Source organism: Oratosquilla oratoria, chromosome 17, assembly GCF_046742065.1.
Source record: "Oratosquilla oratoria isolate Oo_2021 chromosome 17, ASM4674206v1, whole genome shotgun sequence".
Lineage (NCBI taxonomy): Eukaryota > Metazoa > Arthropoda > Malacostraca > Stomatopoda > Squillidae > Oratosquilla > Oratosquilla oratoria.
In genome coordinates, this window is record NC_134793.1 from 18751588 (window position 1) to 18823676 (window position 72089).

At 39.5% G+C, this 72089-nt stretch overlaps 2 protein-coding genes and 10 non-coding genes across 13 annotated transcripts; 3 read left to right on the top strand and 9 right to left on the bottom strand.

Moving 5' to 3' along the window:
• Positions 1-1712: 1712 nt before the first annotated feature.
• Positions 1713-1784, bottom strand: TRNAD-GUC (transfer RNA aspartic acid (anticodon GUC)). Its single transcript has one exon. It is a non-coding gene; the product is annotated as a tRNA-Asp (tRNA).
• Positions 1785-11223: 9439 nt separating this feature from the next.
• TRNAD-GUC (transfer RNA aspartic acid (anticodon GUC)) lies at positions 11224-11295 on the bottom strand. Its single transcript has one exon. It is a non-coding gene; the product is annotated as a tRNA-Asp (tRNA).
• A 5314-nt stretch (positions 11296-16609) lies between these two features.
• TRNAG-GCC (transfer RNA glycine (anticodon GCC)) lies at positions 16610-16680 on the bottom strand. The gene has a single exon. It is a non-coding gene; the product is annotated as a tRNA-Gly (tRNA).
• Positions 16681-19018: 2338 nt separating this feature from the next.
• Positions 19019-19089, bottom strand: TRNAG-GCC (transfer RNA glycine (anticodon GCC)). The gene has a single exon. It is a non-coding gene; the product is annotated as a tRNA-Gly (tRNA).
• A 5637-nt stretch (positions 19090-24726) lies between these two features.
• Positions 24727-24797, bottom strand: TRNAG-GCC (transfer RNA glycine (anticodon GCC)). Its single transcript has one exon. It is a non-coding gene; the product is annotated as a tRNA-Gly (tRNA).
• An 88-nt stretch (positions 24798-24885) lies between these two features.
• TRNAD-GUC (transfer RNA aspartic acid (anticodon GUC)) lies at positions 24886-24957 on the bottom strand. Its single transcript has one exon. It is a non-coding gene; the product is annotated as a tRNA-Asp (tRNA).
• Positions 24958-27946: 2989 nt separating this feature from the next.
• On the top strand, positions 27947-28017 carry TRNAG-GCC (transfer RNA glycine (anticodon GCC)). Its single transcript has one exon. It is a non-coding gene; the product is annotated as a tRNA-Gly (tRNA).
• Positions 28018-37167: 9150 nt separating this feature from the next.
• Positions 37168-50809, top strand: Spg7 (SPG7 matrix AAA peptidase subunit, paraplegin). Its single transcript, XM_076200547.1, has 15 exons — positions 37168-37258; positions 37424-37560; positions 39457-39557; positions 39999-40236; positions 40797-40934; positions 41166-41399; positions 41940-42107; positions 42704-42855; positions 44115-44337; positions 44894-45056; positions 46731-46861; positions 47123-47302; positions 47489-47608; positions 48017-48208; positions 50463-50809. The coding sequence occupies exons 2-15, from the start codon at positions 37444-37446 to the stop codon at positions 50610-50612; spliced, it is 2307 nt and encodes a 768-aa protein (XP_076056662.1). The 5' UTR covers positions 37168-37258; positions 37424-37443; the 3' UTR covers positions 50613-50809.
• Positions 50810-53290: 2481 nt separating this feature from the next.
• Positions 53291-58803, bottom strand: mRpS6 (mitochondrial ribosomal protein S6). Of its 2 annotated transcripts, none has more exons than XM_076200549.1 (5): positions 58661-58803; positions 57081-57263; positions 56568-56707; positions 56223-56384; positions 53291-53534 (listed from the first exon to the last, which is right to left on the bottom strand). In XM_076200549.1, the coding sequence occupies exons 2-5, from the start codon at positions 57123-57125 to the stop codon at positions 53441-53443; spliced, it is 441 nt and encodes a 146-aa protein (XP_076056664.1). In that variant the 5' UTR covers positions 57126-57263; positions 58661-58803; the 3' UTR covers positions 53291-53440. The 2 variants fall into 2 exon arrangements, with proteins under 2 accessions (XP_076056664.1, XP_076056665.1); XM_076200550.1 differs by having other exon boundaries at positions 58706-58740.
• Positions 58804-62756: 3953 nt separating this feature from the next.
• TRNAD-GUC (transfer RNA aspartic acid (anticodon GUC)) lies at positions 62757-62828 on the bottom strand. Its single transcript has one exon. It is a non-coding gene; the product is annotated as a tRNA-Asp (tRNA).
• Positions 62829-66781: 3953 nt separating this feature from the next.
• TRNAD-GUC (transfer RNA aspartic acid (anticodon GUC)) lies at positions 66782-66853 on the top strand. The gene has a single exon. It is a non-coding gene; the product is annotated as a tRNA-Asp (tRNA).
• A 4495-nt stretch (positions 66854-71348) lies between these two features.
• TRNAD-GUC (transfer RNA aspartic acid (anticodon GUC)) lies at positions 71349-71420 on the bottom strand. The gene has a single exon. It is a non-coding gene; the product is annotated as a tRNA-Asp (tRNA).
• Between the last annotated feature and the right edge of the window lie 669 nt (positions 71421-72089).

Here is a 72089-nt window from a genome sequence, read left to right on the forward strand (position 1 = left end):
GACAACTGGCAAAACGAAGATGTCATGTGGACAAGTGTTAGAGAAAAGTACACCGCCATAAGAAGCTGCCCCAGGACGGCGCCTACAATGACTTGGTGTCCGACGGGTTTCCAAATTTATTATTTCACGACATTCAACACACCACCCTTCCGTGTTTTACATTTACATCATTCACATACAATATTGTAACATTTATCACACTGTTCTGCCCGACCACCAGAGGGTTAGTTTACATAGTGGCTTGTCGTACGGCATGTATATATATATATATATATATATATATATATATATATATATATATATATATATATATATATATACATATTTTATTTCAGTGTCACTTCGCAAATTTTTTTTTTTTATCTTCCACGTTTTTTACACCACCACTTAGGGTTCACAACTACATTTGATTTATAAGAACTATACGACCCTTTTAACATTCCAAAATCTTTATTAAAATCAACTTTAATTCTAATAATATATTGTATTTTTATGCCCGACCACCCGTGGGTCCCTTCTCCTTAGACCTAAGGAATGTGGGGTCGTGCTGTAAATATATTTTGTCAGCTTCGACCAAGAGAAATCCCTCTGATGAAGCTTAAAGCGAAACCGACCAGGTAAAAACTCGGAACTGACCAGTGTCTTCTTTTTCTACCTTCATACATAAACATTCCCCACACATATATATTAATTCATATAAACACATATAAAAACATATGCACTGTTTACTGATGTTGAGTCTTAAAGTTGAAGAGTATAATTTTGACCAAATTATAAAAACTTACTAAAGATCAAGGAATTTATATAAAAAGGCGTGTCACCATTAATTGGAAAATATCAAGTAAACATAAGAACATTATATGAAACCCTACCCATATGTCTGAAACGTAAAGTTTACAGTTTACAATGGCAGCTATGATCAACGGATGCGAGACCTGAAAGTTGACGAAGGCAGTAGAAACATAGCTAATAAGTGGACAGGAGAATGGAAATATCAGTGTTGGGAATAATGTTGAAAGACAAGAAGAAAGCAAGTTGTGTCACTGAAATATATTGTGGGGGGATGTTTAAATGAGAAATGGAATAAGACAGAAAATTTAGCTAGAAAATATGATGATCGATAGCGCAAGCGCGCTATTGATTAGAGGCCGCGAGATGGGAAGCGTAGAAGGTGGGAGACCAAACAGGTGGAGAGACGAGACAGGGAAGTTTGTGGGAATGACGTGACAGAGGTTGGCGGAATCATGCGACACATTGATTTGAGAAAGGCCTTTATTCAGCAGTGGACTCGAAATAGCTAATTGAATGGTGCATACTGGGCGTGCGCTTCTAGCTGGAAAGATTGTGTATTATTTTCCATGTCCGCCACAAAGAATGCTCCAGTCAGCAATGAGCTCCTGGGACTGTACACTAAGTATGAACTGAACTTGTTCTCGCCTTTCATACATGTTCGATTTGGATGACTGGAGAGATTATTCCTTTTAATGGACATTTTCTTTTTTTTGTAGCCATAAGATACTCAAACCTATCCCACCAACACAACCAACCAGCTCCAACCAAAAGAAGGGAGAATAAAACTGTTAGTTTTTTCCTTATATATATTGTTTATTATTATTATTAAAGACTGATGGCACCTTCCTTAAGACATATCATTCTAATGCGTTAAAATAAAATGTCAGCAACTTCCATAACTCAACTATGAAAAATTTTGCCTCCCCGGCGGGGAATCGAACCCCGGTCTCCCGCGTGACAGGCGGGGATACTCACCACTATACTACCGAGGAATGGCTACCAACAAAGGCAAATAATAGAAAGACTCAAATATACTGTGAAGCCTACCTTTCACAAATGTACAAGAATTAAGATTAAGGTCAGATATACGTGACTGTTGACCAGTAATTTGTAAACAAAATTGAAAAAAAAAAAAAAAAACAGAATTATGAAATGTCGGGGACAGCCTAGGATATAGCTGTGGATGGCAAATCCTACGCGCGGGAAATGGCAATCACGATCTGTGCAAAATCTGTGAGGTCAAGGTGCAACGGCTCCTTCACTACCTGCTTGAGCAGCGTTTCTCAACCAGGGTTCCCAGGAACCCTAAGGTTCCGCAAAAGGTCCCTAACGGTTCCACGAGAACAAGTGAGATAAGCTAATGCACTTTTGATTTTTTAATTAATTTCATGTACGTAATATATATAAGCACACATATTCTTGGTTATTGTAATAATGTAATATGGACACCATCCTATCTAACCTATTATTACGATGAAAATAAAATTAGAAAGATATGGTATATGTTTTTCTTTTTCGCAGTGGTTCCTTGAGACGTGCAATATATTTTAAAGGTTGCGCAAGGGTAAAAAGGTTGAGAAACTCTGTGCTAGAGTACAGAGTCACGGGTACCCTTCGTCTGGGACTCAGCCCGTTACTCACCTCGGCACCTCAACGTCTCCCCTTCCGAGGCAACCACCCTCAGCTTCTTGGGGGCACACTCTCCACCTGGCGCCGCCTGCTGTTTAGGGACACCACCCCCCTCCCTTGATATCAGGGTGCCCCCGCTAATAACAGTGGCATCACGTGAAAACAAAAATAACAATAATAAAAAGCATGGGCAAAAATTAAAGGAAGACTGTGGGCGTTAATTGGAAGGTAAGTACTAATATTACTTGTACTACTACTGTTACTCTCTTTAAGATAAATTTACATATAGTAATGGAATATATTTCTTCAGACTTTGGATACAGTTTGAAACAAGAATCCAAGCACACCTTATCAAAATTTATGCCATACTTATACTTTAGCCAAATCCAATCTTGTTTATCATATCCTAAATATATATGAATGTATGTATGTGTGTAATTACATATATATATATATATGACACATACACACACACACACACATATATATATATATTCATGCATATATTTTTTCTGAAAACATCTGATTAAACCTGCATTTACTCTGAACTACCTCTCGATATGAAAGGTGGTCTAGGGCTGGATAGTTTTATATATATACATGCATATATACTGTACATACGCACACACACACACACATATATAAATATATACGGTAAATCTTGGCAAGATGTTATCTTTTAAACATGTTTTCTTAGCGCATTCTGCACTACAAAAATTCTTGAGTAGACTTTCTAGTCTTCTGTACGACGAGTTTTGATCAAGAGAAAGGGGGAATATTAAATTACCCATAGACATTAGGAACTATTGTTGGGAGAGATTGTACAAGCGTTTCCCCAAACGTAGCGTTTTCAATACAACAGGTACAGGGAGAGTACATGACATTATATACATAAGATAACGCTAGGGGAGGTCACAGTGTAGGACACTAGGGGAGATCACATCACAAGGGTGTGACGGCGGGGGGTATCCATCACTGCGTCCTAATTGTCAGCTGGGATTCAATCGTTCGCCGCGACCCAAGTGTCCGATTCATGATTCTGGCGGTTCACCGGGGAGGAACTTGGTTGTCTATGTAACCGGAAAGTGTTACTAAAGGAGATAGGTAGAGTCCCAAGGAAAGTCTTCACATTGGGGAGTATGGTAGGGGCTTCCACTTGCATGATGGCAGAGGGTTGCAAATCTTTGATGAACATAGCTTCTAGAAAGAAGAGTCTGGACCTATCAGATTCCTTAGCTAGAATTAAGGTGTTGTCTTCTAGTATTTTTCTAGTGACATGCAAATTGTATTTCTCCAGGTGTAGTTTGGGGCCTCCACTAGACAAGTGAGAAGACATTCTTCTAGATAAAGTCGTTCTCATTTGGCCAATGTAGCTGTCAAGAGGCGTAAAGTTCTTTAGTGAGCAGGTAAATTGGTACACTACATTGGTGCCCGCGGGATCTTTGGGGCGAGAAGTGTCAATTTATACCAAAAGTGTATATATATATATATATATATATATATATATATATATATATATATATATATATATATTGTTACGGGCGGCTGGTATGTGAAGAGACGTTACGTATAACGTCTAAGTGCTTAAGAACCAGCTCACTTCTAGAAGCCACTGTAGGACTGAACTATCTGGCCAGGGCCTAGATAATTCGTAAGACTAGAAGTAAAGGTAACAAAGAAGATTCCAGGAAAGGAATATTAAACTAGCGATAAAACTAGTAAACGAAATTATTAATGGAAAATATTTACAGGCAATCAACACAAAAGAGAATGGGCAGTAGGGTCAATGGGACCGTTACATGATTATAAGAATATGGAAATTATCGTTCAAATAAGAAACACAAGATAAGTATACAATATGGTACTATCTAAGTACAAAGAGATCAGGAACATGCATCAGAATAAGTAATAAGTACAAATATAAGTAAAGTAATGCAATGTATATCAGACACGTAATGTAGGCAAAAAGGGTGATCACTTCACACCAATCGTCTCATGAATCTAAACCTTCTAGTTTTTATCAAGAGATCAATATGTGGGAATATGACAAGGAGTCAGCGAATACCACCGCTTATATACCATTGGACCGGAAACGGAATACTTCCGGGTGAGTGTGCGGGTGAGGAGGAGGGTAAGTTAACACACGTCAACATGGGTCGTTTTAGGACCCTCGACTCGCTTGAACAATCTATTTATTTAGTAACTGTCAAATCTGTGCGCTCCGAACTATTCAGGATTTCGCTTGTCTGTTTGTTCTACAAGAGTGCGCACCTCTCCGCACGTAGGCAAGATTACATATAGTGGACGGGCGTTACTGCTTAACATTGTTACAATACATACATAGACAAGAAATATGAACATAGTTATGTAATACAAAGGAACACAATTCTATAACATAATTACACATATGACGTAATATCTAATATTACGTTACACCTCCACCGTTTGGGAAAGCTTTTCACTTTCTGTTGAAAAGCTATGTTCTAGAAAGTAAGGAGTAGTTCTTCTGCGCAGGGGACAGCTTCTTGCTGTTGTAGGCGATAGCGTGAAGAACTTCATTGTGTTCTTGCAAGAGGGCGGCACCGATACAGGTGTCGTTGGCGCCGACTTGCAGAAGAAAGGGTCGTTGGAAGTCGGGTGCCCTTAGAACTGGTGCGTTAGTGAGAAGAGACTTCAGGTTTTTGAAGGCCGTCTCACAGGTAGGTGTCCACACGAAGTCGTGGTCTTTTCTCAACAGGTCAGTCAATGGTTCTGCTACATCTTGTTTCTGAGAGTTTTCCGAGGGAATCTCAGGAGGATTAGGCAGGTTATCAGGAGGCTCTTCCGATTTTATTGTAGTAGAGCTGCAAGCTGGAATTGGATCTCTGGAATGATAAGGTTTTAAGGTATTTATGTGACAGAGACGGGAACTCTTTCTTCTGTCTGGAGTTTTGATTATGTAGTTGAGATCACTGGCTCTGGACAAGACTTCATAGGGTCCTTTGTATTTAGCCTGCAATGGATCTCCTGGTATGGGAAGATAAAGTAACACTTGATCTCCTGGAGAGAAAGTTCTAAGTTTAGAATTTTTATCATACCGACCTTTCATTTCTCGTTGAGCATTCGCCAAGTTCTCTCTTGCCAACTTCCAAGCTTCTAACAACTTCTCGGTGACCTGGGACACGTATTTCAAAGAAGGAACAGGTGGTTCTTCTTTCATCCATTGTTCATGAAGTATCTTTAGGGGACCACGGACTTCATGACCGAAGACTAATTCTGACGGGCTGAATCCAAGGCTTTCTTGAATTGTTGTTCGGGTGGCGAACAACAAAAAGGGGAGTCCGTCTTCCCAATTTCGAGTGTTCTCAGCACAGAAGATTCTTAACATTGTCTTGAGCGTTTGGTGAAAGCGCTCTACAGCACCTTGTGATTGAGGATGATAGGCGGAGGAAGTTACATGATTTATACCTAGTGTTACAAGAGTTTCTCTAAACTTGTTGGAAAGAAAATTACTTCCTTGATCACTTTGAATGTTCTTAGGAAATCCTACCATAGTGAAATATTTCAACATTTCTCTGATTATGTTTTGAGCTTTAATATTTTTCAAAGGAATTGCTTCTGGAAAACGAGTGCTCATACACATGATTGTGAGAATGTACTGATTTCCTTTACTTGAAGGAGGTAAAGGTCCTACACAGTCAATAAGAACTTTTTTAAATGGCTCTTCCATTACAGGAATGGGATGGAGTGGAGCTTCTACAATTTTCTGGTTGGGCTTACCTACAAGTTGACATGTATGACATGTTTTACAATATTGGGCAACATCTTTGACAACCGTGGGCCAATGGAAATGTTGGGTTATGTTGAACAAGGTCTTTCTTACCCCTAAGTGACCTGCTAAGGGAGTATCATGAGCCAATCTTAGAACATTATTCCTGAAACCAAGAGGGAGGACTATTTGATTCCTTACTTGCCATGGCTGGTCAGCGGTTGCGGTGGATGCTCTCCATTTTCGCATTAGGACTCCGTTTTCTATATAGAAACCTCGTGACATATTTTCAACTTCTGGAGAAGAAACAATCTCGTACAAATTTTTAAGAGAAGGATCTGACTTCTGTTCTTTGATTAATTCTGCTCTAGATAGAGAAACTGGTGAAGAAGAAGATGGGTCAGTTTGGGAGAATAGGGATTCTAAATTATAAGTCTCCTCTTCAGATTTCTTGTACTGAGATCTGGTTACAGCACAAGCGGGAAACAACTGTAAGTTATCTGAAGGTTCTACTGAGGTCTTAGGGTTATTTGTTATTAAGGGAGAAATGACTTTGCTTCCAGCGATGTCATTGGCCAACAATAAGGATATTCCTACTATGGGAAGAGAGTCTACTACTGCTACTTTAACCATTCCGGTTGTTAAATCAGACCGCAAGAAAACATTATGTAATGGACATTTTACAATTCCTCCAACTCCTTCTATCAATATATCATAACCTGTATATGACTCACCCTGATTCTGCAAGACAGAATTTAAAATCAGACTTTGCTTTGCTCCTGTGTCTCGGAGTATGGAAATAGGATATTGTTGTGAACTACTACTACGAGATATAGTTCCTGAAGATACAAATGGTTTGAAACAAGGATCATGATCTGATGAGGGGGGTTCTACATTACTTGACAATACCGGCTTCTTTGGTAGTTTATCCTGAATAGAGGATTTTGAATCATCTGATTTTATATTACTTACAAGAGTTGGTGTCTTATTGGAGAATGAGGGTGTCAGTCTCTTTCTGCAATTAGAAATGTGATGGCCAACCTGTTTACAATATGAACAAGTTACAGGGGGATTAGTCTTAAACCTTTCCATTCTTTGCCAAGGTTGGTTTGGAGGATATTGATTGAAATCAGACCTGTAACTGAAATGTGATGGGCTAGACTGATTTTCAAAGTGTTTCTTTGGGGACCAAGGATCAGAGTATTTTGTTGAATCTGGAATATATGACTTTGACTTTTGGGATTCCATTTGTCTTGACTTAGGTTTATGATTTAGTGTGAACTCATCAGCCAATACAGCAGCTTTAGTTAAAGTTTCGGGAACATGATCATCTATAAAAATCCTAAGATCTGTCTCTAAGGTATTCTTAAACTGCTCCAATAAAATCAACTGTTTAAGTCTATCTAAGGTGTCCGTTTCACTAGCCAAACACCACCTATTGAATAACCTCTCTTGTTGAGCCACATATTCTACGTATGTTAACTGAGGTGTCTTCCTATAATTACGGAATTTCTGTCTATAGGCCTCTGGTATTAGTTCATAAGCTTTTAAAATACAAGCTTTCATATTATCATACTCGCTTTCTGCTTCTGAAAGAGAAGTATAAATTTGCTGAGCCTTACCCTTAAATTGCGTTTGAATGATTAATGGCCAATTTTCTTTAGGGATTTGCAACTGTTGCGCCAATTTTTCCCACTGAAGAAAGAAAATTTCTGGCTCTCCTTCTGAAAATTGGGGTAGAAGTTTTACATACTTGGAAATATCTATATGACCTTCCTGAACTACGGGTTGTCTATCAACAATCCTAGCTTCTACTTCTGTCTTCTTTAATTCTAACTCTACTTGTTTCACTTTAGCTTCCTCTTCTCTAGCTTTAAATTCTGCCAATTTGATATTAGTTTCCTCTTCTCTAGCTTTAAATTCTGCCTCAATTTGCATTTGTTTCAGTTTAGTTTCCTCCTCTTTAGCTACTTGTTTCACCTTAGCTTCCTCTTCTCTAGCTCTAAATTCTGCCTCAATTTGCATTTGTTTCAGTTTAGTTTCCTCCTCTTTAGCTTTAAATTCTGCCTCAATTTGCATTTGTTTCAGTTTAGTTTCCTCCTCTTTAGCTTTAAATTCTGCCTCAATTTGCATTTGTTTCAGTTTAGTTTCCTCCTCTTTAGCTACTCGTTTCGCTTTAGCTTCCTCTTCTCTAGCTCTAAATTCTGCCTCAATTTGCATTTGTTTCAGTTTAGTTTCCTCCTCTTTAGCTTTAAATTCTGCCTCAATTTGCATTTGTTTCAGTTTAGTTTCCTCCTCTTTAGCTTTAAATTCTGCCTCAATTTGCATTTGTTTCAGTTTAGTTTCCTCCTCTTTAGCTACTCGTTTCGCTTTAGCTTCCTCTTCTCTAGCTCTAAATTCTGCCTCAATTTGCATTTGTTTCAGTTTAGTTTCCTCCTCTTTAGCTTTAAATTCTGCCTCAATTTGCATTTGTTTCAGTTTAGTTTCCTCCTCTTTAGCTTTAAATTCTGCCTCAATTTGCATTTGTTTCAGTTTAGCTTCCTCCTCAAAATCTACTCTCCTGACCTTTAATTCAATCTCCTTAATCTTAAGTTCGGTTAGTCGTGCCTCTATTTCTAACCTATTTGAAGGAATTTGTATAGCTGTAATCTCTTCTGGAGATAAGATCTCATCTTCGATCAGATTTTCAACAAGTTCCTGAAGTATTTTTTTCTTTCGTAAACTTGTATCAATGTCTACTCCAAAGTGCTTGCCTATTTCTATCAAAGTGTCTTTAGTTTGTTTCTTTAAGAAACTTACCTTGGGATTTTGAACGAATTCTTTAATTATATCATCCATCTCTAAAAGAATGTGTTAAATACCTGATCCAATATCCTGGCAAGGTCGCCACTTTGTTACGGGCGGCTGGTATGTGAAGAGACGTTACGTATAACGTCTAAGTGCTTAAGAACCAGCTCACTTCTAGAAGCCACTGTAGGACTGAACTATCTGGCCAGGGCCTAGATAATTCGTAAGACTAGAAGTAAAGGTAACAAAGAAGATTCCAGGAAAGGAATATTAAACTAGCGATAAAACTAGTAAACGAAATTATTAATGGAAAATATTTACAGGCAATCAACACAAAAGAGAATGGGCAGTAGGGTCAATGGGACCGTTACATGATTATAAGAATATGGAAATTATCGTTCAAATAAGAAACACAAGATAAGTATACAATATGGTACTATCTAAGTACAAAGAGATCAGGAACATGCATCAGAATAAGTAATAAGTACAAATATAAGTAAAGTAATGCAATGTATATCAGACACGTAATGTAGGCAAAAAGGGTGATCACTTCACACCCATCGTCTCATGAATCTAAACCTTCTAGTTTTTATCAAGAGATCAATATGTGGGAATATGACAAGGAGTCAGCGAATACCACCGCTTATATACCATTGGACCGGAAACGGAATACTTCCGGGTGAGTGTGCGGGTGAGGAGGAGGGTAAGTTAACACACGTCAACATGGGTCGTTTTAGGACCCTCGACTCGCTTGAACAATCTATTTATTTAGTAACTGTCAAATCTGTGCGCTCCGAACTATTCAGGATTTCGCTTGTCTGTTTGTTCTACAAGAGTGCGCACCTCTCCGCACGTAGGCAAGATTACATATAGTGGACGGGCGTTACTGCTTAACATTGTTACAATACATACATAGACAAGAAATATGAACATAGTTATGTAATACAAAGGAACACAATTCTATAACATAATTACACATATGACGTAATATCTAATATTACGTTACAATATATATATAAATATATATATATATATATTGCGGTAGTATATTGAAAAACGTAATTTGTCATGCTCATTCTTAGGTTTTATGTTTCATTGAATAATTCTGTTTTTAATCTTCGCGTCTTCCTTATATCCTGTGGACATTTGGGCGCAGTGGAACAGGGTCAAGACCACACCTTCGCCTGCTATTGTGTTGGGAGGTCCGTTGTACCAATTGTTCAGGACTTTTTCAGGACACGTTGACAGTCCTGGTTAGAATGTCCGTTATTTGCAAGAAGTTGAGTGGCTCTGTTTTTGTCAGCTTGGGTAGAGGTCCAGCTTAAGCAGTGGGCAAATGCCTTCCTGAAGAAGGCTCTGATGGTGTTGTCTCTAGCGTTGGAAACACTCTCCCCGTTAAGACAAAACTCATGGTTGGTGGCTTATAGACTGATGTGGAGAAGCGTTTGTACGTCGAGAAACGGAAGGGAACCATTGACGTCTTCTTCAGTGATGAATCTTAATCCTGTTGTTCTAGCAGTTTACGGAGTGGTTCTCTTTCGTGCGTTGGTGAGGACATGATAAATGTATCGTCAACATATCCGCCATATACTATATATTTGTCTTGGACGAAAAAGGCTTCCTTCTTGACTGACCCTATGAAAAAAATTACGAAACACACACACATATATCCACGTACATATTTATACACACACACATATATATATTATATATATATATATATATATATATATATATATATATATATATATATATATATATGGCCCTTCATCTTTGAGATACTAAGTAGGAGGGGAAAAACTAGTGATATTTGGATAGGAGTGGGAAGAATGTCGGGTGGGTGTATGCTCTGATGTGACCACTCCCTTCTAAGGAGGTAAAAGCTTTATGATATAAATATGTATGTGCGCAAACGAGCGCGCGCACACACATGTATATTATAATATAATGATTGTATTTACGTACATATACGCTTATGCTAACCGTATATATATATATATATACATGCATATATATTCTGTTGTACACTACAATGGATTTAATTCTTATAAACATAAAAAATACATATAACTACTCATCTATACTATTCGGTCTATCCAAACCTCTAATAAGACCTACAGAACACGGGGACGTTCCGCAGAACCACATTAGATTTGTCACAATCCTGAGTTCCTGCCATCATAACCTAGTCATTGGCGATTCAGCTATTGTAGCTATAGTCTAGAGACAGCATTAGGGTTCCACTCTTTGGCAGAAAATGCTGTAGCCTCCCCGGCGGGGAATCGAACCCCGGTCTCCCGCGTGACAGGCGGGGATACTCACCACTATACTACCGAGGAATGGCCTATGCGATTTACTTAAAATAGGAAATATATAGATTTTACATACTGGATAAACGTCGCTTCATTCCGGTGCTTCCCGAACAGAAGAGTTCTTGGGGGAAGGAAGGTGAGGTTCACCATCATCTTGGACCACGTGGTCTCATGATCGACAGTTTCACTCTCCCGAATGAGAGCTGAAGTGGTTATATATGACCAGAATTGTAGGGTCACAATAGGGATAATTTACCAGCGCTTCTATCCTTGGTCACCATAAGCTAATACCAACAATTTGCTTGGGCGGTGTTGTGTTTAGTGGTCTTATTCTTGCCAATATCAGTCCTTAAAGTGTTCAGATCTATATCAACCCATTGGAATATCATCGTTGAAGAATTCAGTACGGTTACTGCCAAACGGTTTTAGTCAACTGATCATTGTTTTTTTTTAAGTTTGGGTTCAAGGACAGAGAAAAGTTAATAAATTTAAGTGGGAGCATTCGCGTGGGTGGGAGTGTTGCTTCACACGCCGTCGCAAGCCCCCACGGCTTTTCCAGACAAGCTCCCATGCAGTCACCCTTCCCACTCCAAACCATCGAAAGTTTTGGTAAACTTTTCTCAACCATGAATTCTGCGGGGGCACCCTCCATCGAGGATTCTTATAGAGATAACCCTGTGAGTGGGATCAACATGAGATAAACATGCCACGTGCCCATATAGCCAGAGTTGACGTTCACGAATTATGCTGGCATTAGGCCTAAAGCAAGTCTTGGAGTACAGTCTTTGAGTTGATACAAAATCATTCCAGCGATACATCATGATTCTCCAAAGGCACCTGGTAATAAAAACGTCGAAATCTTTCTTCAAGCCGGCATTCAGTGTCCATGGTTCACAGTGGTACGAGACAGGGGGCACACGTTATTTGAAGGATCTTAGCCCAACAACATAAATATCGACACCATAATACCTGGTTGGGTGTATCCATGACGTCAGGGGTAATCCCAATAGAGGAAGAAAATACCTTTCTGTAAGTAAAAACGAGTGATTTTTTTTAGATATAATTTTCATTATTTCTAAAGGATGTGTAGTTATCTATGTACCCCCCTTTTTGTAAACTTACACAAAATACACACACATAGTATATATAAGGACAAACAACGGGCACATGCTTGTGTCGGTCTTGACAAATAGACAGCGGAGCTCATTTTAAAAATGTGTGAATCCTCTCACTTCAATTATGAGGTGCAGCCATGAGTGGCTGACACTATCTCCGGACTGGATCAAAGATAAATTTCCTCTGTATTTCTTGCACTCTTCACACACCAAAAGCTGGCAACAGGCAACTGCCTCTCTCATCTTACAACTTTCAGTCAGGGACAGAAACAGCCCCACGCTAATACAATAAAAATCCACAGATCATCATTTCTAGTAGCTGTCGGTTTCCAAACAGCGAATCAAAACAAAATTATATATACATACATATACCTATTCATATATAAATGAATTTGGCACATATATGTCATATATTGATAATTAGCCTTCAACAACTCATTCAATTAAACCTAAATTCTGTTATGCAACTCCTTCCTTTAAGTTATATTTACGTGGAATATGCCAAGATGTATTGCTGCTAACCCGTTAAAGAGAGGCTGCATGTGTCATAACATTCTAGTAAAATTAAAAGCAAAACAAGTTTAATTTAGCGTCCACTTTATTCTTAATTATATTTCACCTATTGCTTGAAATATTTCAATGATCTGCCAGCTATTCCTCGGTAGTATAGTGGTGAGTATCCCCGCCTGTCACGCGGGAGACCGGGGTTCGATTCCCCGCCGGGGAGGCATAACTTTTGAAATCATTAAGCATAAATATTATCAGTTAAATTTCACATATTCTTTGTGATTTTTCACTATCTGTCAGCCATTCCTCGGTAGTATAGTGGTGAGTATCCCCGCCTGTCACGCGGGAGACCGGGGTTCGATTCCCCGCCGGGGAGGCACAATGTTTTATATCACAATAATGCATCCAATTTTCGTTTCACATAAATTTCACATGTTGGTTGTGAGTCCTGAGTATCGTGCCAGCTATTCCTCGGTAGTATAGTGGTGAGTATCCCCGCCTGTCACGCGGGAGACCGGGGTTCGATTCCCCGCCGGGGAGGCACAATGTTTTATATCACTAATTATGCATCCAATTTTTGTTTCACATAAATTTCACATGACCCTTGTGAGTCCTGAATATCCTGCTTATAGCCATTCCTCGGTAGTATAGTGGTATCCCCGCCTGTCACGCGGGAGACCGGGGTTAGATTCCCCGCCGGGGAGGTAACAGCATTTTCTAAGTAGTACCTTTTACCATTACTTGTTAAATTTCGTATATTCATTGAAAAAAAAATCATTAATTGAAGGCTATTCCTCGGTAGTATAGTGGTGAGTATCCCCGCCTGTCACGCGGGAGACCGGGGTTCGATTCCCCGCCGGGGAGGCAATAGCATTTTCCAATTAGTGCATTTAGCATAACTTCAATTAAATTTCATATATTTCTTTAAAAAAAAATCAAGCAACTGAAGGTCATTCCTCGGTAGTATAGTGGTGAGTATCCCCGCCTGTCACGCGGGAGACCGGGGTTCGATTCCCCGCCGGGGAGGCAGCATTGTTATCTAATTACTTTTTGCATCACTCTTATTTCAGTTAAATTTTACATATTACTTCGGAATTCTCAGAGCCGTAACAGCTATTCCTCGGTAGTATAGTGGTGAGTATCCCCGCCTGTCACGCGGGAGACCGGGGTTCGATTCCCCGCCGGGGAGGCACAATGTTTTATAAGTATCACATGCATCCCATTTTCGTTTCACTTAAATTTCACATGTCCTTTGTGAGTCCTGAGTATCCTACCAACCATTCCTCGGTAGAATAGTGGTATCCCCTTCTATTACTTGGGAGACTGGTGTTTGTTTCCGTGCCGGGGAGGCAACAGCATTTTCCTAGTAGTACATTAAGCATTACTTCAGTTAATTTAATATATTAAAAAAATTACTTATTCCAAGGCCATTCCTCGGTAGTATAGTGGTGAGTATCCCCGCCTGTCACGCGGGAGACCGGGGTTCGATTCCCCGCCGGGGAGGCTACAGCATTTTTCAAGTAGTGCATTTAACAATACTTCAGTTGAATTTCATATATTCCTTAAAAATAAAAATCAGTAAACTTGATGCTATTCCTCGGTAGTATAGTGGTGAGTATCCCCGCCTGTCACGCGGGAGACCGGGGTTCGATTCCCCGCCGGGGAGGCACAATGTTTTCCAATTACTTTTTGCATCACTCTCGCTTCAGTTAAATTTCACATATTCGTTGGGAATTTTCAGAACTGTAACAGCTATTCCTCGGTAGTATAGTGGTGAGTATCCCCGCCTGTCACGCGGGAGACCGGGGTTCGATTCCCCGCCGGGGAGGCGCATTGTTATTTTTAAGATAAGTTTAAACACTAATTATCCCTTTAAATATCATGTATTCATTGATAAATTTCATTCTAGCATCGGCCATTCCTCGGTAGTATAGTGGCGAGTATCCCCGCCTGTCACGCGGGAGACCGGGGTTGGATTCCCCGCCGGGGAGGCGGTATTTTTTCTTTGTATACACTTTTCTTATTTTCACGTTTTCTTTTCATTCGTTTAGTCAACATTTTCTTCGTATGTCAGACTGAAGACTCGGACCTCAATTTGTCGATTCCCTTTAGTGTGCGGACGCGCGCTTGTGTGTATACTTAATCCGTGGTGCCTATCAATCGTAACATATTAAATTGAACTATTTTTACCATGAGAATTTCATGATAATGTTTCGAAATTTCGGGAGACAGAAATCTTTTTAAACCAACAATTAAACAATTAACAAACCATTAATTGCACAGGTTATTAATGTAGCTAATGATCCTTTAGTCCTCATAATTCTAAACTATTACAAATGACAATATGCAACACTAACAGTGATATATGACTTTTCCCTTCTTTATTTGGCACATTGTGTTCTTATGGCCCAGACACACTGCCAAATCACGGGGAAAGATAAATATAATTAATCATTTTGATGCTGTTAGTCATAGTCTTCATAAACTTGAAAATAAAATTCACAATACTGTTACAAAACTGAAAGGATACTGGCGACCCAAATGATAGAAATCTTACATAGACACGAGGCGAGATTTTGTAGCATGCCTGAAGACGAAACTTAGATAAGGTATTAGTCTTCCTTCTAGGAAATTGGCCAAGATGTTTAAAAATAAATAAATTCTGAATTGGACAAACCCAAGTACTACAAAGGATTACAAAGGCGGACCATGCCGGCAGGAGACCTTTTGGTCCATATCTAGATAGGATGCGAAAAATATAAATAAAAGCTATAATAATGTAATCAATACAATACATAAATAAATGCATATAATCAAATAATAAACAAGCAGGTAAATAATAGCCACATAACTAATAATAAATGTGAATCGAGCAAATAATAACCAAATGGTAACAAAATAAATATTAAATCATAGTCATTAAAGCATCTTGCTTAGGTGCTTATCTAAATGATTCTTAAAGCTTCGAACTGAACTACATTGCACTGCATCTGCATTAAGTTTATTACATTCATTAACTACACGGTTGGCGAAGTTGTTTCTACCCACTTCCAAATTGAATCTATTTTCAGACAGTTTGAGACCATTGTTTCTTGTCCAATTATCATTCAGTGTGAAAATTTTGTCACTTTTGATGTCAATTCCCTGTAGAATTTTAAAAACCTGTATTAAGTCACATCTGAGTCTGTTTGTTTTTTTGTTTTTTTAAGGAAAACGGATTAATGTTTTAGTCGATTTTAGTATGAATTATTGTTTATATTTGGAATCAGTTTTGTGGCTCGCCGTTGTGCTTTTTCTAATCTGTCAATGTCTTTAATGAGATTCGGTCACCATACGGAAACAGCATATTCCAAATGTGGACGAGCCTCACGACTTATATAGCTCGTTAAACTTTCAATTAAATTATCGATCTTCCAAGGGTTTTACCAACGGAAATTTTGCCAGATAACGCAATAATAATCATAGCATTGTGGACAATAAATTCAAATAAATTTTAGGGAAAATTTATTTCTTGTGTTGTGGCAAATTGCCAAAAGTGTCGCTTGGGATCACTTTAACATACTCAATAAAGGCTAGATCACCCCCCACCCCTCGTAAATCGGACTTTTTGTAGTGACTTCCAATAAGATTATTTTAACACAAGTTAAAAGGATACTCTTAGCACAAAAATATGTATATCTTCGACAACTGTTCATGCAGGGAAAGTGCATCTAAAAGTATGCATCGGCCGGGAATCGAACCCGGGCCTCCCGCGTGGCAGGCGAGAATTCTACCACTGAACCACCGATGCTCCGCTACAATTTGCCCATGGCGATTTTATTAAGACTGCCGAACATTATTCCATGTTTCTCTTAAGAGTACACATTCTTCTAGTCACTTAGCTACCAGTATCAATATGGTACCTCATGATCAAGTGACGAGAAGAGTAGTTCTCCTTTTTCTCAATATTTTTCTTTTTGCTAAAACTGTCATAGTTTTGTATTTATAATCCCATATTTTCCTAGGCTCAGGGAGCTCCATTTCAGAGGCCGCAAACAAATCTTATGAGTAAAGGTACTTATTTTGCTTTGTTCATCTACCCATCCCATCGACAGTACTTGGGGACGTAACCGACGAACTTTAGACAAATTCCTAAAATCTGTGTCAGACGAAGTCCCAGTACCTGGCTACACCATATGTAGGACCCTTAATGCCATACCAAATCAAGTGGGCATCCTGAAAGGACACCCAAGGTCTGGTAACAGCGGTGGACCCCCTCGACTGAGAGGATAGACCTCTTACGCAATCTTCTAACACCGCAACACCTGTTCTCCTACCTCTTACATATATCCATTTACACGTGTATATATGAATAAATTCATACATAAACATTCGTACACGTACAAAATACTTTGGCAATAATGCGAGTGTGAATTTAAGGATAATTTTGATGTCAAACGTGTGAGTGGAAGTTCAGAAATCATGACAAAGGACTATGCATCTTGGGGGCGAAAAAGTGAAAACATGGTTGAGTTTATAGCGTTGCAATTTTAGCTATTCTCTTAGTTTAATTCTCCTGCACCTGTAAAATGAAATCTTAAAAACATAAAGATATCAATATAAAATAATACTTATGACATATGCATACAAAAGTAATATAAAACTAATTTGGGCCTCGTTGGCAATGTCATACCTAGGAATACTTACCTGGCGCAGGAGATTGTCATAACAATGTGGTCTACGCATATACTGATATATATATATATATATATATATATATATATATATATATATATATATATATATATATATTCGTATATTTATATGAAACACTATAATGAAACCTGAGTCTCGATGCCAATGCAGTTATCACCTTAGCGCCGTACATGCAAGGTCCGGGAATACTTACCTGGCAGAGGAGAAAAGGGATCACTAAAAGGATAACAGGATCTGGACTATGGTCATGTGTCACATTCTCAACTTAAACCCTCACACGAGAGGGTTTGGATTTTGCAATTATAGAAAGAAGTACCACCAAAAAGACGAGAAAAAAATTACCAACTTGGTGTTTTACATAAAGTACAGTTGAAAGAAAAATAAACAAATTGATAAAAAATAAATAATAATTGTAATAGCAATAATAATGATAATAACATAATGGTAATAACAATAAAATAAAAACAGAAGTACAATAAAATACTGTGGTGTGAATGTGGTGCGGGTATAGGTGTGCGGTTGGCACCCCGGCACGGGGTCAAAGGTCACCCTGTAGAAGGGGGATGAAAGGGCGTCGGCCGAGGGGGACGTGACAGTGTCGAGAAAACGAGGGGAAATGAGAGAAAAGTCCAGTGGAGGAAATATGGAGAACAATTAGCTAAGGTAGGAAGGTAGGATTAGATTGGAGTCATTAGAGTGAGATTAACTAGAAGTGACTTTGTCATAGAGTCCTGCGACGTCGAAGGCAAGTGAACTGCGCACCCCCTTGAACAAATACTTATAAAAAAAAAAAAGGGGCAAGCGTCCCTGAAATATCCCTGATATTAACGTTCGGGGTAATTTAAAGACATTTCCCCTACATCAGGACCGAATTAGTATATTTGTCGTCATATTCTTTCCGTATTGATCCTCTGCAGGTACTTTACATTTCTGACATTTCAAAAGATATACAAATGTGTATTTACACGCGCATCTGAGAAAATAAGGTACCAGCATTACCCTATGGATCGGACCATGAGTTCTGAGCTCTCGATCGCGAGGCCAATAAGTGCTCCAAGATCGTGGTGAGACACAAACACACGTTCGTGGGTATTTACATAATTGTAAAATGCAGGATTCATGTTCATAGGATCCCGTTTATCTTTATTCATCAAAATTTCTCTTAATATCATATATGTTATTGATCTCCGTCATTTCATCTAATTCACTCCATAAACTAATGCATCATGTGGAAACCTGTATTTCTTAACGTTCTTCCAATATTCCATTTTATATTTTCTTCATATTCTATCAATCCATACTACTAGATGTCCCCCATCTCTTTTTGTGCTTGTGCGAACGCGTATAAAGTTTGTAGTTCTGTGGTACAACAGATAATTAAATAATTCATGAAGCACAGGTGCCGCACAATCAACTCTGTATGTATTAAAACATGCATCGGCCGGGAATCGAACCCGGGCCTCCCGCGTGGCAGGCGAGAATTCTACCACTGAACCACCGATGCGGCTCCTTAGACCTACTCACATTTATATGATAGTTTGTCACTCTGACGATCAATTATAGATTATGATTCAATTACACCCCGAATATTCAATTTTAGTTTAATAAAATTGTCTAGCGTAAGAGAGAAATCAGTGGGCGTCATATATGAATCCGTGGAGCGCCACAAAGTCAACACCTTAAGCTCATCACACACCCATTACCCATAGATCGGGGCACATATAAACTCTGACCTCTAATTCTGGAAGGTAATAGCTGTCGAACACGTGACCCAAGAGCAAGGTAAATTACACACAAGACATTTCTTAACCCGTTTCTGTTCCACGAACTGGTTAGCGGAGACACTTCATCTCTTAAGTCAGTTTAATAAAACGTTCATAACGTGCAGGTAATTCCTACACACACGGGGAAGACCTAAACAAATCACTAATCCGGCAACAAATCATCAGTGCATAAAAATTAAAACGATAAAGTCACACAGTGCTACAAATGAGGGGAAGCGAGATAGTAGAGATGGGGGTAGAAAAGAATATGAAAGAATTGTGAGTTTTCCGGCGCTTCTATCGTTATAACCGATTTCGCGCCGCCACCGTACATTACTTCATATTTCACGAATCTGTCTGGTCAGTCAAGGGTAGGTTGCTTAGGAGTCTTGTTTTATGGAGGACGGTGTGTTGGGATGAATTTGTGTATTTGGTGTAATATTGTTGTATGAAGGGGCATCATCGGATATTATGGTAGTGTTTGTGATATGGTGAAGGGAGCTTTGCACTGGCAGGCAGGAGGATGATTTCCTGTGATGGGATGATCATAGGTGAAGCAGGATTGTCCTATTCTTAGGCGTACCAGTACTGTTTCAAAACATCAGATATGTTGATGTGAGAGCAACCATGGGTGTGTGCTTATCAGTTTCTAATGTTCTTGGTAATTGCCCCCAGCGTCTTTGTCATATGCTCAACAACGTAGACCGAAGGACTGGGTAGTTGCATTTTAGTGGTAGTCCAGTGGAAACACAGAAAAGAGAAGGATGCTGCCTTTCGAGTTGCCTTGCCGGCCTGTTTATTGCCAGGCATGCCAGCATGAGATACCTTGTAGCAGGATACATATTAGAAGAGAACTGAGATCTCTACGGGACACTAACGGATTTTGTAAACCAGCGGGCGGCGGGACTTCAGGGTGGAGATAGTTTGTAGGAATCCTACGGCATCGGGAGCCTTTCACCAGTGGAAGACCTACTATCTTCCATGAGGAGCAAAGGCCTTCCAAGGTTCTACAGATGAGCCAAGACCTGAGTGACCCTCCATTTGTATGCATATTTGTACAATACACACACACACACACACACATATATGCTGATTACCATTAAGGAAAATAAAATACGAAATTCCTAGGCGCTTTCGCGTATTTCGCATCTTATATCTTCCTTGAAGATTTGAAATACACGAAAACTCTTGTGAGTTTGGTGTTTCTATTTTCATTAGTGGTAGCCAGCATATTATCAGATCACCTGCCATTTTTATAAATTATGTACGCGCGCACACACTCACAATATATGTAATATATACATATGTGTACACATGTACAGTATGTGAATTGAAATTGACAGCTGCTCTTCAGCTTGAGCACGTGTGTTGCTAAGACTTAATCTTAGCAACACACGCGGAGGGGGTTGCAAGGCTCCCCCCCACCAGAAATCCAGGATGTGTTTGAAATTTTGCCGGTTGTCACGTATTTCGTTATATTTATAAGTTATAGAATATCAGTGTATGACTGATGAGGGTAAAAATGTAACTCGTATAATGTAAATATATGTCTGCGCGGCCAATTTGAAGTATCTTTATAAAACCTTATACCATTAATCATATATCTATATTTAATTTTGTCCCCCTACAAAAATTCCAGCGGGCGCCCCTGGGATGTGTAACTAATAGAAATGCTCATACGATTATATTAGCCCTCATCCCTTCACACCCACCCACAGATCCAATGTCTGGGTTACCGACCTCCTTCATAATCCCACCATTAACGATATATAGTGTTCATACACACATGTAGGCTATACACACACAAGTAAAACAATGACCAGGGGCAAGATGTTTGCAAGTTTCCTCACAACAAAAACGTTAAGAACTCATCATCTAGCTGTAATATTGACTAAGAAATATATAAACAAACATTAGAAATTACTTATCCTTACTAAATCCCACTATTCTCAGCCATTCCTCGGTAGTATAGTGGTGAGTATCCCCGCCTGTCACGCGGGAGACCGGGGTTCGATTCCCCGCCGGGGAGGCAACAGTTTTCTTGAACGTCCAAGATTGATCTCACATAAGTCTCAACTTTTAAAGGTTAAAGTAAAAATTCATGTGCGTAAGAGTTGTTAATAACACCTTAACTTTGTCAAGGTGGCGACATTTTTCTTGCACGTCCAAGACTGATCTCACATCTGCCTCAAATCTTAAAGGTTGAAGTAAAATTCCTTGTGCGTATGATGGAAATGTCAATGACACCTTAACTTTGTCAGGGAGGCGACAGTTTTCTTGCACGCCCAAGACTGATCTCACATCTGCTTCAAATCTTAAAGGTTAAAGTAAAATTCCATGTGCGTATGATGGGATTGTTAATAACACCTTAACTTTGTCAGGGGGGCGAGTTTTCTTGCACGTCCAAGATTGATCTCACATCTGCCTCAAATTGTTAAGGTTGAAGTAAAATTCCTTGTGCGTATGATGGAATTGTTAAGAACACCTTAACTTTGTCAGGGAGGCGAGAGTTTTCTTGTCCAAGACTGATCTCACATCTGCATAAAATCTTAAAGGTTGAAGTAAAACCCATGTGCGTACGATGGAAATGTTAACACTTTAACTTTGTCAGTCAAATGGACAAGTGAAACATTGGAAATGGATTAACTCTCGATGATATTTTGGGCTATAGTTTACCAGTGATTCTAACCTTATAAACAATGTATTTATCAGCGCTTCTATTCTTAAAGGCAGTCTACCAGCGCTTCCCTCCTCATGAACAATAATACGCCGTTGTCGTGCGTTGTCCTATATTGCGTATGTTGGTTTAACTATTCAAGGGTATTTATAGTTTGCTCAATGTGTGGACTCGGGTGTATGAAGTTTCGAAAGTGAGCTCTTACAGGATGGCGATGGATGACAACGAACCGAAGGACCTCCTCAAAATTGACAAAGATCGGTGCACAAAAGTTCCTCGTTGTTCCAAAACAAAATTAAAACAACTATGTTCGTGATTTTCGATACTGCGAATTTTCTGTGACCAGGACCTGTGACTACCACTTTCACTGTCTGTTCAAGCACACAGGTAAAAGAGGCATCTTCGGCCGTAGCATATCTCCTGGCGTAAGCGTCTCACTTCTTGAGATTCGAAATTCTGACCACAACCCGATTATCTCACTGCTTTTTTCAATATACGTGAATAACTACGTGAGTATACTATACATATTTGCAATATAGCACCGTGTGCGGAAATGTCTGCATACTTTTTATGCGTTAAATGTTTTAGTGAACCCCACTGGGCTAGATTCGCGATTCTTTAGGATTGGACACTTATATCTATCAGAGCTATATTTTTTTAACATCTACAATACCTTCTATTATCAACTCTATGATTTCATCTCCTCGGTGCAATATTGTCCCCAAAGATTGAAACGCTAGTTATCGACGATGAAATATGAAGGCTCACTTGTTCATCTTGTCGGGACTTGATGTCGGACAAAGTTCCTCCAACCATTTGGTCATCCTCCATTTTTCAGCCTCGCTAATGTTCTCCAGCCACTTCTTGCAGGGTTTCTCGATAGATCTCCTACCCCCTGGGCGATCCATGGGTCTCCGTGACCATTTTTGGGCTCTCTTCTCTTTAGGTTCCCACAGTATTGTAACAGAGTCCTCGATCAGGTTCAGAATGGAATATTTTATCGCTTCACATGACACCATATGATGCCAATCCTTCAAAATTCCAGAAATGACCCATCAACATTATGTACAACATCAGGGTATGTGAAGCTTTCTGGGACTTCACTGCCCTCGCCACGTGCATGGGCAAACTTAGTTGCATTATTCAGTCAGCCCACAAACGTCTGAACCTTGGTCTTGGTCAACCAGACGTGGAGATCCAGGCGGTCTGGCCACCTTGTGCATTGACTCGAGGGCTGAAACCATGACATGCTAAGACTCCGTAAGAAGTACAGTATCATCGGTAAAGACAAGGTGACTTTGGAGTTAGTAATGGATGTTCCACAATGGCACCCATCGAAAAGCCTGCCCAGTACCCAGTCAATGCAGATGTTGAAAAATACCGAGGCGAGGATGCAACCTTGCTTCACTCAGACTTCTTACCTTTTAATAAAAGGGTTAGAAGTTGGGCATATTTCCATAAAGCAATTTCAGTTCAAGAGAGACAAACATATGGTCAATATTCACCACAAGAATTCCACCGATTCGCTGATCCCAGAAGATTCTACGATGCACTGAATCAAAAGATTTATTGGTACCATTGCTACAAGCAACCCCTGTTCAAACTCATATACGCGCTCCACAAGAACATGAAGGGCTAAGATCAGACCAGTTGTTGGTTTTCCGGGCGTGAACCCAGAGTGCTAAGGCGTCTGGAACTTAAACAAGACTATAATTCCAAACAACACAGCACTCCGGTAAACTCTACAGTTCTGTAGGATCTTTCAACGAGTACTAAGACAAATGTAATCGATTTCTTTTGCCACACTTCCGCTCTGACACAAGTCCATCGGCGAGGCTTTCGTCTCCTCTGGAACTAAGACGCTTCAATCTTCTGGATTTTGCAGAATTCATAAAAGAAAATTTATTATTCCTAGTTAAGAGTCATTGAGACCAACACTTATTTAATGGCCAAAGCTGTCGGTGTCAGTAATATTAGAAGTCGTCCAAAACTACAACGGTGTCCCTGCAGCAAGTACCGGTTGACTTTCGAGTCAAACTTAACATAAAACATATTTCTCTTGAAGCCCATACACCTTGGTAGGAGCATGTACTGCAACAATATATGAAGTTCAAGGTATACTTCAACCTAACCAACACCATAAGCTCAACCCCAGTAATCCCTATAATGGAGGGTTGTATTCGGCTAACTCTGGCTATAGGTAACTTCCGACCATGGTGGGATTACTGTGTGTGTGTGTGTGTGTGTGTGTGTGTGTGTGTGTGTCTGTGAGTGCGCGCGTTTGCAATAAACACATAACTGATCCATAACCCGACAAACAGAATAACACGAATTATATAAAAAGACACAAATTACGTATTTCATATATAGCACATTATGTCAGGGATCGGGTCACTAGATATTCGAAAAAGAAAACGGGTTACCTCTTCTGACCAGATTTGTTCCTTCAATCACAAGTTCCCGCTGTATATTATCACAATTTTACTAAGGAAAAAACAACAACAACATTTAGGCCCTCTTTAGTTTAAGCAGATCACTACATACATTCCTCAACAACAAATAATTTCTTCAGTTCTCGACTTTCAACTAGGTTTACATTACACTTCACATGTGTATTTACATTATGTCAGTGGTAAAATGTAATTAACCTCTTATATACATTTTTCACATGTGAATGGAAGTTCACACTTAAATAAAAGTGTGCATCGGCCGGGAATCGAACCCGGGCCTCCCGCGTGGCAGGCGAGAATTCTACCACTGAACCACCGATGCTCCTTCACTTCCCTGCAGGAACAGAAACTGTACCCAAAATCTTCAAACACATTCCGTATATGCACCTTAAAATGTATAAAAGTGCTGCCTCCCCGGCGGGGAATCGAACCCCGGTCTCCCGCGTGACAGGCGGGGATACTCACCACTATACTACCGAGGAACCGGCTGATTGCATTCGCAAGAAACACGATACAGCCCGTGCAGTAGCCCCGGATACATCTAACTTGAAAGTTAATTATGTTACCAAAATACTTATGATTTTTATTATTTCCTTTACGTATGAGTGAGGTGATACGTGCAGCGACAATGGGGATGGAACAAAAGTTAAGAGTTTTTGAAAATGCTGTCCTGAGAAATATTTTGGACCTGATCATCGATCCAGAAACGGAACAGCGGAGGAGACAACTGAGAACTAAGGAATATGTATGCTAAACCTTGCGTAATGGGAGTTGTGTAAGTCAGGAGACTGGGATGGGCTGAACACGTGATTATAATGTCGGAAGACCGATTCCTTAAAAGAATGGCGGGTGGATGTGTTAGGGATGGCAGGAGATTACCTGGAAGACTCCAGAAAAGATGGCAGGACTACGTAAGGAGTAATCTAGAAAAAATGAGGAAAACTGATTAGCAAGACTGAAAGGACATAGCACAAGACAAAGATGGCAGAAGCTTGTGTCAGCGGCCAGGGTTCTACACGAGGACTAAGGACCACCAGAGTAGAATATAGTAGTACGTATGTGTACAAATGAACAACTCAATGGTGGGTACCTGCATGTGATTCTCAGAGATAAACGCAGGATAATAGGTTTCCTACCTTTTTAAAACTCATAAATTCCACTTCCACGTGGAGAACAGGCAACCAGTGACTGATCTACTACATGTCGGTGGCACAGAATCCGTCCCATACTCATAGAAGTGTAAGACAATGATGTCAACAAAAATGCCACAGAAAGCACTTTTTTTTTTTTTTTTTTATCAGTACGGGGTTTCGTATGAGAGTTTATCAATTACCCGCAATTCATACTTTTGAATATGCTGTAATACCAGGACTAAGGGGGAACCAGAAATGAGGCATACATCTACCGAAAACACCTTTCCTCCTTATATGGAGGGTGGCCGACAAAGACATACACTCACCTTTCACCCATCCAAAACCATTTGTTTACATTTTATCTTAGCTTCTCCTGGATGTTGGGTCATCCCAGTCCCCCGTCCACAGCTCGCGTCATATGCAGTGCAGCAGGACACAGTACCTCCACAGCAGAGCCCTACAACCGAAGCTGATTTACCCCCACTGCTTCATTAAATGGCGACCCTCCCTCGTTGTCCACTCACGCAGTGTCTCCTCTGACACACAGACAACAGACTAACGTTTATTTCCTGAGATATTTACTAGAGGATCGTGGGCCGTTGCCAGCCACTGTGGGCCTGTGGGTTTCCAATCTGTGGAACTCGAAGCATTATATATTACTACTTCAGAGTAAATAAGAAGTTGGCCTCCACCGAATCTACAGGACTCCACAGTAACTACAGGATTCCACCGGATCTAGAGGACTCCATCCGATCTACAGAGCTCCATCGGATCTACAGGACTCCCACGGGCTTACAGGACTCTACCGAATCCACAGGACTCTACCGAATCCACAGGACTCTACCGAATCCACAGGACTCTACCGAATCCACAGGACTCTACCGAATCCACAGGACTCCACAGCATCTACAGGATTCCACCGGATCTACAGAGGTCTATTGGATCTACAGGGGTCTTTCGGAGCTACAGGGCTCTACCGGATCTACAGGACTCCACCGGATCTACAGGACCCCACCGTATCTACAAGACACCATCTCTACAGGACTCCACCGCTCTATTGACAGTCATAATTTGGCTTATTTTGGAAAATTATATATCTATTATTATTATCAATTAAAACTACTGGAAACAAATGCATCATGATTATCGGTCCTTTGAGTAGCCTACAGGTCGCGGGACACTAAGCATTTCTCGCTATAGTAGACGCAACGAGAAGTGGCCGCTAAGGCGGGGTTAGGGAATTTTCCGGTGTTGCCACATCTCCACAGATAATATGGCCCGCACGGCTCGCCCACCCACCCGCTCTCTCTCTCTCTCTCTCTATATATATATATATAATGTATTTATCCATGGCGAGAACGTGCGTGTGGATGCAATGCTTTCTGAATGCAGTGTGGGGGCGTGGCTAGAGAAGGGATGGAGTGGCAACGTCGCTCTCTCCCGCTCATATGCCATGTCCACGACTCGAGGAAACGAAACCTTTGTATAGAAAACATTGCTTTGATTTTTACCTCAGTGGTGGTGTGTGAAAAAAAAATTACAATATAATTATATGTGGCAACATTATAAAATTATAAAATAAAATTTAAAATCAAATCAAATTATAAAATAATTATATGTGGCAACACAGGGGGAATCGCCGTGCTCCGCCTTAACGGCCAGTCTTCGATGCACCGAGTATAGTATGCTACTTCGTTAGAGAAGCTGAATGGCGAAATAAGAGAAGGTAAACCAATACGGATGTTAGACACGTTGTTGAGGCGTTTTTTCGTCAGTCAACAACATTGTAACCGAGGTCATTTCTTTACTCAAACGAAGTAGCAAAAGCAAATAGCAAGTGTGCCAACACCTTAATTCCCAAAACCCATTTCCATGACTAATCCTGAGTACCTAAAGTTAAATATGATCTAGGTGGCAGTACACTACGGAAAAAGACAGGATTCGGTTGCTCTAGTATCACGCAAATACATTTTTACATTTGAAAGATTTTTCTTTTTCCTATGGAATGGCTACGTTACGTTGTATTAAATTTGGAGCTATTGAAAAACGCAAATTTCATGTTCAGTATTCGCGTTTGCGTGTTTCTGGAATTTTGCGAAAGATTCTTTACACTTAAATTCTTTCGGACAGCGATATACTGGATATTCTTCACTTAAAGTGACCATAATCCTCATTCCTCGGTAGTATAGTGGTGAGTATCCCCGCCTGTCACGCGGGAGACCGGGGTTCGATTCCCCGCCGGGGAGACCCAGCCTTTTAAACATCAAAGTCACAGCATTAAGTCTAACACTCACCAGTGAGATTCTCAAAATGGCCGTCCAAACCTCTTCTCCATGTAGCATCGGTGGTTCAGTGGTAGAATTCTCGCCTGCCACGCGGGAGGCCCGGGTTCGATTCCCGGCCGATGCATCCTTTTAACACATTCATGAAAATAAATGCACATTAATATTTTGTCTACTATAGTGGTTGGAAGGTGTAAATTGCTATTTCCGTGTGTGTGTGTGTATATATATGTATATATATATATTATATATATATATATGTGTGTGTGTGTGTATATATATATATATTATATATATATATATGTGTGTGTGTGTATTTATATGTATATTTATGTATATATATGTATATATACTGTATATGTATATATATATGTATATGTGTGTGCAATTATATATATATATATATACACACTCATACATGTGTGTATATGTATATACATACATTTACATTTCTACAAGAAAACAAAATTTGGATACATGTACAGACGATTGATGCCTCCCTATCTTAGAGGCATTATATATTAGAGTTGAGCCCAAACAAACATACAAGCAGAAGACCTCAAGGCCCTTCCAAGCATGCAACAGACCGCCACAAACTCAAATATGGAACAAAACACCACAAACCTCAATATGTGACAAAATGCCATAAAACCAAGCATGTGACTTTTCATCACAACCCAAAGGCACGCGGCTCTCCCAAACATATGACAACGACCACTGAGTTACCCAGTAATCTGGTAACCTCCCCCAGTGAAGAGCAGGTATGAACTCTAACATATAATTTCAAAATATCACACCATTCATCGGAACATTCTTCCCTAACTACAGAGAAAGAATATCCTAAGCTAATAAAGAAGGGTCTTGTACCTGTAATCGCGATCCACTAATAATGACCACCTACAGTGAAGTCATAAACCTTTCAAATGAGAATAACATCATAGTAAGGCATATAGAAAATACTCCTAAGAAAACAATAATCGCACAACTTGACATCACTTTTAATGAGGTATATACAGTACATATACCGAGTGCGGCAGGTATTTGAGAACAAAGGAACGTCCGTGGAATAAGGAAAATGACACTGTAGATAGAGCATTTCAGTACCATTTACTGTTCTGTACAGGTGAATATCTACCCAACACATGTATTCATTCGATGAAACCGCCATCATTCGCAATAACAGGTTCTAGATGACGTCTAAAATGCTGGCAGGAAGTAATGAAGTGGGTCTTGGGAATATGTGCCATTGCAGCTGCAATAGCTTGCTGGAGAGTTGCAAGGGTGTTGTGTGGATGCATATTGGAGGCCCTCTCAACAACGCCCCAGACATAATAGTCTAAAGGATTAACATCAGGAGAGCTAGGGGACCAAATGCTGGGAGTAACGTGGTCGTGAAAATTGTTGACCAGCCATTCTTGGGTGGTGTGAGCCGTATGCGATGGAGCAGACTCCTGTTGGAAAACATACGGCCTGCCACGTGCTACAGCAGCAATCCATAGTTTCACAACTGTCTAAAAACATTGGTGTAAGCAGCGGCGTTGACTCGACGACCTTGAGGAAAGTAATGTGGAGGCATCACGTCGCCGTGATTGCTCACGACACCCAGAACCATTATGGAGGCTGGAAATTTTGTGTGCATGACTGTCGGAACCTCCTCGGTGGTTTGATACAGCCAACGATCATTTCTACAGTTCACCTTCTGGTCTTGGACAATTTTTTTCTCATCAGAGAAGAACCACAGCATTCCTGGCTCCCCCGGATGTTTCAGCTTGTTTAAGAGACTCTTGGCCCTAGTAACTCGGTTCCCCCTGTTGTCTGAGACATGAACTGTCCTCTCCGCATCACGTACGACTTGTAACGGAGGTCTTCATGAACCACGCGTCGGATGGTGGCCTCCTCAACGTGCAACTTCCTGCCCAGTGCCCTTATGGACTTCCCAGGGTCCTCGTCGATGGCAGCTTAGGCAGAACTGATGAATTCAGGCGTCCTGATACTCCCCCAAGGCATTTGCTTTATTCTCTCAATCTACAATTTACCTCTACCACCACTTCTCCCTTTCCAGCAAAATGCAACCCCCAAGTACCTAAAGCTATCTGCTTCCTCCAGCCTCTCTCCTTTAAAACTTACTTCCAAATTGCTGCCATCCTTTCCCCTTGTACATCTCATCATACTTTTACCCACATTTACCTAACTTTCTCCCATCTCGTACCTTCTCAAACTTCATCACTCCCTTAATTCCTCCTCTGACCCTGCCACAAGTGCAGTGTCATCAGCAAACAACTGGCTCACCTCCCACTTTTCTCCATATTCTTTAACCAACTCCAATCCCCTGCCCATTACCCTTGCACCACCCCATCTATAGCAACATGACACACTCCTGTTGCAGTTCTACCTTTACCCCAAACTATTTGCTCTGTTTATAATTCTAACACAGGCTCTACTATTCACATAAAAACTCCTGACTGCCCTTCACAGCTTTCCTCCAATCATAAGAACATAAGAATGAAGGAGACTGCAGGAGACCATATGGCCTACACTAGACAGTTCCATGTCCATTATCACCTGTCAGCCCTATCCATAAAATTCTCTATCCTTTGCTAAACCCACAGTTTCAGCACTCACTGGTTACAAGTTTATTCCATTCCTTGACCACTCTATTGGTAAATCAGTTTTTGCCTATTTCCTTCTTAAATCTAAATTTGTCCAATTTAAATCCATTATTGTGAGTCCTGTTGTCTTAATATGATGACCTTGTCTGTATCCTTGTTAAAACCTTTGATCCACTTGACCACTTCTATTAGATTACCCCACACTGTCTTTCCAGAGAGTGCAAGTTAAGGTGCCTAAACCTAAGATAAATTTCTGAGCCCATGTATAATTATTTTTAAATTTCCTCTGTATTGATTCTAGTGAACTGATATTCATTCTATAGGACGGAAACCAAAACTGTATTCCATAGTAAAGGATGGGTCTAACTAATGTCTGATAGTTTGATAACTACCTCTGCATTTTCTATCTGTAACCATCCTAGTAATGAAACCTAATGCTCTGTTAGCTCCATTCCTGGTGCTAATGCATTGTTTCCTAGATTCAATGTCAGGATTCCCTAGAACTCCAAAGTCTCTCTCACACTCAGTTTTCTGTAAATAAGTGTTATTTAAGCTATATCTACTTTCTTGGTTGTGTAAACCTATGTTTAACACACTGTACTGTACTTTGAAATATTGAAATCTTTTGTCATTTCACCAAGTGAACAATTTGTTTAGATCCTCCTGCAGAATCTCAGTGTCTTCTCCTGACCTAATTAAGCGTCCTCTTTTAGTGTCATCAGCACACTTACTAACATCACTATTAATCCCATTGTCCAAGTTGTTTTTACACATAATGAACAATAAGGGACCCAAATCTGAGCCCTAGGGAATTCCACTAGAATCACTCCCCCATTTGGATTTTACACTGTCTATGATGACCCAATGTTTTCTGTCACTGATCCAAGTTCTATTCCATTCAAACACTTTTCCTCCTATGCCATGGTCTTTGACTTAATTTAGCTAAAGTCAAGGTAAATAACATCATAACTATCATTGTTATCTGACGCCTTGAAGACATTAGTGTACAAAGATAGAAGATTAGTTACACATGACTTAACCTTGGAGAACCCATGCTGTGAGTCACAAATCAAATAATGTCTCTTGATGTGGTCTCTGATTCTATTAGCTATTATTAATTCAAGCATTTTACCTATAACTGATGTCAAACTGATTGGCATGTAGTTGTATATAGATGATTTATCTCCCTTTTAGAAAGCAGGAACAATATTAGCCTGTCCCCAAGCAATAAGCTCAAAACCAATGTCTACCGATTTTTTAAATATTTCCGTTAATTGGTCGCAGATTTCAAATTTACACTATTTAAGCACCCTTGAACAATTTTTGCCTAGAGCCAGGAAATTCGTAGCTTCAAGTCTATTGATCTGTTTGACTTCTTCTACCTTACTAATGCTGATGTTAGTACACTTCCTTCACCTCAATAAAAATCGGGTTGTCAGGTACCATATCTAACCACTCCTTTGTAAACAGCACGAGAAAATATTTGTTAAACACCTCAATCACTTTTTCCTCAGAAACTATTTATTGTGACATCTTTGTTTTTTATTTTGGCATAGAGCCCTCTTTTTATTCTGATCTCATTTTTCACCCTTTACATCATTCACTTGGGAGTGCTATCAGACCTTGCCCACTACAACTTCATTGTGCACAAAATTCACATTTACATGAATAGGTAAAACATCCCAGCATTTGCTGAACACATCCATGATTCATGATAGCTCAATTTGAATAGACTGCCAGGTCGTGTTATACACCACTGTCTAGAGAGGGTCTAGGAACCTATTTTTTCCCTTTAGACCTGTTAGATCTGACTGTATTAGTATTCTTCCATATTGCCTTGAGGGGAATAAATTTATCTTGTGCATTCAAAATCAAAGCTATTAGGTTCCTGTACATTTCATCCACATCACCGTCTGTACTGTTAACCTCACACTTGAGTGCCCTGACCCAAGGTACACATATTACCCTCTGTGACCTTACACCTGACTGTGGTAATGATGTCCAGGCTGACTGTATATATATATATATATATATATATATATATATATATATATATATATATATATATACATGTATGTATGATCCCATATATCTGCAAAACCTCCCACAGGGCCTTCCTGTTCACACCTGTCATAAGCCTTTTCCAAATCCATAATAGCCCAAAAAAACATCCTTACCTTTTATTAATGCTTTCTCACATGTCTTACTACAAAAATCTGATCCATGCAACCTCTACCTTTCTTAAACCCACACTGTTCCTCACCAATAACTTCAACTGGTCCTCTCCTAATCCTCTGAATTAAAGCACTTCAATAAGCCTTCTGAACTACACTTAATGAACTGGTCCCTCTGAAATGGCTACACTCACATTTTTCTGTTTTCCTTGGTAAAGCACAACTATACAGGAATTCCTTTAGTCCTCAAGGACTCTACCTTCCTATATACACACATTAAACAACCTCACTAGCAATCCACTATCACTCTACTTCCCTTCTTAAGACACTCTGCATGACACCCATCTACTTGTATATACAAGGGGACATGAAGAGAAACTCAAAAAGGGCAGTTATAGATTAAACCTGGAGAGAAAAAAAAAAAAAAAAAAAAAAAAAAAAAAAAAAACCACACATAGTGGATGTCTGGAACAAACTGAACTAAAATGTGCAAAAACTATACATGAATTTATATATAACTCAAATAGCACAAAGAGATGAAAGGCACATACTAAGGTTGATTTACCAGTATGACTAGTAGTAAATTATGACAGCCACACACTGAATGCACTATAGAATCATGAAGGGCACAGATATCCAATAGAAAGGACTTGTTAAATTGGGACAAGAGAAACACAAGAGGGCATGGAAAGAAACTAAAAAAAAAAATAAAAAAAAATAAAAGTTATAGAAGAGATCTGAAGAACAGTTTTTCATATAGAGTGGTGGACACTTAGAACAAATTGGATGAAAAAATAGTGTGTGCAAAAACCATTCATGAATTTAAGAGCAAATTAGACACTGCAAGATACAAAGGCAGGACACCACGAGTGTAGCTCCCCTTCCCGTAAAATACAACTAGGTAAAACTAGGTAAGGTAAATACAGATTATAAAGTATTTCAATTTGGTGAAGAAAATGTAGATCAATACATACTGGAGGAGAAAATAAAGATGATAAGTACATGAATTCCATCCTACTACTCATACTTGGGAAGTTACATAACTCCATCTTAAAGAAAACATGTAAAGAACAAGAAAAAAAAAATAATAAATAAAAACTCCAAAACGAGATTACTAAAGTAACCTTTCAAATATGTCACTGCTGGTGCTTTCTCATTATACATATCATCGGTTAAGTTACAAGTGAAATTCTGTATTCAAACACGCTTCTGTCACACCCTGAAGCATTGTCAATTATGAAGTATTTCAGCACTGAGTTATCAAACTGATCCATGAACTGGTAGCCCAAATCTATTAAAAGAATTGTCCTAACTACACTTGTACAGCCAAAGAAACGAGGGGACATAATTAAGACCTTCAAGATACCTGAGATTTGATATAATTAAGAATGGCAGCTTGATCCAACCTGCTTCAAGCCATACACAGTCTGAGACTAAAAGACACAGATATTAGTCAAGATCAGCCACAGAACAGCAAAGAGAGAGAATTCTTTATATTCATGAACAATTAAAGTTTGGAACAGTTTACCACAAGAAACCGAAAAATTAGTATATGTCTAAATCCAAATGTGAATAGTATACCATGGGAGCAATTGGTCACAGGCATTTGCTGTTCTCCGAGAGGTGAAGAGACCCACCTCCTGATGAGAGACAAATCCTCCAAATTCCTGCCTCTCTAGTGAGAGTGCAGTCCTTTAAGCCAGCACCTTGTCCACAGACAAGGCTCAAGACCCTTAGACTACAGATCTTCTAGACATTGATTATTGGTAATGTTCTAGATATTGCAAAGGTTTGCTTGATCCTTTAGCTGCTTTTTAAATATTAATTTCATCTGCTAACAGGTGGTTCCATTCAGCTCAGGGTGACCTCTACCTCTCCACGATCAACAGGTTTTAAAGGAGCCACTTGTATGGGTGGCACAGAGATGAACAAAATAAGTTCCTTCTGATATGAAAAGGCTTAACCATTTTACTCCCAAGGGGGTGTCACAAGACATTAAAAAAAATTTGCCTGAAGTAAGTCCGTCCATCGCTCATAGTCACTCTTGATGCAGACCTGTGGCCTTCGGGTAACCGGCAACAGCCTCTGGACAGGACCACAAGTCATTCAGTTAAGATATATTGTGTTGTTGTCTACAGACTGTCAGTGTAGGGCATTGTAATATGAGGTGATCTGTGTCATCTGTGTGGTGGTTGCATGTGGGGCAGCTTGAATCTGTAACTGGTGTTGGTACTCTCTTAATGCTGGATTCTGCCATTGTGGTGCTTATCAGGTGTGAGATTTTTTATTTTTTTATTTTATTTATTTATTTATTTATTTGTTTTTTTATTATGTGGTGCTTCTATGTATGTCTGTTGTTAGATTACTGACTTTGGCAGTTTGTCTTGACAGGTTTGTTTATTAATCTGATTGGGTATGTGCTTCTGTGTGGTACAGGTAATATGACATTATATGTATAGTATGTTGTATTTTTTTTTTTTCTATTCTGTTAGCGGTGCTTGTGAAATGTAGTTCGAAGGCTGTATGATGTTTCGGGTTCTGGCAAAGAATTGTGTTACTGTCATTTCTATGTGGGGAGGATTTTGGTTTCCATATGCAGGTAATAGGAGTGGTTTAATGCATCCTGTTATTACTCTTAGTGCTCCATTCTGTAAAGTTTATTAATTGTTTGTCTTGCTAACTGTTGGAAACCATGATGTAGAGGTGTATTTAAGGGTGATTCTTATGAATTGCTTGGTGTCACAAACATGAATAAAATAACTAATAAAGAATTACTATCATATACTAACCTTCTCAGAAAAAAAAAAGTTTGGTGGAAACCTGAGAATGAGTAAATATATCCACCTAATCACAAATTATACAATTCCGAGGTAGACAAAAGACAAACTCAATCAATACTGACTCTCTTGCTACTAGTTATCATTGAGTAATCACAAAAATAGATAAATAATTAATAAAAATTCACTGAATTAAAAATAAAGAATCACGAAAATTCTTCTCCTAATGAGACGTATAGTTAGCCACCGAGACCTTGTCGTGCATCTGGCAGATTTTGCATATTTCTCCACATGCAGATTATTGCAATAACAGTAACACATTACATTGCCCAATCCCTTCCTGTGGAGTGTGGTGATTACGTACTGCAAATGCATACAAATTAAATATTGCAAATAAAAAACTGTTCTGCATAAACTTAAATTTAATACTCCGAACTTTTACTTCAATACCAATATTTCAATTTCAACTGGTTAACGTGCCACGGATCGAATTAAGTAAAACACTGGAACCAATATGTATCAAAATAACCAAAGAATTCTAATCTCAGCAACATCGGAGTTGTTTTGGAATAATATAAATATGTTACCTTTGACTGCAAAATAGTTTGGGAACGGACACATGCTGTAATCCCAACGTCTGCTTCCAATGAAGACTATTGTGTTTTGGAAGAACTTTCCGTGTTGCTCATTGCATACGCCACCTATGTAACTTCCGAATACAAGTGTTCGTTTTCAACTCGCCCGTTTAAGTCGAATCACAGGCCGTGAGGTTATTCATAATACTGATTTTTTTTTTCATATATAAATTTCAACATATGTTTATAATGAATAAATATAATAATTTAATGCGATTCCTATTATTAAATATAAACAACTTGAGAATTTTTATTTACATTTGTATGGTCTAGAACAAAATATAGGCATGTGTAATACCTGGGAGTTCGATTATCCATTGTTTATATCTACAGTGTACATATCTATGAATGAACATTTGTTTACTATCTAATAATATAGTAAAGAAAACACTGATATTATTGATATCTTCCATGCTTAACTGGAAAAAATTGCAAGTACGTACTGTACGTATTTCACAACACTGCTCACCATCATGCCATGACAAAAGTTGGAGTTTTATTATTCATATACTTGTGTTATACTGGCATTCTGTAAAATAATCATGAGTTGATAAGATATGTTTGCATTCTGAAAGTCATGCTTTATAATCAATTGCGCTTTTAAACCAGTCATATATATTATTCTCGATTTTTTTTATAGAAAACTGTAAACCAAGCCATGGTATGTACACATTTACCTAAATCGACTATCGCAGTGGTGTAATTTTTCTGAAAATTTATGTGTAAATTGCAGTTACAAGTTTCACTTGGAACTTTTGAGTTATCCCTAATACATTATTATTTTCTTACCTGTGAGTCAGTCTATATCTTTTATATTTGTTAAATTAATTTGTGCTGGCTATTTGTTTGAATTGCTGGTAAAATGACTGTACACTAAAATAAATCTGTCTATATACAGAATTATGTTTTCACGGAAAGCTTATGATTATCATAATAATTATGATAATCATAAGCTTTCCGTGAATTGAATTGAATATGAATTATGATAATTCATATTCCATATACATGGGTTATTAAATATAAGATCCTGATACTAAGTTGATAATAAAAATAAGAGGTTATTTTTATATATTTTGTATCCCTTAAAACTGAGACTAGTCCAAACAGCTGACAAGTGATGAAATTACACAACTTGGAGAAACGGAATAGCCACGAAAAGTACAATTTAATTTGGTAAGAAAGGGAAATAATGTGTAGAGAATGTGAGATATTTTATCTAGCAATACGTTAACCTTTTGCACACATTATTTAAGTATGTCGAATGTCATTCAAGTAGATAATAGCTGAATATTCAATATTGTAGATAACTATTCTTGAATGTTATAAAATTATTTTCAGATGAGAGGGAACATGACAGAATGGAATCTTTACACTGGACTGTTTTGAGGTCCGTTTTACGAGACAGACAGATATTAAGGACATTCTTAGATATTAGAAATCCTCACCTAGGTTACGGGCAAGGACACCCATTGAAGGTCAGTGTGATTAAGCAACATTTGCATTTAGAAGGCTTGATTTTTATTAACCCATTGAAGATTAAAGGATTTTCTCATCGAATTGAAATTCTCTGACGGTAACAAGAGAATTGAGATATCGATTTATCTATTTGTATTATAATTATTAGATTGGTAAGTAGGCTTATAGGTAAGCAGCACTCTGGCACTCTGTTTTTCTTAGTGTTAAAGTTAGTTGGTACCCTCCTTTAAAGATACGAACCTTTTCAAGTGGGCTGTCATGTCTTATTGATGTCTTGTTCCCTTCTGGAGATTAAAACCCATGCTTGTTATTGATCAAGCGGCATATCCGAAGCATAGTAGTTCTGTCCTGGACCTTTATTTACACCCCCACCCCTCAAGTGCTAAACACGATAAAATGAATTATTAGCAATGCCTTGTATATTCAAAATTAGGTAATTTGAACTTTTAGTGATAACTTAGATTCTCGATAACTTTGCTATGCTTAACACCAGGGAGAGGGTGTGCTGTCAGATGAAACCACTGTGACTATACTGTAGAGGAGCTGATCTTAGACTTAGTGTATTTATTATTTTGTTGGCTTTCACTGTCAGGTCTTAGATGTGTGCATTGAAAATTATGTATCAAATGCGAGGATAAGGAATTCTGCAATCTTTCCCAATGGTAGGGTTTGGCCTTCCTGTTTTATTATTGGGTATTTGTTTGATTCATGGTCATCTGGAATGAACAATTTTGCTAATGATTTCAGAGAGTAGGCTTTCAGTTTTTCCAGAGCCATTGTTCTAGCTTTTCTAAATATGTATGAGTGTTTGTAGCAGCCATTTTGTGCAAAACAAAACACAGAATAAAAACCAAATTCACCAAAACTACCTCAATAGAATGTTGCTTAAAAAAACAACAACGAAATGTGATCATGAAGATACCACATGAATGTAGGTTTACAGTTGTGTGCAATAGCTGTCACCCTCCCACTCACTCAACTGAACATATAAGAAGACATATATATATATATTGTACATATATAACCACCTTTCACCTTAACCATATAACATTTCAATACAAAAATGCATTCACATTCTCACTAGTGTTTCAAGAGAGACCATGAGATTCCCCTCTCTATCAAACAACTTCAGACATTATCCCCAGGTGGAGTATTGAGTGTATTGAGTTTGGTGGTCTTTCTTTTTGGGAACCATGTGCTGAATGGCCTACCGGCTCTGGCGCTCGGCCTTCGAGCCAAAAATTTCATAAATCAATCAATCTTTTTGGGAACCTGCTCAGGGCGTTATAATTTGCTGGTATTGAGCGGGGTGAGGAAGGGTTAGTGACAGGATTTGGACAAGGAAAGGGGTTAGAAAAAGAACTAAGGGTTGGTTCTTTTCTTTCTTTTTGGGAACCCACAGAAATCTGTCACGAAGAACTTGTTTTGTGATGCGGGTATTTACCTAGTTGTAGTTAACGGGACGGGAGCTATGCTTGTTGTGGCCCATTTTTGTATCTCTCCACACCCAGTTTATTCCTGAACTCGTGTATAGTTCTGGGATTCACTGTTTCACTGTTTAGTATGTTCCAGACATCGATCACTCTGTGTAAATATCTTTTTGTGTTTATGCATTGTGTGGAAGTGGTGGTAAGTTGCTATATAATTTTTTTTTTTTTTTCTCCATTCTACCAGTTGTGCTTGCATGATATGATGAGATGGACTCTAGCATAGTACTTTATGATTATAATTTTCATGTAATATAGGGAGAATTTTAGTTTCAGAGTGCATGTGTATTATTGGGGTGGTTTTGTTGCAATATCTTACTATTCTTAGTGCGTTATTTTGTATAAATCATAAAGTGTTCTTGCAATATGATATGTACTAAGCCTAAAGACATTTATAACATTTTCCAGACATGGAATGCTGCAGCTCTACGACCATTTTCTCAATATAGTCCAGCCGTAAAGAAAGGAATCAATCGTGAATATGCTTCCGTCACAAGACTACTTGAAAGGCAAGATTTAACATTTGAAGTTGATATGTTTTATTAGAGAGGGAGGTTGGATGTTATGCATATCACATGGACCATCTCTGATTACGTTACCATCTTGCACTAAAATAGTACATACATACATATACCAAGGGCTTTTTTCTCCCATATAAGGGAGGCAACCTTATTGTCTTATTGCATTGCTTCGGACCCAGGCAGTGGGCAAGAGACAGGGATGAACCTTTATCGATGAGGAATTAAGATGAGAGGGAAACAAGGGTGGTGGATAAGAGTGGGTGTGAGCCTTGACTGGCTACCTCCGGTATAAAGAGGAAGAAACCCTTGGTATATAGGTAGATACCCAGTAGATAGAATAAGGTAAATACATTCCCTCAGATAGTGAAGTTTTCTGTACTTTAAAGTTATTGTTCTGTTTATTTAAATGTTTTGATTGAATACCCATAGGTCAGGAGTGTCTCAGGAAGACCAAGTAAAGATACTTCGCCATGCTCTTCACACAACAGCAAACTTGTCCAACCAGCCAGGAGGTAGCACCGGTGGCAGCGGTAGTGATGGGGGGAAGAAAAATGATGATGAAGATGAACGAAAGGGGATGTTGGCAAAAGCAGCGCTGTGGATGCTCACAGCATATATGTTCATTGCCATCATCTCCCTTCTCTTTCCAAGCAGTAATCAACCAGAGGTATGCACTTGCTGAGTAGAGAGTATTACTTTAGCTCTTCAAAGAGTGTATGATTATCTCAGCTCAGTAAAGTTGTTCAGCTTTAGCTAGCCTAATATAAATATACACATACATGTACGTATATACATATACCTATCGCTTTTTGCCCCTTACAAGGGAGGTAGCCAAAAAACAAAGGCATAGAATTCACTCCCACCCATTCCATCCTCACATACTCCACTCCCATTCACCCCCCTCTCTCCCTCCCTCCCATACATACATGTACCATACAAATACCAGAAAATATTTTCCCCCTTATAAGGTGGTGGCCAAATCAAAACATACACCTGCCCTACAACACCCAAGCCTCACCCATCCAATAGTCCAACTTTTCTCTCCAGAGAAATCTACAGGAGGGCCATGAGGACAGTTACTAGTCACTATGTAGCTGCGTGTTTCCAGTCAGTGAAACTCAAAGAAACCGTTATTATTACACAGTTTACAAGTTGTTCTGTCCATGTTTTTATAATCTTAAGACAATATTAGAATGCAGGACATCAATGTACTTTTGTTATCCACAGATTGCAAGATACGTGTCATGGAACGAATTTGTTCATCACATGTTAAGTAAGGGTGAGGTTGAGGAGATTATAGTAAGACCAGATTTGGACATCGTTACCATAATCCTTCACGAAGGGGCAATTATCAAAGGCAAAAAGGTAAGAATATAATTTTTGCAAAATAGGAAAAAACTGGTGTACTTAAGATCAATTGTTGTTAGATTTAATGCTATAAAAAGATGTTAACAAAGGAAGGCACTTCAGTCTCATGCAAGTTATTTTATGGAATTTTTAGAAGATAGAGTAGTTTTAAAAAGTGATAGAATGATTGGTTTTAAAAAGTGAATGTGCGCTATAACACTTGATTGAGATTTTGTTCCTCTGTAACAGATGGACCAGAGAACATTTCACATGAACATTGTGGACATGCATCATTTTGAAGAAAGACTTCGTGAAGCCGAGGCTAGGATTGGCGTGAGACCAGATCAGGGCATCCCAGTGATTTACGAACGAAACTCTGATATGGCAGGACGACTCTTAGCCTCCATTATTGTTGTTGCCATTATTGTTTCTTTGCTGTCCAGAAATGTGAATATGAAGGGACCACTCAGTATGGACGGCATAGTAAGTTGTGACTTGAGTCTTATTTTTTTCCTCACATCTTTCCTCTCTTGATTTTTTATGTCACAGTTTTTTTCTATCATCTCTTGTATTTTGCTGTCCTGTGACACCATCCTATCATAAGCACATTCTACATTATTTGAAAGCCTTTAGTGTATTCATGCAGAGATGATCCAGTATGTCTTCGTGAAGGTAGGCCATGTCATATGGCAAAAAATAAAATTCCTCCCATAGCTATAAAGTGTCCCCTAAGGTACTACATCAAAGTGGGTACTATCCACAGTACAGTGTTATAGGCAGCAAATAATTGTGGTATGCAAAATATGATAACATTAATTGTATTATATCCTGCAAGAGAGAATTGGGGCTATAGACTGATTGATTGTATTTTTTATTTTATTTAGCATTTTCTTGTTTATTTTTTCATAAAGCTTTGGGAGATTTTATGTATGTAGCATTTTCTTGTTTATTTTTTCATAAAGCTTTGGGGGTTTTATATTTGACATTAATGATGTTGACTTCTCTCTTAACTGTGCTTCACAGAGCCAGATGACACGTGCAAAGTTTACCATCATTGAGCCATTGATGCCTGGATCGGGGAAAGGCGTCAAGTTGGCACACGTGGCCGGGTGCAGAGAAGCTAAACAAGAAGTGATGGAGTTTGTAGACCTCCTCAAGAATCCAGAACACTACCGAGAATTGGGTGCTAGGGTGAGGCAATGGAGTGATCGTAACAGCATCATACTTACTTGATTCAGAATGACGATTTGGTTTAACGTCACAAACTTCCCCCTATCAGGAGGCTAGGAGAGTGCCCCTTACAGAAGACTGTAGTGTGGAATTTAATGAACCGTGATGCAGAATACATGAAGATATATCTTAGTGTAGGCATATGCTTCATACTGCCCCAGGATCTCTATCAAGTTAGTCTGTATTTCATCCACTTTAGATACAAAAAGATGTGAGAGCCAGTGATGGCTCCCCTCCAGATAATCCAGCCAGTGACAGAAATAGTTCCATATTCCATTTCTGTAAAGCAAATTGTGTCATCATTTGATTAATGTTTTATGTTGTTATTATGGTCTTGATAGATATGTCATGGTCTTGCTATTTAAGTAAAAATTATTTCTGCAGTTGTATAGTCATGTACGTTATAGTATCATTGTACTTCACATACAAAGTCCACTGTAAGGGGCACCCTCCTAGCCTCCCAATAAGGGGAATTTTGTGACGTTACACCAAAACCAAATCAATTGTCATAACTTTGCATATAGTTGATTGGAGTTGTTGGTCTTTTTTATGGTTAGACACCGAAAGGAGCCCTCCTTCTTGGCCCTCCTGGATGTGGAAAAACGATGCTGGCAAAAGCAGTGGCAACTGAAGGCCAGGTACCTTTCCTTGCCATGAATGGCTCGGAATTCATCGAGATGATTGGAGGCTTGGGAGCTGCAAGAGTGAGGTTTGTTGTGGTTTTCATTTTAATTCTGGTTTAATATTTTTGAGATGATAAATTTGATAATAATATTAGAATAAAAAATTGCTTTAGTTATATTAGGATAAGAAAGTACATGTGATAATGTATGCATATATATGTAAGGTCACAGCATTACCCATAGATCAGGTCATACACGAACTCTGAGATCTCAGCTGGGAGGGTGATAGTTATTGATAATGAGTTCAAGACTGAGATGAAAATACATACATACATATACCAAGGCTTTTTCCCCCTTCCAAGGGAGGTAGCCAAAAAGAGAAAGGCATAAAAACACTCCCACCCATTTCATCCCTAAATACACTCCACACCCCTCCCACCCTTCCTCTCATCTGAGCACCTCCTGGATGACGGGTCATCCCTGCACCCTGCCCACCGCCCTGGGTCAGAAGCAGTGTCGCAAGACACAGTACATCCACAGCAAGGCCGCTTCATTTAATCGGCGACCCCCCCTCTCCGTCCCCCTTTGCATATAAGGCGAGGACGGGGAGAAATCCCTTCGGGCTGCGTCAAAATTTACTCACACATACTACCCCCCCGCCCATTCCTCCTCATGCATTCACAACATCATCCATATACAACCATTCTCCACTCACCCAAAAGGCCCTTGGCTGAATGGAAGCATAAACTTGTCCCAAAAACCATCTGTTACCCCTCCCATCTGAGCTCATCATGGAAGGAGGGTCATCCCCCACCCACAGCTCAGGCCAGAGGCAGTGGAGCAAAAGACAGCACCACAGCAAGGCCCAGCGACCACAAGTTTATCCTGTTTCATTACATGGCAATGCCCCTCCTCTCATAGAGTCAAGAAATAGACAGAGCAGAGAGGATGACCCAGGGCGGTGGGCAGGGTGCAGGGATGACCCGTCATCCAGGAGGTGCTCAGATGAGAGGTGAGGGTGGGAGGGGTGTGGAGTATATGTAGGGATGAAATGGGTGGGAGTGTTTTTATGCCTTTCCCTTTTTGGCTACCTCCCTTGGAAGGAGGAAAAAGCCTTGGTATATGTATGAGAAGAGAACACTTGTAGTCCTTATAATTTTATTTATGAACTGTTCATAGCAAAGAGGAGGGAGGGAAGAGGGTAGAGGCGAGTGGAATATGTTGGAGATGGAACGGGTGGGAGTGGTTTTTATGCCTTTGTTTTTTGGCTACTTCCCTTATAAGGGGTAAAAAGCCTTTGGTATATGTATGTACTGGGAAATACTTCATCTTGACAATTTTACAGAGATCTGTTCAAAGAAGCCAAGAAGCGAGCACCCTGTATCATTTACATCGATGAAATTGATGCTATCGGACGAAAGAGGTCCGATGGTGGAGGAAACATGGATGGTGGTTCTGGTGAACTGGAACAGACGCTGAATCAGCTTCTTGTGGAGATGGATGGTATTGGCTCTAAGGAAGGTGTTGTACTACTCTCCTCCACGAACCGTCTTGATATTCTAGATAAGGTTTGTATACATTGATTTACAGTTTGTCGTTAAGTCCAAGGTGGTACATGAGTAGCGTTCTTATCTCATAATGATTATGGGATGTGTTGTAGATAGATGTGAGAAGGGGCAAGTCTTTTGAGGGCAGTTATGTATTTATCTAATTGTAGTATGCAGGTAAGGGGCAACATTCATTGGGTATCTATCTATCTATATACCAAGGGCTTTTTCCCTTGTACAAGAGGGGTAGCCAAGTCTCTTTCTTTTCTAATTACCCCCCCTCATATCTAGCCTCAAATTCATGTACAGTTCCAACTTAATCTATGTCCTTGATTTCCAATTATCATAATTAGATTTTAATTCATGAATTGTACCAGCTTGAGCTATATCACTTTGTAAGTTATTCCAAGTATTTATGGATCTATATGGAAAACTATTTTTTCACATCCTTTAAATATGTGGTCTTTCTTTATTTGTTCCTGTGACCTCTTAAAGTCCCTTCATCTATAATCAAGAGGGGAAAGAGGCTTTTGGTATGTGTACGTTTTCATCATCTAACGAAAGTTTTACTTCTCAGGCTCTCCTGCGTCCAGGCCGCTTTGATCGTCACATTATGATGGACCTTCCCACTCTTGAAGATAGACGTGAAATCTTTGAACACCACCTCAAGAGTATAGTTCTAGAGAAACCTTCCACATACTACTCACGACGAATGGCCACTCTCACACTGGGTTTCAGTGGTGTGTAGAAGTTTTTAGATTTTATATCACTGAAGTATACCATGGTTTGTACTTTTTAGTATGTATGTGTATGTGTATGCACACACATGCATGCATGCACACAACAGGGATTCCTTATCTCTTTAAGTGGGATGACTTGAGTTGAAATACACACCTACATCTTTTGTATATACATATATACATACATATACCAAGGATTTTTCCCCCTTACAAGGGGGGTAGCCAAAAAGAAAAAGGCATAAAATCATTCCCACCCATTCCATCCCTGAATACACTCCACACCCCTCCACCCTCCCTCTTATCTTAGCACCTCCTGAATGACGGGTCATCCCTGCACCTTGTCCACTGCCCTGGATCAGAAGCAGTGTCGCAAGACACAGCACATCCACAGCAAGGCCGCTTCATTAAATCGGCGACCCCCCCTCTCCGTCCCCCCTCTTTTGTGTATATGTATATATTTATATATATATATATATATATATATATATATATATATATATATATATATATATATATGTATATATATATATATATATATGCAATAAAAACACTAGGAGCGTGTGTTCACAAATGCGTAAGTAACCACTAGGAAAAGTAAACTAACGAAGCAGAGCGCTTTCGTATAATTACATCTGCACTGAAGATGTAATTATACGAAAGCGCTCTGCTTTGTTAGTTTACTTTTTCTAGTGGTTACTTATGCATATATATATGTATATATATATATATATATATATATATATATATATATATATAAACAAATAAAAATATATATATATATATATATATATATATATATATATACACACACACACACATGTTGAGCAGAGGTCTTTGATAAGAAAACTTAAGTCTATCAATAAAAAATTGATTCTAGCCCAAGCTGCAGTCAAATTTAACATGTATAAAAGAAGAATTACTGCCCACTTTTGTTAAATGTATGTATATATATATATATATATATATATATATATATATATATATATATATATCTATATATATATATATATATATATATATATATATATATATAAGTGGATGGAGTGAAGTTGAAGGGAAGACCAGGAATGAGGTTGATGAATGGGGTGAAGGTGAAGTTGGATGCAAGAAGAAAGAATGTTAAGCAAGGAAGAGAGTGCAAAAGATAGGAGTGAATGGAGATTGTAATTGGGTGATGAATTGATACAGCCCAAGCCCAAAGAAATATTCTTGCCTGTTGTTGTTGTTGTTGACCCTAGACTCTCTGTCCGAGCAGTCCCGTCTCCCCAAGGAATATATTTGTTCTCATGTGGGTGAAGGGGGAGGAAGGGTTGCCATATAAGGAAGTAGTTAGGGTATGTGAGCCTTGCTATGGAGTTGCTCTATCTTGCCTGAGGGCTGGTAGAGTACAGGGATGACCCATCATCTAACAGTAGGTAAGATAGGGACAATATATGAGTTTTGGGATGAGTGTAAGGTGAGAGTATGCTTTGAATTGGCCACCCTCCCTCTCAGGGGGAAAAGAGTCTTGTGGTATATGCAGGGCCCTGACATGGGTAAGTGCCGCCCCAGACATCATTTTGTGATATAAACTTGAATGCACACAGATGTGGTTATTACATGCATCTGAGGACTAACTTTTCCTATCTCTTTAATCTGGTTACAGCTGTATAATAGGTCCCCCCTTTTTCCAAGGTGCTGATATTGCCAATGTCGTGAACGAAGCTGCCCTTCATGCTGCCCGAAATGCCAAAAACATGGTCACAGGCTACGACCTTGAGTACGCAGTGGAACGGGTTGTAGGAGGGACCGAGAAGAGATCACAGGTTAGTGGCGATATCTTATCATCATTAGCATCCTACTAAAAAAAGTAGGATGCTATTGGTGATAAGATATCAAGAAAAACTTAGTTTTTATTTTACTTTTGAACCTTTAGGACCGTATTTTGAAATTCCCAGTGGTTTCTTTTAAGTATCTAAACATTCTGAGGAACTCTGTTTTTGTGTTTGGTTTGCCTGTAATGGATATGTTCATTATTTTTCTTTGGCATCTCTTTTAGTCTCTAATGATAAATAACTTCGTATCAGGTTTTGTCACCCCAAGAGAAGCGAGTAGTAGCTTACCATGAATCGGGACATGCTCTGTTAGGTTGGCTCCTTGAGCACACAGATGCTCTCCTCAAGGTGACCATTGTCCCAAGAACCAACCAAGCCCTTGGTTTTGCTCAGTATTCACCAAAGGAAAAGAAGTTGTATTCACAGGAAGAGGTGAGTGTGTTTTGTTGTAGTCTACCAGCTACACGTTATGATTGTATCAATAACACTTGTATAACTTTATTTTTTTATTATGTTTATTGTTGTAGTATGTATGTGTAAATGATATTTGTATCATCATAATTTGATTCATTTAAGATTTTGTGAATATTTAATAATTTTTTTTTTTTTTTTTTTCAGATCTTTGAACGGATGTGCATGGCTTTGGGTGGGAGAGTTGCGGAATCTCTCATCTTCAATAGAATCACAACAGGAGCCCAAAATGATCTGGAGAAGGTTACAAAGATGGCTTATGCGCAGGTAATGATGATGAACTAGGTATTGTGCATAGAGTGCAAAAAGTGTTGAAAGAGATAGTGGATAGAGAACTTGAGAGGAACACCAAAAATGAGGTGGATGGAAATAGTGAAGGATGCATTGGATGCAAAAGGATTGTCTCAAGCAAAGAAGAGGGAATGCAAATGATGGGATTGAATGGGGATTGGTTGTAAGTGATTGAAGAAATGACATGCCCTATAAGGATGGTCTTTTCTGATCTGTAAATATCTTGAGTGGATGAGAGTGAGGCGGGAGGCTTTTTCACCCTTATAAGGGAGGTAGCCAATATAGATAGTGGCTATATTTAGCATGGGCATAGTTGTATTTGCTTTGTGTTTATAATTAATAAGATTACAAGTTTTTATTGACAAGTTTGTTTTCATGTTCCAGGTTCGTTCATTTGGATTCAGTGATGCTGTTGGTCACGTTTCTTTTCCCGAAGAAGAGTCGAGGGAAATAGGAAGGCGACCTTATTCCCAGAAATTGGCTGCAACCATCGACAGGGAAGCTTCCAATATTATCTTCTCGGCATACAAGAAGACTGAACAAATTTTGAATGAACACAATGAGAAGCTGAAACTGGTAAGTTGATGCAGTAGGTTTGTAAGTTTAATTATGTGATCGATTGAAAGGAAGACGGAAATGTTTTATTTGGGGAAGTAGTTCTGTGACAATCTTTAAATATAGATATCCCATTTGAGATATGTATTTGGCAAACTTGTTTAGATTTAGATTGTTTAGATTAAGCTTTTGTAGTAAGAAATTTTTGGCAGAGGGTAAGGATGTTGTTTTGGCTCTCATGGATTTAGAAAAGTCGCATGACAGGGTAGATAGAGGCATTAGTTGAATTTTTTTTACATAAGTAATAGAGCATGTTTGAGAATCAGGAATGGAGAGAGTTAATAGTTAAAATGAAGGTGGAGCTGTACCAGGGTTATGTAATGTCATGGGTGTTCAATGTGTATATAGAATGGGGTAGTGAGAGAGATAAACTCAAAGAGATCGCTTTGGAAAGGAAAGTGGAAGGTGAGCCATTTGTTGTTTGCAGATGACACTGTGCTTGTGGCAAGTCAGAGGATAGAACTGAATCAATAGTGGAATTTAGGAGGGCGTGTGAAAGGAGAAAACTGAAAGCAATTGTGTGCAATAGGATGGTTGTGTATAGATGACATTTTAACAGTCCAAAGGGATTTCTCCCCATCTTCTCTATTTTATGCATGAGGGGACAAGGAGGGAGGGTTGCTGTGTAAGTTAAGTGGACCTGCTGTGGATGTGCTGTGTCTTGCTGCATTGCTTCTGACCTGGACGGTGGGCAGGAGACAGGGATAACCCCTCATCCAAGAGGAACTAAGATAAGAAGGAAGCAAGGGTGGTAGATAGGAGTGAATGCATGCCTTGAGTTGTCTACCTCCCTTATAAGGAGAAAGAAGCCCTTGGTATATAGATAGATAGGAAGGTGATGACCTATACAGGAAATGATAGGGTGGTGGGTTGAAGGTGAGTTTCACCTCTTGAATACGGTGTCGCTCATGTACATGTCATGAGCTGCAAGTGGAGTATATGAGGATGCTGGCATCAGCTTCATAATTATATTTATTTTGTTGTAGCTGAGTGACCCCGTATTCAGTGAACAGGTTTGGTCACATTTTCTGTGATGTTATAATTTTTCAGGGTGAAAGAGAATGAATATAACAGCAGTAACTTTATCATTTATAATGTGTGTATTGTGATGCATTATTATGCATCAGGCAACCTGGTGTGCATGCGAATATTTGACCCATATTGAAGAGTTTAACCCGTTGCGGCCGATCGCGGTAAAATAAAATGTCACGCCAGAGACGACGGGGTAGGTGAAAATTTTTTTTTCTCTGTTTATGGGCTAAATCAACTCATTTGGGTCTAAATAGTAAGAAAAACATCAATAGACAAGTCACCTTGGCGTATTTTGGTGGTAGGGAGCAACCTATGAGACGACGGGGTAGGTGAAAAAAAAATTCTGTTTATGGACTAAATCAACTCATTTACACACGTGGGTGGTCGGGGTGCGCGCGCAGACACTGTGCGTGGGTATAACACATGCCAATGTGCCATACTATTCATATTTTACCCAAACAAGTCATAACTCTTGCTAATTTCGTATTTTAAAACGTGACGGATTATTACGTCAATCGTCGCTCGTTCGGCTTTTTATTCTGAGGCGCGGAAAATACATCCTCCATGTTTACCGTAAAATTGAACCAGTTTAGGAAACTGGCAACTCAATCAGGCTCCTTCCCTGGGAAGATCCATCACTCCTCTATCACGTGACACCCGGTAGAAGCTCAGGGGGCGGGTATTTCAAAAGTTACATAGCAACAAATGAAAGCCACTTACGCGACGGATCATTACGTCGATCGTCACAGCGGTAACCTTTTAGGTGACGTAATATGACGTCGGTCGTACACAACGGGTTAAAGGGTGAAAGGCTGGAGGAAATGGAGAAATTTAGATATTAGGAAAAATAAATTAATTAAAAGTACATTTTAAATTTTCTGCATGAGGGGATGGAAGGGGGGTGGCCGATTTAATGAAGCGGCCTTGCTGTGGATGTGCTATGTCTTGCGACACTGCTTCTGACCCAGGGCAGTGGAAAAGATGCAGGGATGACCCATCATCCAGGAGGTGCCAAGATAAGAGGGAGGGAAGAGGGTAGAGGGCAGTGGAGTATTTAGGGGGATGGAATGGGTGGGAGTGGTTTCTATACCTTTGTATTTTGGCTACCTCCCATGTAAGGGGGGAAAAAGCCTTTGGTATGTGTATGTATGTATTTTGAATTATTATGTACCTTTGATTTCAGCTCGCAGAAGCCTTGCTGCAGAAGGAAACTTTGAATTATGAAGATGTCAAAGCCCTTCTAGGACCTCCACCGTTTGGGGACAAGAACCTGATAGAACCTATCCAATTCGAAGGGGAGATCAATTCTTGGAAAGAAGCTGGGCAGTCTTGATTAATGGCATTTTTGAGTAGTTCTTAGCAGAAGTATGATGCAAAAATGGTGGTGTGGTTTCACATAGCCTATGAGGATTGACTTGTAAGGTAGCTTGTATTGATGCCTTTACACCAAATGCTTCTGAATTGGGTAGGATTCAAAACTACTGCATTCTCTTGTACATGATGTATATTATAAATATTGTCAGATCTTTGTATTTTGTCTTTTCATATCCTTAATTACTAGTACTAGAATGTCCAATTTGCACAACACAACACCGACGATCTCCTCTCGCAAATAAATGTAACGTTACACCAAATCCTGGTTGACAAAACACCAATACCTCTCTTGTCCCTCCACAATTTCCTATGGATAAAAACGGACTTCTAACAAGAATGGCAATGCAAGATTGTTCACTAGGATAGAAACATCAGTCAACCAAAATCCATAAGAACCAACAATTGTTGAACAGAGAGAAACCTTTTTGTCATTCAAGGGTTGATATTTGCTTCTATGATGGCTACTGTTCAATTGGGTCAGGCTTTTTGTCAAGCTATTCCCAAGTATTTCATTGGTATATGTATTTAATGTCCACCTAGTTTGTATCTTGCCATTTCCTTTCTTGGTTCTCCCAATGCACTGATTGATTTGGTTTAACATCAACAACTCCCCCTTATCAGGAGGCTAGGACGGTGCCCCTCACAGAGGACTTCGTGGCGTGGAATTTAGTGAACCATGCCCTTAGTTCAACTTGCCCCGAGCAGGATTTGAATCTCAACCATCTTGACCTCCGTCGCAAGTAACGACGCCCTAAACCATTTGGCCAGCAAGCATCCTCCAAATACACTACTGTGTATATATTAGATTCTATTAATAATTTTTAACTCCAATTATGAAGCTCCCTGTCTGAGTGGGTTAGGGCATCGTTACTTGCAGTGAAGGAAAAGGGGATGGCAGTTTGAACCCTGCCACTGGTGAAGATGAAGCAAGGGCATGGTTATTTAAATTCCACGTTACAAAATCCTCCGTAAGGGGCACCGTCCTAGACTCCTGATAAAGGGGAATTTGTGACATTAAACCATATCATCATCAACTTCAGTTATAATCAGGGAGGTAGTTAAGTGTGTGAATGACTTGGCTACCTCCTGTATAAGAGGGAAGAATCCCTTGGTATACAGGTAAACGTCGACTTACGATGGCATTAGGTTTCGATAGAGCCATCGTAAGACGATTTCATCGTAAGTCGATCCCCAATTTATGTATCACTGTTCCGTGGTCACTGTACCTAGCCTACCTGTATATTAACCACCAGAGATACTGAATATAGCCTATTAAACATGTACAGTAGTGTATTTAATTATTTTTATCCTTTTTACCATATTCAAACACTATAATATGTATTTTCAGTACGGAACTTAAATCTCGCGGGCAGCAGCCAATGCCAGCCGTACGACGTGACGTAATAATACTCGCATCATAAAATATAGTCACCGCTTATATCGATCGTTCTCTCTTTCACCCGCGAATTTTGAAAACCACAGAGAATGGGATTCAAGGCACATTTGAGAGAATGTAAAATCACAGGGGCGACTACAATAAATATAATCAAGACGCCGATATGGCAGCGTCGCGAATCCACTTGCTCCTCATGACGCCTACGTGTGCGGCACCGTATGGAAGGGGTTAAATTATCATGTCGTCGTCGTCGTCGTCATCGTAAAGTCGAACAATCGTAAGTCGCGGCCATCGTAAGTCGACGTTTACCTGTATATAGATAAACTCCAGTCATAATTATATAACTAGAAGGACCTAAGATAAGAGGGAAACAAGGGTGGTGGACTGGAGTGGAGTAGGTGGGATTGTGTGTGTGCCTTGACTTAGCTATCTCCCCATAAAGGGGGAAGAAGCCTATGGTAAAGATGTATTTTAGCTCCAAACGGTTTTATCCACATTTGAATGGACTACATTTTGTAATCTACAAAGACAAATCTAAATATAAGTGTGTTTATAGAGAGGATACATACTATTTATTAAGAGGATATATAAAATTTAGGTTTAAATAGATTTTGATTATCTGGTAGAGGCTTGCTGGCTAGGCGGGTTAGGGCGTTGTTACTTTGAGGTGAAGGTCGAGGGGATGGTGGTTAGAACCCTGCCACTGGCGAAGTTGAACCAAGGGCATGGTTTGTTAAATTCCATGCTACAAAGTCCTCTGTGATGGACACAGTGCAAGCCTTCCAATGGGAGGAGTTTGTTACATTAAACCATATCAGAAGAGGCCTTTACTCCCTCGCAAGGGGAGATAGGTGGCCAAGTCAAATCATGCATTCACCTGCCACAAAAGCAGGTGGAATTTTGGGAGAGATTTGAAATTAGCAGAAAGAAAAATCTATATATCCCAAGAGGCTCATTTCCCTTCACAAGGGAGATACCCAACCAAGGCATGCACTCGCCCATCCTCCACCACCTCCCAGTCATTTGTTTCCTTTTTAAAAATAAAATCTTAGCTCCTTGTGGATGAAGGGGACATCTCTGCCATCCCCACCCACTGCCTGGGCCAGAAGCAATGTAGCAAGAAGAAATTGAAATACAATGAAAAAATATAATACCTTTCTCAATGATCAGCATTGTATAAGATTATCTTCAACAAGTACTGTACAGTACTAACTCTCCCAAAGGAACAATGAAAACAGTACTAACAAAGATACTAGTTTAATGATTAACATATTTACATGTCATATATAAATGCATAACCAAACTATGCTATGTATATTCATTTCTGCTCTTAATAATGGTATATCAATCTTGAAAATAACAACTATTCACATTTGTGAAACAAATTGCCATTAATTGAAAGGATAATATTCTACTTTGAATTTCTTTTTTATGTTGATGGGAACACTCTTCTTTGCTTCCTCCATCATCTTGTGGACTTCTTTCCTGCAAAAAATAAATAAATAAATAAAAAATACATACATATACCAAAGGCTTTACATACACCAAAGGCTTTCCCTTTACAAGGGAGGTAGCCAAGCATAAAAACCATACCCACCCATTCCATCCCCAATACACTACACTCCACTCCCCTCCACCCTCTACCCTCCCTCTTATCTTGGCACCTCCTGGATAAAATAAATAAATAACAGAATTACCAAACTATGGAGGGAGGGGTGGTGAATAGGAATGGAGTGTGTGGGGATGAAATGGGTGGGAGTGGATTTATGCCTTTGACTTTGGCTACCTCCCTTGTAAGGGGAGAAAAAGCCCTTGGAGTATATGGTATGTTGTGGATGGAATGAATGGGAGTGGTTTTTATGCTTTTATTTATGGCTACCTACCTTGTAAGGGGGAAAAAGTCTTTGGTATATGTATGTAAATGTAGACATGTATCAAACTATTTTGGGAACGATAAAATAGGTGGAAGAAGTCTACAAATTACTGTAAAAATTTCAGGAGTATTTTTGTTTTTCCCAAATGTAAGACATAATTTCCTGAAGAACAAGGAAGCTAAACATAAGATGGGTCTTCACTCCCATCTTGCACATCCCTTTCCATTTACAGTAATCCACCTTCACTCCACCTTTTCCTGCTACACTTGCACCCAAGTATCTAAAACTATCCACTTCCTCCAGTCGCTCTCCCTTAATGTTCACTTCCAGTCTACTGCCACTTTCACCCCTTGTACATCTCATCACCTTACTTTTACCCACATTTATCTTTAGCTTTCTTCTATCACATACTCTCCCAAACTCTGCCACCAGCTTCCTCAATCCCTCCTCTGACCCTGCCACAAGCGCAGTGTCGTCCGCAAACAACAGCTGGCTCACCTCCCACTTTTCTCCATTTTCTTTAACCATCTCCAATCCCTGACTCACTACCCTAGCATTCACCTCTCGCACCACCCCATCCATGTATAAGTTGAACAGCCAGGGCGACATAACGCATCCTTGACGAAGTCCCACCTTTACTTCAAACCACTCACTCTCTCCATTTCCAATCCTAACACATGCTCTACTACTCTCATAAAAACTCTTGACAGCTCCCAAAAGCTTTCCTCCTATCCCATAAATCTGCATAACCTCCCACAGTGCCTTTCTGTCTACCCTATCATAAGCCTTTTCCAGATCCATAAAAGCCCAAAAAACATCCTTCCCCTTTCCTATAGCTTTCTCACATATCTGTCTTACCACAAAGATCTGATCTACACAACCTCTACCCGTCCTAAATCCACACTGTTCCTCACCAATTACAGTAACACCCATAGAACACCTCACCATTTACAGTAACACCCATAGAAAAGGAACACTTAGAAACTAAAATCAATCCCATCAAGCAGTACACGAGAATGACAGGTACACAATCAGACCACACCCTGTAATTCACCTACCCATCACATCACATATGAATGCAGTCCACCACATGTGACATAAAAACAACCCCAACAGTATTCCACTCAAATATCTAAAATAACCTACACCCAGTACCCCACAATAAGCCATACAAAAATATCTAAGCACCTGGATCACAAAACAAGCATACATACATACATATATCAATGGCTTTGTCCCCATTACAAGGGAGGTAGCCAAAGTCAAAGGGATAAATCCACTCCCATCCATTTCACCCCCACATATTCCACTCCCATTCACCACCCCTTCTTCCTTCTTTTCTTAGCTCCTCCTGGATGACATGTCATCCCTGCATCTTGCCTACTGCCCTGGGTCAGAAGCAATGTAGCAAGAAAGACAAAGCACATCCACAGCAAAAACCTTGTAATTCACCTAATCGCTGACCCCCCTCTCTGTACCCTCATGCAGAAAAAGAGAAGATGGGGAGAAAGGGTCATCCCTGAATCTCGTCCACTGTCCTGGGTCAGAGGCAATGTAGCAAGACACAGCACATCCACAGCAAGGCTGCTTCATTTAAGTGGTGACGACCGCTCTCCATCCCCTCAATCAGAAAATGAGAAGACAGGCAGAAATCCTTTTGGGCTGTGTCAAAAGCATTCCACAATAAACTACTAAATTTGATCTTATCAACTTCCCTCACCAACTGGCCCAGCAGATAAATAATTCCCATGACAAGCAAGAATTGCATTGGCAAACCTACATTCACACCACAACCTCACACTAAAACAGTACCAACACAGAATCATTCTGGCAAATGACCAATAAATAGTAACCTTTGCCTCAAGTTTTACTGAGAGGAAAACTCTCCTCACAATAACTGGCAATAGTCCTTAGAACCTCCCACAGATCTCTAAGAAGAAACTTTGGACTGTTGTTTGTGTTGAATTAGTGTTGTTTTCATGTCGTTAGCTGAAAATGATAGATGGAGGGGAGCAGTTGTCATCTTTATGTGAAAAATTTGGAGGGAAAATAGGTGAAGTTGATAGGGAGCTTGTACCTAGTTTATAGACCAAGAGTATTACTGCTCTAAAGGAAGGTGAAAGGGTTGATGGATTCTGAAAATCAGCACCAGGGAGTCTATTCTCTCTGCCATTAATCTTGCAGGACCACCACAAGCACATTCCTGTTATTAAGAAATCCTGTTTTTTTTATTGTCATATAAAGGAACCTGCTTAGTTACTAGTTTTGCATATCAACATAAATAAAATTTCAATTTTACCTGTATGCTGGTGGTAAACTTTCTTCATGAAGTGTACACTCAAACTCTGGGGGGTGTTCGACCTTGAAAATATTCTTACGTATGAGGTCTACATCTCTTTGGCAGTTCTCATTTACTGATTCAATACAGTCAGGTGATGCATGAAAGTGCATGAGGAAGTAGCTGTGCATAAAATGAAATATAAATTAAAAACTTGAAGACCTTTCCCTTTTCATTTTCCTATGATCTAATTACAAAATAATCTATATTGAAGAAAAATATGTCCCCACTGATAAACCATTTGGTTCAGATTAAAAACACTCCTAAATCTACTCCATCCTGCAATGAATCTATTTAGACAGTTACCTGCCCTTTGTGTGCATTTGTCCATGAGCTTTCATTCTGTAGGGAAGATCACGAGAACCAAGATTCTCAACTTTACTAACATACCCACCATGTTCCATCACCATTTCAGCAACACGTTTGACCACCGAAACCAATCCAGCCTGAAATACAAAGCAAGATGCAAATCTTTAACTCTACAGTATACCTATCTTCATGATTGTCAGGATATTAGATGCACCAGTGAATCAGCAATGAAAATTATTTGCTACAATCTACAACAGATCATCAATCATGAAGTCTCAGAAAAGAGTATAAGCTATTCTTTGCTTATCTTATTCTCCTATCTATGAACTTTTTTCAGGAAGCGTTCTGCTGATTGAGCTAATATGACACCCTAAAATTATCATGCTATATTTCAATGGTGAGGACAAGTTTATCAAACATCAGAGAAAAGAGAAATGAAGGGAGATAGGAGGAAAGGAAGAGAACAAGCAAAAAACTACACTAATACAAATAAAACTTTGTGATTCATACCTTGGGCAGTGATTTTACAACAAGTGGCATTTCATAAAGTGGCATTTTTTCTTTATTTTATTTTGAACTACTTCAGTTGATCAAACTTTTACTATGTGAATTTCAAGGTGCAGTTAAGGAGACCACACCACAGGACTCTTACTGGAGCCTTTCAGGAATGGATTAGAAGATACAATGCTCTCACTGAAAATAAAAATAAAAGTTATAAAACCTATTTACCTTGGAAAAAAATATCTTAACCATTTCCCTTATATGGGATTTATCAGAAATGAATATAAGAGCCAAGCAACAGTTACAGTAAATAGAAAAGTGTCACACACTACGAAGAGGAATAATTAAAAGAGTCTCCTTCACTACTTAGAGGGAGCAGTGAGCATGAATGAAATAGGCTAGCAGCAATCCAAACATACAAAATGTGGCACCTGGAACAGACGGAGTTATCCCTCTGCAGCGCCTGTCATATCCATACTAAATTTCAATGAGCAATTATATTCACCTAAGTGAATCCCTTTGCTTTTCTATGGGTTAATACCTATTTTGATAAAAAATTGCATGTGTATGTATCCTAACACCTATACAGAACAGTCAAACTGACCATTATTTTAAACTCTACAAATAGGTCTGTATATTCTAAGACATTTCTTTTTATACACGTATTATTCCAAGTGAGCTGTTCTGAAGATGTCAATTTGAATTACTTGAGTTCCAGGATGGACTGACATCATCATGTCAGATGATCCATTTGTCATTTTGCATTCACATGCATTTCATTAGTTCCACCCAAAACATAATATCACATCACAAAAGAACCCTTGGTCAAATGTGAAAGAAAAACTTGGGAGAATGGAGGGCTTCACTCTCCCAGCTAAGTAACATGAACTCCAAATTATGTTTGGTTAAGTTAGGCCGAGTCATTTCATGGAATCTGATATTCATTTAATTGGAATAATTTCTTTCGCAGAAATCTGCAAGAAAGCTTTGGATAAGTTCCTGAAAGTGATTCCAGATGAGCCACCCTTTTAGCATACACCTGCACCTCAGGCAGCTGACAGCAATAGTATACCAGCCCACCTGATTTACCTCAATAGGAATAGGGGAACATAATTATAATAAAAAGAAAAAGAGGCAGACTTCCAAGTTGGCTTTGACAGTGGATGTCTAATAAATGCAGACAAGATTCCCTCCACCCAAAGCACCGATTTTCCAATGAGGTCTCCCAGACTGTCAGTGCAAGGGATGAGGGAAAAGTACACGAGTGATTTCTGATAGAAACGTGGGTCAGATTCACTCAAAACAATCAAAATACATGTCATATGAAAAACAAAATTCACCCCTAAACGAAGATGGGTGTGATAGCAAGAAATTACCTCCATATACATCATCTACCCTTGTATGCATGCTTGTCATTTAGTTTGGAATTGCTTCGCGTGCTTTTCTGAAAATATCTTAATAAAACACACGAGTAGTGTTTTCACTTTGCCTGTTTCACATGGGACATGCTTGACTACCGGCTATACACTTATTTGACGATATGTAATAACTTAGATGGCAATCAAATTTAGGTTTTGTTTATCACTTACAATCAAAGAGGTTCTATAGACTGCTTGGACATCGTACAATCCAACCCGGCATGATTTTACTGTCGTTTCTGATTGTTTGTTTACATGTGCAGAAGACTAGATGCGAATTCGAATGTCAATGAAATGTATTTTTCTATTCAATGCCTCTTTTCATGTTTTCACTCCTGAAAAATGTCGATATCTGGTATGAAATAATTCAGTGCATATTCATTAATGATTACTTTTACTATTAACCCTTTTGGCACGAATTTCGTCCTACGAATGTTGGCGACAATAAAAACTTGTAGGGCATACACTATCCCCTCCCCCCAAAAAAGATAAGAATTAATCAGAGAGCGCAATCACTCAAATACAGTGTAACAGTCAATGGAATACAAATATATTGTCTAATTCGCCTTCGTCACCGAGGAGATTGTGAATTTGTAAATGGATGGAGCTGGCATATAAACTAATGATTATGTCAACAAATACATAACTACAATTATATCATTTGTCTGTAGATAAGCATCAAAATTGCCAGCAGTGGAGACGATGCTTGAAGTCGTCTGTAAAAGTAGCGTGCGCATGTCGTTCTTCATATAACCACAAGACATGGTGTGCGGACGAATAGATCAAGGTTGGCGTAACTTCAAGTAGGATCTATCTACGTTGTGCCGAATACTACTCTTTAGAGTTGGCAAAATACATATTGCCCTTGGCATACTGTACATGAATTAATGGTAAGTACTGATAACATGTTGTGATTCAGTGACACTCCTTAGTTCTTACTTTGCACTGTCTTAAAATATGCACCACTTTTCTCGACACCTTGAAACGTCATATTTAATTTTCTCTTAGATTAAGTGAGGCATTCAAAATTGATCCATGTGAACCAAGACTGCACTGTAATTACCAAGTTTCCAGCGTTTCGAGAATACAATGTGTTAACGAGTAAAGTCGTAGACGTAATTGGTGTAATTTTAATAGTGATCCATAATTTCATAAATGCTAAAGCCAATTTTATACAAAACATAAGATGTCCTAATGTAGTAACTCAGCGGCCTTTTACATAGATGTAACACCACTAATTAGTGTAGCAAATTTGGGCTGATTACACAAGTAAATATATCGCGACCAACGTATGCCAACAAAAGTTCTGCATATCTTGCTCAATCACACGACAATAACTTTCAAAAGTACGATCCCGCCATTTTTAGTATTTGACTTTGTTCTAGAAACTTATCCTTATTTATAGCGTTTGATGAAGTCTGATATTCCATTCAAGTTACTAAGCGGGTATATAAATTTATTTAGGTAGAATATGTTAGATGAAAAGCAAGAGGTTAATTTCAGCAATAGCATTCACTACTAGGAAAGCGGGGCGAGGTGATTGGCCGGGCACCTATTGTGATAAAATACCTCGTTAACAATAAAATAAAAATCACACGTAGGTACTTGTGACAATATAGAATAGTCAGTTAATGTAACCGTACAGTATACAACAACACAAGTCAGTCAGTGATCTGCAGTTGGCACGATTACTAGAGATTGTGATTGTATTTTGTATTTGTGCTGAAAAAATAAAGAATTATCGTACAGTACTTCCGTCTTCGCGGTTAGACTCGTCCGCAAAATCCGACTCACGATATCAACGATCATTTGGTACATGTACATCCAATGGTACATTTACACTTTCAAGAAGTACAATAGGGAATTCGAACACTGTTGTTTCCATCAGTATGGCCTTGTGAGTCAGTATTTTCTGTGCTCATGGGGATTTAATAAAAATACAGATGAAAACTCGAAACACCTGAATATGATATTCGTTCTGCGTTTGCTAACGTTTCCCATTGAGATTGTAAAAAAATATTAGTACTGCTTAATTTTGGTTATATTGTTTTGAAGAGTTTTGTGTACTTTTACTTGATCATTCTGAATAATTATTAAAAAATATAGGTACGTGATAGATAAAATATTTGATAGATTACACGAGTATTTCTATACCACCATTGATATTCTGCACATGAATATTATAATGTCCGTTCATTTCACGCACAAGACGTTCTGCTATATAAGCCATGTGCGTTAAAAGAACTGACATTCTAAAATCAAATGTTTCTAATCCTTAAATTCAGTTGGAATTTGGGGGGGGGGCTGGATTATTTAAAACTGGGATGGATAATTCTTAATTAATTTTTCTTTCATTCATTCGAAATGAACCTATAGTTATTGTGAAGTACGAAACCTACATAACTAGGAAAAGGTCGTAGAATGCTCAATGTTAGTTTTTTTTTTTTTTTTTTTTTTTTTTTTTTTTTTTTAAATACAAACTGCGTCTAGCTCATATTCGCCCAGTGAAAGCCTACAGGATACATGTAGCCGTTGAGGGTCAGATTTCGCAGGTCAATAAAAATTAACTTAGAAATGAAAATGAATAGTTTACACTATAAACGGGGTTAAAGTACATTTTATATCGTACCAAGTTAATGCATTTTCAATGGTTCATACTGAAATAAAAGTCCGGTAGGCCACATACTATACCAAAAGAAAAATTTCGTAGGCCACATACTATACCGGCACCTATATTGCTTTGATAGTTTGGGAGACCTAACCGCGGCCAAACTAAGCGGAATGCACCGAGGAACGCGCCCAGCTCTGAGAATTTGCATAAGTCACTGATTTATAATTATCTGCCGGATAATCTGCCTGACGATTGCATAAAACAAGGACCGATAAAATATTTTATTTATCGCCAAATCACCTCGTTTAGCAAATTCTTCTGTTGTCTACAAAGTTACTTTATAAACCTGCACACATCGTATTTTTATCATATTCGGATCACAAATGAAAAAACAACAACAACAGTAGCGAAATGTAGCGAAACGACCGAAGAATGTAGCGAAACGACCGAAACAATGTAGCGAAACGACCGAACAATATAGCGAAATTGTTGGTAGCGAGCTGGCCATACGTTTTAAACACTTATTACATATTGGCCAATTGTTACTTACCTGAGATTGGACCAGCATCCAATATAAATTGTTTTTTAATTGTTCTTTTATACTAATGAATACAGTTTGTTAGTTGAGACGAGACAATGTGAATTGTTTGAAATAGTATCAATACGTTAGAATGGACCTTTGGATCTTCCATAAATTTCTGTGAGAAGAAACGTTTGACTGACTGTACTGCATTTAATCCGGGGAGTGGGGGGGGGGGGGCTGAATCCCCCCCCCCCCGCCACAAAAAATATTTACCTCATTTCAAAGGTCGAGAAACTTGCCTCGTGTATGTTTTTACGAGGCAGGAAGCAGTAATACAATGGTAGACTTTTTCCCCAGCATTTAATAAAACACTGTGAGAAATTCGGAAGAATATTCAACATATTGAGGGTAGATTTGTAAAAATATAAGATTAAGTATTACTTTAGCCCAATATTTTGAAACTAAATCACAGGAGAACATCAATTTATATTCAAAATCATCGTATTCTTACTACAGAGAACATCTTTGTAAAAACATCATCTACGTTTACAAAATTCAGGTTCCCCCCTCCCCCCAGCGTCATCTACATTTACAAAATTCAGGTTACCCCGCCCCCCCATGTTGATCCTGTCAGGAGGGAAAAAAGTCAAATGGTTAGCTCTCCTTATGCAATCAGTTTAGTGGCTACATTTTTCCTAGAAGAACTAGCCATATTCCCCCCCCCCCCAAATGTTTACTTAATTGCAATAGACAGGAAAATAATTCCCATTTTCTTCATCGATCAAACTTGGCATTGAATATGTGTGTTGAACACGTGCGTGGTCGCACGCACATGTGCTGGGATGATAACACTATGAAATATATGAAAAGTGACAATTTTTTTTTTTTTTTTTTTTTTTTTTTTAACTGCATCACTCGTCTCCAGTCGTTATGATCCATATGCAACTAGCGATGACTACCCCGATCACATTATCATAAATAGATAATTGACATTGTGAAGGCATGATACGCTAGTTCATTGTGGACTGAGGGGCAGGACCAGTAAAGTTTGAACGGTTGGCGGAAGACATGACGTCAAGTCGCGCGGGCAGGGCAGGTAGCCAAACGGGCCACTTATACGAAAAAAGTTTTGCCTCCCCGGCGGGGAATCGAACCCCGGTCTCCCGCGTGACAGGCGGGGATACTCACCACTATACTACCGAGGAATGGCTGGAAAGAGCGTGGATTTATTCAATCAGTATCTTGTGTTAATCCAATTTATTCATTACGGTCTGAGTTACCTTGAACTTGTTTGGAATATCACCCTTATGGATCAGGAAGCTACCCTTCGTTACTTTTGTGAAATACTTGTTTATATGTCTGTATCTATATATCAAGGGGTTTTCCACCTTACAAGGGGGATAGCCAAAGTCAAAAGACATATAACCCCCCCACCCATTCCACTTCCATCCACCACACTCTCCCTCTCATATTGGCTCCTCACGGATGACTGGTCATCCCTGCATCCCCTTCTGGGTTATTGACTGTATACGTTATCGTACGGTAAAAAAAAAAAAAAAAAAAAAAAAAAAAAAAAAAAAAAAAAATATATATATATATATATATATATATATATATATATATATATATATATAGTAGCATGCAGGGTCTACATGGGGCGCCCCTGCGGACCAGAGCCACACATTTTGTCTGTGGTAGAGGAAGTATCTACTACTCGTAGAGAAATTATGCTACTTTATTGTACTGCGACTGCCCCGCCGCGCCGGTATGCTGTCTCCACTCTCTTAACACAGTCCTGCATCACTTCTCTGAATATATATTTCCATTTTCACCAACCGGTGTGGTAGGGGAGAAAGAATATTGCCACAGAGTTTTCCCACTTGGGTCGTAAAAGGCGACTAAAACGGGGCTGAGAATGGGACTAGGCATCCTGCTCTCTGTAACCCTAAAGGCCATAAGAGGGTTTGGGATGATTTTTCCAAATAAAACCCAAAGGTTTGGGTTTTGTTGATGTGTACAATGCTGAGTAGAATTCTACGTAACACCTGCAGTAAAAAGAGGTACGCGGTTCCTTATTTGTGAAAGAAAATTAGAAAATACAAAAAAAGGTTAATATGTGTCGGAATGCTGTCGTCTTTAATTGACAGTGTTCCCCGTAGATCGGTCATATACGAGCTCTGAGCTCTCTTCCGGGAGGGAAATAGCTGTCGATCACGAGTACAGTACGTGTTCCAAGACCATGGTGAATCACACACACAAATTGCCTACTCCCAGTTTCCTTTTCGTTTCCATCTTTGCTGTGTTTCTTATTCGCATCCATTCTGTCAACCATTTTGCCTCTTCCTTGTTTATCATCTTCCTCTCTACTTGTTCCTGACAGCCCCCCACCCCCTCTTTTTTTCATTTTATCTTGTCCTTTTAACCTTCGTAACACTTTAATAACCTGCTGCCCTTCCACGTTTTCCCACGATTTGGAAGCACCAGTGATTATCTGATATGTGTATATATATATATATATATATATATATATATATACAGTATATATATGTATATATTTATATAAATGCCGCATTTTACCACTGGTAAAGAGGTGTGGAAGAAATGAGGTTGAGGGGACGACCGAGGATGAGATAGATGGATGGGGTGAATGGGGGCGTTGAGCAAGGGAGGGATGTCTGTGATGTCAGTGATGTCTGTTGAGCAAGGAAGGGGGGTTGGGGGTGCTTGTGTGTGAATGGTATTTTGACGCAGCCCGAAGGGGTTTCTTCCAGTCTTCTCTTGTTCTGCATTAAGGTACGGAAAGTGGGGAGGGGTCGCCGACTAAGTGAAGCGTCCTTGCTGTAGATGTACTGTGCCCTGCTACATTGCTTCTGACCTAGGGTAGTGGGCGGGGATCAGGGATGACCCGTCATCCATGAAGAGCTAAGATGAGAGGTGGGAAAGGAATGTGGCTGGGATTGGAATGGGTGGGAGTAGGTACATGTCTGATTTGCCTACCTTATAAGGGGGGAAAGGTATACACACACACACACACACACACACACATTTTAACAACCGCAATGCACTTTAATTCTAAGCCATCAACATCGGGAGTCCAGGTGGAGGCTAACATGCAGAAATTGAAATGCGGTACTGCCAAGGACTCGAACCCGGCTAGCGCATGACAAGTGCTGTAGTGACTTACCGATTACACACACATACATATATATATATATATATGTATATATATGTGTATATATATATGCAGGAACCTCAATTCACTGTGGGAAATAAAATGCAAGAAATACTATTGGAGAAAATTAAAGCGTAAAAGTAGTAAAATATTCAGTGTATTATATTTTCAAAGTACAGAAGATAGATATTACAAGAGATTCTTTTACATAACTCAAGAACAAGGGATGTGGAAAGCTGTAACCAAGAAGATCGGCGCCTTGCACCTCTCCCCGTGCCCAGTTTCCTCGGACGACCAATCTGGGGTCATGACTTAAATCTGTGATCAATTTGTCGCATTTAAAATTGCTATAACTTAGGTTCATATTGCTATATGTACCAGAAATAAGGCACGATTCAATTACATTTCTTTTCTAAGAAATTTTCAGTTTTTGCTAAAATTTTGGAGCCCTCCCAATCAATGAAATGATCGTGAATGATTGGGAAGGTTTAAAGATTTGAGGAAAAACTGAATATTTCTTGGAAAGAAATTAATAGAAACGTGCTTTATTTTTGGTACATGCGGCAAAAATATGAACTTGAGTTACGGTAATTTTAAACGTGACAAATTGTAACGAGACAATTCCCCCATGATTGATCATCTGAGGGAACGAAGCGCGGGTTGGAGAGGTGAGGCCGTCGACTTCGTTACAATTTTCCACATCTTTTGTTGTATATAAGACATGCCTTTTGCTCTACCTTTCTGTATTCCACTGAAGAGGATCACATTCCGTGATCGAAATATATGGAATTCATTTATTTCATTTCTTCTTATCCAACACAGTGGGTTTTTGTTGAATTTTTGTTGTTGTGTTGATGATTGTACAAAAGAAAACTCTTGTAATATTTATTTTCTGTACTTTGAAGATGTAATACACGAAAGATCTTAACCGTCTTCTACTTAATTTTAACCCAGTGGTTCTTCTTGCCCATGCAGTGGTGGATCCAGTTTGTTCTTTTTCTACCTCATTGCAGAGGTCGAGAAACCTGCCTCGTCTACACCGATAAGTGGCAGATAGCAGTAATATCAGTGGCAGAATCCCCCCCCCCCAGCCAGCATTTAATAAAACGCTTCAGTGAGAATAATTGGAAGGATATCTAAAATATTATTGAGGGTGAATCTTAACAAGTGTAAGATTAAGTATTGCCTTTGCCCACTATTTTGAAAGAAACTAAATCAAGTGAGAACATATACTTCGATTTATATTCAGAATCATCGTGTTCGTGCTCTGGAGTACATCTGTTTAAAAGGGTCATCTATATCTACAAAATTCAGGTTAGCCCCTCCTCCCTCAAAGCGTCAATATTTACAAAATTCAGGTTAGTCCCATCCAACCAGTTCTGATCCTGAATACACACACACACACACACACACACACACACACACACACACACACACACACACACACACACACACACACACACACACACACACACACACACACACACACACACACACACTGGAAAAAAAGTTCTCCACATAGTGGTGGATACCTGGAACAAACTGGATAAAACAATAGTATGTGTAAAAACTATACACGAGTTTAAGAGCAAACTAGACACTGTGAGATACTAAGACGGAACACCACGAGCATAGGTCTCCTTCCCGTAAAAGGCAACTAGGTAAATACACACATATATTTATGTATGTGTGTCACCAATCTCAGTAGATATGCATGTTTATGCACATAAGCGCGCATGCTGAAACACACCTATTGACTGCAACACCTCTCATTGTATATTATTTTTTCAAATTATCATCAAGATTATTAACAGTTCAAAAGGGCGGAATAGTAGCTTAACGACCCTGAAAATTGGGCTACTGAACTGTGTTTAGTGACAATTCATGATACACGAACGCACGTAGGCTAGGATCTGGAAACCCGAAATCAAAAAGTTTGATTAAAACAACATTGTAATTCACTACATCAACTCCTCTAGTAGCCATTCCTCGGTAGTATAGTGGTGAGTATCCCCGCCTGTCACGCGGGAGACCGGGGTTCGATTCCCCGCCGGGGAGGCGAAATATTTAAATATTGGCCACCTGCCCACAGATGGCGGTGTGAGCATGATGCTCAACAGCTAAAGTGCCCCCGAGGGAATAGTTGCTACTGCACCTCACCAGGTTTCACACGTGCTTAACACGGTACCTCTCACCACCACCTACCCCCCTCCCACCACCACCATGCCATGTGATAAGGGGACGATACGGACGAGTTAATTCTAATGTAATTTGTTCACAAGCTTTCTGAGATTGTACCCTTCGTTTGTGACAAAGATTTTTATGTCCTCGCGTTGAAAGTACCCCCAGGTTACAGTGGCTACCTGACATATAATTGTGTCTGATTTTGATTTAAAGAAAAAAACACAACTCCTTTGAGAATCAGTAGGTTATTAATAAGAAAAGTACTTGAGAAGGGTACATTGACTGGCGTGACACCTGAAAGTAGGACGCGTACTCTTGCGTACGCGTAACAAGTTTTAAAACTTATGCCCCCCCCCAAAAAAAAAAAAAAAAGTGGTGATCATCTCTTTTGTGACTGAGGATGTTTGTTGTAGCAGTTAATGTCGATAAAGATTGGGAACAGGAGAGGCATTGGTGAACATTGCAGTGGCTGTTTCTGTTGAGTATTATAAAGACTCAAAGGTGCCCCTGGTAAGTAGGTATATGAGCGTAGACTAAAAATCTGCCCACAACTTGAAGACAGGAAAAATGAAAACCTGTAAAGGTTGCGACACAGTATGCTAGCATGCTACTTTTTTATTTGCTACTTCGTTTGTTGTTTGCTGACGACACTGCACTAGTGGGAGGGACAGAGGAAGGACCAAGGGAGTTAGTGACGGAGTTTGGGAAGGTGTGCGAGAGGAGAAAATTTAAAGTAAATGTGGGTAAAAGTAAGGTGATGAGATGTACAAGGGGAGAGGATGGCAACAATTTGGAAGTGAGTATTAAAGGAGAGAGGCTGGAGGAAGTGGATAGCTTTAGATACTTGGGGTCGCATGTGGTGGGAAAGGGAGGAGTGGAGGTGGAGGTAGATTGTAGATTGAGAGAAGCAAGCAAGTGCCTTGGGGGATTAAAAAGTGTAATGAGAAATATATATTTGGGAATGGATGCGAAGAGGAGATTTTATGAAGGGGTTTATTGTGCCGACAGCACTGTATGGGATAGATACATGGGACATAAGAGAGGAAGAGTTTACATGTATTTGAGATGAAATGCCTAAAAAGTATGGTAGGGGTTACAAGGTTGGATGTAGGTGGAAACGAGGAGAGAGGGGTGGAAAGGGAGGTAGGAGATAGGGTTGATGAAAGAGTATTTGGATGGTTTTGACGCATTGAAAGAATGAATGAAGAAATAGTAAAAGAGGTGTGGAAGGCAGAGGTTGGTGGAGTGAACATAAGTGGGGGACCGAGAATGAGATGGATGGATGTTGAGGTAGGAAGGAAGAAGGCAGAATATAGGGGTGAGTGGAGACTGGCTGTGTATGGATGATATTGTGATGCATGGAAGGGAGTGGGTGGGAGTAGGGGGGTTAAGCCCCAGTCACACCAAGCTTACGACCCGTTTCCGACCACCTTCGACCGAAAATCAAGCGATCGGTCGGCGACACAAAACCTATGCAAGGAATTGAAATTGAAAAAGTTAATGTGGTTGATAAGATGAAAATCTTTGTACTTGGGACTATTCAGTGTGTGTTGTAATATATTTATCTTGTTACCGACTACCAGCGACTTCCAAAGACTACCTGCAACTGGTCGCCGATGGTCGGAAACGGGTCGTAAGCTTGGGGTGACTGGGCACCCTTGGAGTGGTTATGTATGAATATTTTTACGCAGCCCGAAGGGGTTTTTCCCCGTCTTCAGTGTTACTGCATGAGGGGACGGAGAAAGGGGGTCGCCAATTTAAGGAAACTGCCTCGCCGTGGATGTGCTGTGTCTTGCTGCATTGCTTGTGTTGAAATATAAAAAATTGTTATTGTGCATCTTGTGTTGTTTTTGATTGAATGTACAATGCAATGTATAGTACGAATTTTGTCATTTGATTTATTGTATAATCTGTACTTAATTTGCATGTATAACAAAGTTCAGTTGGTAGGCCTGAGAGATTTCCCGCGCAAAGGGAGATGCTGCGCCATTGCAAGTCAGTCATAGTGGAGCCACGGTGTGGAGAGAATGTGTATATTATTGTCTGAACATAAACTTATGTGTGTCAAGTATATTGTGCCTTTGAAGAACAATAAACAGTTAGGTGCTTTTCGAAGCGTTTGCAATATACCCGTAACTGTAAACAGCTTGTGACCCAGGGCGATGGGTGGGGACGTCCCGTCATCAAAGAGGAGGCAAGAGGGAGAAGGGTGGTGAATGGGTAGTAGGTACGTGCCTTCGAGTTGGCAACCCTCCTTATAAGGGGGAAAAACTTTTGGTCTGCATGTAAGTACTCGTTTGAGTAGAAATGACTTCGGTTATAATATTCTAGACGTCCGTAAGAACATATTAACATTGTTTAACTTCTCTTTGTCATTCAGCTTGTGACAGTATGACGCAGGAGTAATATGTTAGGAAATTTGAAAAAGAAAAGATCGTTACAGAAGTCGTTTCTGCTCAAACGAAGTAGCAAAAGCAAGTAGCATGCCAAGTGTGCCGCCTCCTGTCTGAGGAAAAATATGTAAATAAATGGCGTGGGACTTTTTTATACCAAATATCGCCAATCATTTAATTTCAGGGGAGAAAACTTATGGTCAAGATGGAAAGTGATGATTCAATATTTCGCTATATATTATTTTGGTGCCTTAAACTGTCGCGCTTATGAAACTGTTTCTCGGGGGTAACAAATAATTTTCGTAATGAAAAAATAGTATGCACGGAAGTAGAAGTAATTAGCATTTTCGATTTCTTGGATGCAAAGAAGTTCTTAGGCGCGGTGGTTATGTCCACATGTATTTATCAATGATTGTGTACTAATGAAAATATTGTTAGCGAAAGAGGAGAGTGAGTATTGGTTACTGATATTCAGCCAGATATCAATACTAATCAGTTATTGGGGGCATCATATTGAGAGAAATTAGCCATTTTTGACGTCAGAAATCAGGATCCAAGATGGCGGACGTGCAAAAATTAGATGTAAAGTTCGCGGCCTCTCGTGCCTGTGAGGTTTGCAGTTCCGCAAGCGTGAAACCGCTGTGCTTAGCACGTTCAAAAGCAGTAACTTTCTTGTTTTGTATCTATTCACAGATGGTGTCTTACCTCGTGTCAAAATATATTTGTTTAATTTTCTCTACATATCGGTACGAAACTGATTTGCATTTGCGTCGATCGCATTTGCAACGTGGCAAGCGCATACTGAACGTGTCACCACCTGTTGGCAGACAAGAAAAATAAATTGTCGAACTTTAGAAATTTATAGTTCTCAAAACTACGTAATGTGGGTTGTTCATATGATACCTCGCCCCGTGGTGTCTCAGTAGGGTTGGTAGGCTGTCGGAGCTGCAACTGCTAAAGAAAACTGTAACAAACGTTCTTTGAAGGGTACAGTCATGAACTAAAGTTCTTGACACTTTTTGATGCGCAGTTTTAGCATCTGGCAAAAAAAAAAAAAAAAAGTAAGAAAACATCGTATGAATCCTTCAATAATAATAATAATAATAATAATATATTTTGTTTAAATCTGTCGGCAAACGCTCTTTCGACAGTGAATCAAAACTATACAAAGAAAGTTCACTATAAACCCACTATCGGAGAAATAGTAACGGAAGTACAAGAAAACACATTCTGCTGAAGAGAACTACAGATAGTAGTCGAAATATACAGTTTCCCTGTACTTCCGTTATTATTTCTCCGATAGTGGGTTTATAGTGAACTTTTACAAATGTGTTATAACATACCAATTTCCTATACAAAGAAAATTCAAACCAAACCACGAATATTTTATTTCGTCTGTATAAAATCCACTTGTAAGTACCACAGCGACAAGTTTTCTAGTTTGGTATAGGGAACATAATACGACATAATCTAACGTACTTAACTATATATAAAATACATCAATCATTGTAGTATTTAGGAATGAATCATACCAGGGTAGTTTTATATTGTACTGTTCTTACACATTACCGCCTCATCTCAGATAAACTCGTATCACTTGTAGGGGAATCGCTGCGTGATGGATTAAGTCAAAGCCATATCAGAACACTTCGTCCGCAGACATTGCAAAACAACGGCCGTGAACGAAATATTGAGGAATAGACCCGTTTATAGGGACTTCGACCGTTGGGCAGATTCCCGCCAAATGTTGTGAATTTGAACGGCTGGAAGACGACTTCGCTAAGAATATTCTAGACTTCCATGAGAATATTTCAACAATGTGACAAATATTTGTTGCTTCCTTTAATTCATCATTAAGATTTTCAACATTACGCAAAGGTAATTTGAAATGGAGGTTCGATGAACTGAATATTATCATCGAAGTCAATAGTGTTCGAACGAACTCGCACGAGGCAGCCTTACGCATAAAGGTTGTTCTCCCCGGCGGGGAATCGAACCCCGGTCTCCCGCGTGACAGGCGGGGATACTCACCACTATACTACCGAGGAATGAATGTAGAGGGCTAGAGTGTGGTAATTATGCGAAGGTCGAGCGGGCACACACATACACGAAAAATAAAACTTCGTAACCAGAACATGTTATGTCAAGTCACCCACAAGATCTTTTGACGCAACATTGGGCGACTTCTCATGATCTGTTCTGCTTACGAAGTCTGTCCTACTCGAAGTGGGACCAGAGGCTTATAGAAGTCTGTTTATCCAAAGTTTCTTATCGTCTAGTCGGGTTTGGGAAAATATTGATATTAACTTGTGGTTGGTGCTGGACTGTTGGCTGACGCTTTGGAGAACTTCATCCGAGCTCTTCCCATTAGGGAGGTGCCCCCCCCCCTCCGAGGGCGTCATCACGGGGGGCACAGCTCCCCCGCCCATGGACCACCTACTCCGTCTCGTCTTCGTTACAGCTCAGGCTGGGCCTCAAGGCCGAGGTGGTTCTCCTGGCGCGGGTGAGGGCGAAGACGGGAACTCGGCGAAGTGCGACGGGTCAGCCTCCATGTCTCTTCGACGCTATCGTCAGGAGCAGATCTTGGGCGGCTCTTGGGTGAGGAGCCCAGGGCTGAAATAATTTCAGTATCGCTGCGCTGTGGGTTGTTACTCCAACTCTCATGGGCGGGGAGTTGGGTGTGTGTGTGTGCGTGTAAGGTCATAGCATTATCCATA

What these genes read in the sequence shown, in the direction of transcription:
- Spg7 (XM_076200547.1), top strand. Translation starts at nt 37,444, where the DNA reads ATGGAATCTTTACACTGGACTGTTTTGAGGTCCGTTTTACGAGACAGA. An exon ending in GTCACAAGACTACTTGAAAG is followed by an intron (nt 39,558 to 39,998) that starts GCAAGATTTAAC and finishes GAATACCCATAG; the next exon opens with GTCAGGAGTGTCTCAGGAAG. An exon ending in CAATTATCAAAGGCAAAAAG is followed by an intron (nt 40,935 to 41,165) that starts GTAAGAATATAA and finishes CCTCTGTAACAG; the next exon opens with ATGGACCAGAGAACATTTCA.
- mRpS6 (XM_076200549.1), bottom strand. Translation starts at nt 57,125, where the DNA reads ATGCCACTTTATGAAATGCCACTTGTTGTAAAATCACTGCCCAAG. An exon ending in CAAATGCACACAAAGGGCAG is followed by an intron (nt 56,385 to 56,567) that starts GTAACTGTCTAA and finishes TTTTATGCACAG; the next exon opens with CTACTTCCTCATGCACTTTC. An exon ending in AGTTTACCACCAGCATACAG is followed by an intron (nt 53,535 to 56,222) that starts GTAAAATTGAAA and finishes TATTTTTTGCAG; the next exon opens with GAAAGAAGTCCACAAGATGA.